Source organism: Pleurodeles waltl, chromosome 3_1, assembly GCF_031143425.1.
Source record: "Pleurodeles waltl isolate 20211129_DDA chromosome 3_1, aPleWal1.hap1.20221129, whole genome shotgun sequence".
In the NCBI taxonomy this organism is placed as follows: Eukaryota; Metazoa; Chordata; class Amphibia; order Caudata; family Salamandridae; genus Pleurodeles; species Pleurodeles waltl.
This window is the reverse complement of record NC_090440.1, coordinates 730,263,198-730,335,286: the sequence shown is the minus strand read 5'-3', so window position 1 is coordinate 730,335,286 and position 72,089 is coordinate 730,263,198.

The following is a 72,089-nucleotide window of genomic DNA, read 5'->3' as shown; positions in this document are numbered from 1 at the left end:
ACAACTAAGTCCCTTTGTTCAGTTCTTTCACTCAGCTGCTTGTCACAACTGAGTGATCTTCATGTTTTATTGGGTATGTCGTCCTTTTTTACTTTGGTCTTCCTCTTTCTTGGCCTAGGCTTCTGCCTACAAAATCTTGGGCAAACAGGTCCATGGTGCAAGGGGGAAATCATCAACTATTGGTGTGGCCACATCAGTGGGTGTTGTTGACTAGGATATGGTCCCATCTGGTAGCCATAAAATCTCAGGGAGCCCCTAAACCCATCCTTGCTGCTCCAATCATCCAAACTGGAGGTTCCTCCATAGACTTTTCCTTTCTTCTTCTGGAAATCTGCTGATTCAATAGCTCAGTGGTCTCAGATCAGATTTCACACCTGTGTTAAACTGTATCCTATAATGGGAAAGCAGAAAATGCAAAAAGATAAGCCCAGTCTCCTACAATATTTAAGGCCTGCTCTCACCTCCCTATATGCAAAACCCAGGTATCCAGGAAGAATGTGTACGTCCCTCACCTACCCTTTTATCTTTCACAGGCATTTGTTCCAAATGTTCCAAGAATTGTTCCATTTATTTTATGGGTAGCTTCTATTCCATCTTTACTGAATCCAATTCAAGACCATAAACAGTCAAAATCTGACTTGGTCCTGGTGTCTTTTATGGCACTAACGAGCATGCCTAAAGTCTGCATTGAATCTTGAACCTTCCCCAACAAAAGTCTTGCGATCAGTTCACAATGAGGGCCCAACAATTGAAGTAATTTGTCATACACTGCATGCCAGTAGAAAAATCTAACACTGCAAGAAACTGCTAATAGTTTTAAACAGTGCACAATATGCCATCAAGTGCACCCACAAAGGTTTGGTAATCCTCACGTCTGGCAATTTTTTTCCCTCTTTGCTTTCCTTAGACTCCTTCCCATCATTCCTCATTACATCTTTTATCATCTACTCCCGTTCCTCCATCCTTCTTCACTGGATCAACATTTGTTGAGTCCTCTTGAACAATCCCCAATTATGTATGTGTTTCTTTTAATATTCTTACCTTCTTACCGTCTGGTGCATCATCACAATGTACCCCCCAAAGCCCTTTACACCAAAACGTTTGCACGAAATTTTCCTTGCACAGCTCTTTGTCTTTACTTTTTGTGAAAAAGTGGATTATTAATTGGGTGGATGGTAGTCCACCACAAGTAATAATGGCATGATTCTTGTTAGATCAACTGGAGTCCACTTGTTTTTTCTGAGTACTAATGGGAGCTGGGCCATCCTTAGGGTTTTCCTCACAGATCTCACTAGCTGGTACAGTTCTCCTTCAGTCTTCCACAGGTCTAGTAGTGTATTGAAGAGGATTCCCAGGGGTGCCACATTTATTCCTAGCACTAGTCTGCGGCTGGGGGGGTAGACTGCTGACTTCCCCCCCCCCCCCCCCCACCTCTTGAAAAATAGGAATAGGTTCCCTACCCACTTTTTTTGACAGTTTCTGTGTGCCTTACTGCACACATTCCCACAGTGCCCCTCTCTACCTAAATTCAAAATAGCAGTACCTTTCCTCTTTTGTACAGAGTTCCTCTGTCCACTGTAGAGGTGTGGCAAAGAACATGAACAGACCCTAACCTGTGGTCACTCAAAATTAATTCTGGGGGAATCTCTTCTCCCACTGGGATTGGTGCCTGGTTGTCTAGTAGGACAATAGAGGGTGCAGGCTCTGGTATTAGCTACATCTGCCAGTGACAAGGCAGGTCCCTTGGAAGACAATTAAGTTTCTGGGCAATGTCCTGATGTTAACCTGTCAGTGGAACAGATAACATTCCCACACCCCAAAGCCTTTGTCTCAACTCTGGGGGCAAGATTACAAGATGCATATTTACAGGATTGTTAGGAACCTAGACGACACTGACACCACATCAATTAAAGAGTTGAGTGGAGTTATATGGAGCTACAACAGCCTGGACTTTGACGTTTAAGCATTGGTGAACTGAACTAAGTTGAGTCATCCTTGGGCAAGAAAGTCATACATTGTAGAATTAAGCTTATAGACATAATTCAACAACGACTTACCGAACACTTGTCCCCTCCCTCCCTCCCAGGTCAGTTAGCTTCTAACCCTTAGTTTGGGACTCTCTCATCCCTTCATTTCTCTCTCAAAATAGCCTCAGAAACCCACACCCAACTACATTGTGGTTGCCCGTGCACACATACACAGTCTGAGGGTGCAGCCCCTTCACCAAAATCCGCCTCCCCTGCAACCTCTACCTAATTCCCAGTGGCCCCTCCGGGTGAACCTTCCACTTTCTCACTTTACTTACCTAAGCCTGGTAAGGGGTGTACAACTCAGGCAGGCCCCACGTAGGCAATTGCTAAAGATGTCTCTCTCTTGTTGGACCTCAATCCCTTTGGGATTGGAGAGCTGCCATCATTGGCACCTAATCTCTTTTGCTCATCACACTCCAAAAGCCCCTTGGCTATTGCACCACATCTCCTTCTGTTGACACTCTCCTGGTCTCACAGTCCTCTTACTTTGTTCATAGAACAGGCCTACCCTCATGCAGTTCCTAAATCAGGTGGCAAGTTTGTGTTGTTGCTGGTCCCACTGCCTTCCTCCTCCAAAAGAGTCACTTGGTGAGGAACCAGCCTCACCACCCCCTCTGCCTCACTGGAGCCCTTTACTGACAAGGTTGACAGGTACCACCTTCTATTTGATCATTTCCTTTCTCTTTTGCCACAGCTGATGTCAGGCAAGGCCTTTAAGCCATGGAAGGCAGCTGGCTGTGGCCAGCTGCTCTTCCCCTCTTTGTACACCTGCCTCCCCTACCATGCACTTCACCTTACTCTTCTGGGGACAGCAGGCCAATAACGCCACAACTCCCCGCCCCCCCCCCTCATGGAATGCCTAGCTTAATCAGCCCTCCCTACCACCTACAGAGTAAGTAATGTGTCAACGACTACTTTACTATGCACACTTATCATACTTAAACACAGTAAAGGTCACCATCTACCAAAACACCAACGCCAAAAAGCTTCCACCTTTCCAATACCATGCTCCAAACTTTATAATCTCTAGCTATTAATCACCAGAATTCTTGCAAAAATGTGTGCTGTCCCTGTTAACGGGCGTTCCCACTTGTCAAAAAAACAAAGGAGGGCTCACTCCTGATTTCCATCTCTTTTGAAGTCTTTGAACTGCCCTGGCTGCTGAGAGATGTCCGTCATGGTCACTGGACTTCACCACTCACTGAAAAGCAAAGGGGACATGTGAAGGGTAGTGCTCAATCCCTGACTCCCCAAACGCCTTTGAGGATATGTCCTTGTTTCAAGGACAGGTGAGACAATGTGCATTATTGGGAGGCACACAGTGTATACTTAGGACAGGTATCATAGCCCCACTACAACGGCCATGTGGTGCAGTCTTCCTGTTAGGCGTAGATGAAACAATCTGTGCTAATGCTCACATGTTATGATCATGCAACCATAGCCAATAGTAGCCGGCCTAGGCTTGTGTCAGATATTTGGGGTAGACTGGGAAAGAGTAGACCCATCTTGACTTTGACCCACATGTGTAAATATGCTTAATGTGAGTCTACCCTGGTGCAGAAAAAAAAGATATCTAACATTTAACCCAAGACTGATTGATTGACAATAGAAAACATAAAGAGTGGTTTGCAAATGTGTTGACTATTCTATCGGGAAAACATATGTCATGTTATAATGGCACAAACGTCTATCCTATTTTAGGTGAAATTTCAAGACACCACCCTTGGGTCAAGGGTGCTGGAACACTTTTCATATTAGGAGTTCTGCTACTAAGGTTACATCACTGAATTCATAGGGATTCTGAAAAAACTGAGCATCACACAAAACACAGGTGCTGCAAATGAGACACCCACTTTCAGCAGCAGAGTGGTAAAGGTGCAGTATGTTGCTATTGCATTCAGGAGCAATTTTTCATTTACATTGAAGTGACTACTGACTTTGCACAAACATAGTGTTTTAGTGATAAAACCACACAGAAAACAAATGATAATGTGTAGCAATTGGGTTACATGGAAATATTGTAATTTGTGCATTACTTTATAATATGTCTAGATTTTTGGGGGATACTATTAAAATCTGTTTCCATCGCACTTCAGAATTGTTACAAAAGTGATTAATTTCTGTTTTCATAACTATTTATTGGAAATATTTCTAAAGTTCAAAAATAGTTATTCAACTTTTGTTGTGTGTTACAAGAAAACATGTTCTTTTACACCAGCAAGATGGTCACGTAGTTCACATTACAAAATGTCACACTTTGCAGTATGAGAAATAAAACTAAACATGATTCTCCTTGTTAAAAGAATAAGCTGCAATTTGTCAGAAGATTAGTCTGACATTGGACCTCTGTCTTTGAACACACAAAAATCCACCTTCAGGACTCCAGCATGGTTATTGTGGGGGTGCTGAAACATCCCCGATCCCATACTTTCAGTGCCTTTGTAGAGCATTCTCGGCTATTTTCTAGTGCTGTGAGGCTGAAAGCTTGTAACGCTCTGCTCTGCACAAACAAATTAAACTTTGTTCATTCAGTCTAACAACGAGCAGGAGATATATATATATATATAATATACTGAATCTACCGAATCTACCTTTGATGCCAAAACTAAGTAAAAGGAATGACTCTTATAACTTACTTAATACTAGGAAATGAGCTTGAGTCAAACATGCTAAATGTGATATAACGGAAACCCATTTTTGCTCAAACTAATCAAGGGTAATTGCTGTGTGTCATTATTAGATCGCAGTGTTACCAATTATGATGAATTATTACAGAGGTAAAAAGAACCCTACTCTATTAATGGAATTCCACTCAGAATGTACAAATGCTTTCAGAAGGAAATGGCACACTTCGGCTTGATACTATACAGTGATACCGGATGAAATTTAAACTACTTCCATTTTGATTGTCCCAGGCTATTCTAGTGATAACAACATGTGTAGCACGTGTTCTGACGCGGGCAAACCGCCTGAATGATGAAGTCAAATAGTGCTTAATTTGAGCCGGTGGTTACCCGTGGGGGGGGGCACCGACACTCCTCGTCGGGACCGGCACAAATTTCCCTCACCAGGTATTTGCCCATAGGGAAAACACACAGATCCAAAAGACGACGAAACAGCCAAAAAAAGGAGAAAGCAGGAACCTGCAAGAGTGAAACAAAGGTGCCGGGAGTGCCTGGTAGGTATTCGGTGAGACAGCGTTAAATTGCATCGGCTGCCCGCTTCTCTGCAGAGTTTCGAGCACGGACGCTCTTTCTTTCACAAATTAATCACTGCAGTATCAACCCAATCATCCGATCAGGTTTTAGGTTGGGCCGGTGGATGAGTGGATTAATGCATCCTCTGTAGGTGTGAGCCTTTCATCTCATGCTCACAAGTTCACGTCACAACGGTCCACTCAACCTATCATCCTTCTGAGGACGATAAAATGAGGCCCATAGGGTAGGGTTGCAAAAAACGGCTTCCATTTCCGTAAAACTCGTACGGTTGATTTGGGTAGCCGTAAACACCGTTTAACTCAGCAGTCAAATGACCCAGGGGTGAACATGCCCTTTACGAACACGCATTATGTTACCATGAAAAATTATTGCACGTTTGGTAAACTGTATTTTACAAGGGACTAGTAGTTGAGTAACTCCTAAAGTTATAACAAAGTAGTAATTGTTTTCATTAACCGTGTCTACTAAAGCCTTCCTATCATGAAGCAAACCATGGTCTCTCACTTTTAACTCTCACTTATGAAAACATACAAATAAAAAACTGAACTCAAAATGTGTATTTTAGCAAGGGATTTTTCAATGAGATTTCATCTTGTACTGCAGTTTAAATATGGAGAGTGGCTTTTATTATTGTCTGAATCACATTTCTCACTTCGAAATAAAGAGGTTATTTAGGCCAAAAATTGCTGGATGTTTCATCCTCCCACTATAGACTGTATACGTACTCTAAAAAAAAAAAAAGGTGGAGGGGAGCATCAGTCAAGTATTGGCAGATAACTTGTATCGCCAAAACTGTATTAACAGCCAAGAGTTCTGCAACACCCTTTCGCAAAAATAACGCAAAAAAGGGACAGGTGAGTGTTGTCACCACCTAGATTTGTTCAGAAATGAATTGTACAATATTGTGAGATTTGTAAGTCCCCCAAGGAATACCTGTTGGAAAATGGGTTATTGGTAAGGGCAGGTAGGTACCTACACTTAGCAATAGGCCACTAACCTCCACTAAGGTCCAGTTAGGTCTCAGTAAATTAACCCCAGCTCAACCCTTGGTAGCTTGGCAACGAGCGTCAAGGCTTAACTTAGGAGACAGAGTGTAAAGCATTCAAATATCACAAAACAGTATTTAAATAAAACACAGGAAACAGTTTAAAAATCCAAAACCAATTTATAAAAATAGATTATATTTTTCTTTAAAATGACACCAAAACGAATAAAATCGGATAAGGGGAACCGGAGATATGAATTTTTAAAGAATTATTATTTTTTTAGCGCCTAGAAACAAAAAGCGCCAATCGGGTCATCTGGTTGCACCTCGACCGGGGCAAAGTCAAAGTTTCAGGCCGACCGCGATGGAGCCCTGCTTGGCTACAGGTCGCGGGAGGCCTCGGTTAAAAGTTTACCTTCACACTTAGTCTTTTTTTCGAAGATTTTCTTCAGCGGGACGAACCTGCCAGTCCAATCCGACCTCCTGGAGCCCTTCTCCGGATACGCGATGCTGGAATTCTCGGTGGAGATTTTTACCTTCGGACTTAGTCATTTTTTCGAGGTGAAAATCCTTCGACCGGGGTAAACCTGGATCTTGATCCGACGTCCATGGAGCCCTTCTCGGATACGATGGCTGGGAGGTCCCGGTCAACTTTTTACCTTAGGACTTAGTCTCTTTTTCGGAGATTTTTCTTTACCGGGACGAACCAGCAAATCAGGCCGGGTCGCGGTTGAGGCAAGCTGGCTAGAGTTGCCGCGGCGGGTCGGTCCCTCTATGGAGCTTTTTTACAAAAATTCTCCAAACTTCTCCAAACTTCTGGGGCTCCTCCCAGATGTCCTTTTAAGGTTCTTTTGGGGTCCACAGCTCACCCCAAGGGTCCAGAAGGTCTGAGATGGGCCTTGGGGGGTGCGGACTACAACTCCCAGAATGCACCTGGCGCAAACTCCTTTTTGGCCACTGGGCAGTGGTCAGCTGGTCGCTTTCTTCAGGAGTTGGTGCAGGGGACTCTGGATAGCAATTTTTCACCTGTAGCAAACAGGGAGTCCCTCCTTGAACCAGTTGAAGCCAGGCAAAGTCCTTCTTGTGGTGAAGCCCAAGTGTGCAGCTGGTGCAGTCCTTCTGAGTGCAGGTTCCAGGTGCAGGCCAGGGGTCCAGCAGGGCAGTCCTTCTTCTCCGTTGGTTCTTCCTTGTTGGAATCTGATGGGGATCTGAGGTGTGGGTGCAGGTCTGCCAGTTTTATCCTTGCTCCTGGGTGAAAAGCAGGGGGGTCCTGGTTCTCCAATCAGGTGCAGGGTCCTTCCCCCTGTGATGACCACTTCCTGGGAAGTGTGGCAAAAATCAATCCCAGGAGGCAACATTCTCTAAAAATCCATCATGGCTGAATCTGATTTTTGGAGGTTACATCTGGCTGAGCCCACCCACTAGTGTGGCTAAAAATCATAAACACTCCCCTCTCCTGCCCTCTCCTAATCTAATCAAGGGGGCACCTAGTTGTCTGGGGTTGCAGGATGTGGGGGTGTTGCTGGTTGCTCCAAATGTCCTTCTCTGCCTTTGAAGACCAGTTTGGCAGCCCTCCCCCTTCCTGCCTCACCATCTGCTGAGGGGAGATTCCCTCCCACAGGCACATTCCTTTGTGTGAAGCCAGGCCACTTCACACCTCATCAAGGCAGCTTGGCCAAGCAACTAGAGCTGGCCAATCAGAGCACAGCAGCGAAAACAATGCAGGGCTGAAAGGGGCAACTTTTCAGGTAAAGTTTAAAACTCTTTACCTGAACAAGTTATATTAAATCTAACAACTGGAAGTTGTGGGATTTATTACAACAATTAATTTGAAACCAAATTCTTGGTATGTATCATTTAAGGAGACTTTAAAAATTAAAATAAAGTCTCCCCATTCTAGCCTATGAAGGCCATTTACTACAATGAGGGAAAAACGAATTTGGCCGTTTTTACCTCACCAGGGCTTATAAAACTATTTTTATAAAGTCCCTGCTTATAGTTACATGGCACCCAGCCCTAGGGGCACATAGGGCACACCTTAGGGGTGACTTATATGTAAAAATAAGGCAGTTTGAGACTTTGGAACTACTTTTAATTCCAAAGTCGAATTTGCATATAACTTTAATTTAAAAGCAGCCAGCAAGGCAGGCCTGCCTTTAAAATGACACTGGGCACCTCAGCAGTGCACCTATGGGTGCACTACCTATGCTGTGGTCCCTAAACCTACATGCCCTACCATATACTAGGGACTTATAGGTAGGTTAACATAGCCAATTATAATTAGCCTAATTTGCATATCCATTTTACACAGAGCACTGGCCCTGGGACTGGTAAGCAGTACCCAGGGCACAGCCAAGAGTCAGTAACCACCTGTACCTGTCCAAAAAGTGTGGGGGTGACCAGGGCAAAAAGGAGGACTTTCCTACAATACCTGGGAAAATTAGTAATAAATTGTTATTTTAAAAGCACAGTGGGGCTACAATATTGGGCAGAACTGGATATATGTTTGCTAGGCGAGTTGCCTCCTTGATATTCAAGGAAATATGTGACAAATTGTATATTTGAAAGAACAGTGGATGGCAATATTTCATCAGAGTTGATGGGTTTTAAAACATGGTTACAGGGGAAGTCTATGGGGATGCCAGTGAAGCTCACAATGGCTCATTACTTACAGGGAATCTTCATTAACCCTGGTCCTGTTGTCCTCCTCCCATTCATCACAAGTGAGGCGAATTCACCTCACAGGGCAGAAAAGAGATAAAAAATAATGCTTGTAGTATTTTCTCCATCCGATGAGGCTTGAGCCAATTAGGCAATACCTACCCATCCCTAGCATTCCTCCTGCACTGCCAAGCCTCTCCCATATGAAGGCTGACAATCAGAGAGAGAGGGAGGGGAGTGATGAATGGGACAAGGAGTAATGAAGATTACTGGTAAGTCATTAGACATTACCCTTAAATCCCCCTTGTCCTGCCCCCCCCATCACAAGTGATACATACAAAAACATAAACAGAGCAGCCTTTATATGATAGACAAAAAATAAATATACAGAAACCAGTATTCACTGCAACACCCTATAGTGACTTATTAAAAAGAACAAGCCCTCTTACGACAAAGTTAGTACTATTGTGCAAAACATTTTGTAAACGGTAATGCTTGGCAGAGCTATTTGGAGAAGCCCACATGCCGCTCAACATTTCTGAGATGGACACCCCTCTCAACTCAGCTCATGTAGCTGAAACCCAACTTGTGGACCAACCCTGTATTTCAGTTAGATGAAGAGTACCTGACATGGATTAAGTTAAAATAAAATCACCTTCTTAATTCACCTACTGATAAAGAATATTTTAGTTTAGTTTAACTGTCTTATATAGCACATAGTTACAAGAAAGTCCCCCAGCACTAGGGCAGGCAATGCAGGCTAGCAGTCACTCATGAACTAAGTCCTAAACAGAAGGGGTTTCAAGGCCTTACGAAAAGAGAATTTGTGGCCAGATTGATGCAGCTCTAGCGGAAGACTATTCCAAAGCTTAGGAGTCCTATAGGCCATGTAATGGCCTATGAATTTTAGGAACATTCAACAGAGGCCGTAAAGAATCTAGGGGACCTGCGAGGGATGTATTTATCTTAATAGAGCTAGGCCCCTGTTGTGAACTGCTCTGTGCATGATGCAGAGTGCCTTGAATTGAACTTGTTGCTTTACCAGAAGCCATTGGATGGCTACCAAAGCTTTTTTGGCAGATGTCTAGGGATAGTCCTAAGAAAGCGAGCAATGGCATTCTGAAGCACCTTCAGCCTACTCACCACATACTGAGGTGATTCAAAATAAAGGGTAATTGCCATAATCAAGGCGTGAGATTACAAGGGCCCAGACAATTAATTTTTTTGAGCTAGGAAAAGAAAGAAGATCAAAAGTTTTCCTCAACAGCCTCAGTACCCTGAAACAGGTCACAGTGAGCTTTTTTAATTGATGGTCCATAGTGAGGCTGGAGTCCAACCAAATCCCAAGCCTTTTTTTTTTTTTTGTAAAACCTTTCGGTGGTGGAAGGTTCCTCTGACACGCCGGTAAAGGGGTCAAAGTCTTTTTTTGGAGATCATCACCCAGTAACATGACCTCTGTTTTGTCCTCATGAAGTTTTAATCTACAACTGGCCATCCATGTGGCTACATCCTGAAGACAAGAAGTTAGTTCAGGATGACCTATGCTTGGATCTGAGGAGACTGAGATTGAAAAGCGTGGGGCTTGGAGAAGACCCCTGTGGTACCCCGCAATTCAATTGCAAACTTTCAGAGAAGCATGCACCATCTAGTATCTCAAAGGTACCGTTCTCCAGAAAGGAAGTGAGCTATTTTAATGCCAGGCCATCGATACCTGTGTTTCATGTTCTTTGAAAAAGAATGATATGATCTACAGTGTTGAAGGCTGCACTAAGGTTTAGGAGAATAATTGCAGCCGGACCACCTAGATTAAGACGCTGTCTCAGCTCTTCCACCACTGCCAGCAATGCTGTTTCAGTGCTGTGCTGAGGTCTGAACCTAATTTGAGTGGGGTGAAGAATCTCATGGGCTTCAAGGAAACCAGAGAGATGTTGATTGACATGCCTCTCTAGGAGCTTGGAGGCTCCTGGTAGCAGGGAGATCGGTATGTAATTATTCAGACAAAGGGGGTCAAGACAGTTTTTTTTTAAACAATGGTCTGACTACAGCATGTTTTCATTGGGGAGGGACCTGTCCACTTTGAAGTGATAGATTCAGTAATTCAGTAAGTCAGTTAAAACAAGAGCAATTTTGTCCAGCCCTTGGCAAAGGACATAAGGAGCTCCAGGATCTAGTGGAGGTCCGATTTTACTACCTGCAGAAGATCTGTCACGGTTTTGACAGTGAACGCAGGAAGAGACATAAGCTTAGCATATGGTTGTTGTGAAAGGTCTGTCTGATGTGATTGACTTCCTGATTCTGCCTCTGAGAAAAGGCAGAGTATATAGCCATAATATTCTTTTGAAACTTCTGGAAAGGTAGTAGATGGTACAGGCTCAATAATTTCTTTAAGAAATAGAATTACAATACAAGTGCCTCTTCTCTCCTTGTTGGAAGCTTCAAAAGACACAATGAATCTGTCTTCCTAAAAGTCTTCAACCCATCAAGAGAGCTATCTGTACATCCTACAAACACCACTGCAGATTAGTATTAGAACACCATACTGATATCTGTGAAACTGACAAGACACCTTGAGTACAAAGGAAGGATGTCTAGCCAGAAGTACTCCTCACCCCAGTTCTCCTTGCCAAGGTAATAGCTATAAGGACCACCACTGTAAAAGCCAAGGGCTTAATATCAGAATATTCCAAAGGCTAAAAGGGCTGATAAACCAAGCCCTTAAATACCAAGAACAACTCCTATAATGGATAGAGGTGTTTTACAGTCTGCAAATTGAAACAGTTTTCAACAGTTTTCAACAATCGTGCCATTAGATCCTCCGTATCGGACGGATTTTTCCATGGAGCTTGGAAATCCCTGATAGCTAACCACTATCGGAATACAAGGTAGAAACAGGAAAAAACATTCCTCAAATCCATCACAGAGCTAATGACCTAAATGTAGCTGCTTGTGAATATGAAGTGTGTTACATCCTGTTGAGGTCTATTTGAAACCTGCCCCCTAAAAAGGTCAAGTCCACCATAAGAGTCAACCTGCATTTCTTCAGGTTGAGTGGAAAATCATGATCTCTAAAACATTTGCACACTACGGCCATCTCCTGGAGTAACTGCTCCCAGGTGGCACATGCAGGATCCAAGCATCGAGATAAGGATAAATCTCTATCCCTTGTAGATTAAGTGTTACAATTAAGGCAGCCACAATTTTTGTGTAACCCAGGGTGTGGTTTTTAGCCCAAAGGGTAAGGCCCTGAACTGAAGATGTCTCTCCTTGACACAAAGTTGAAGGTATTTTGATGGCTGTGATGAATTGTAACATGATAATAAGCATAACAAGTTCTTGTTCTAGAAGTTTAACATATCCAAAAAGATGATCCATATCCAAACTGAAGAAAAAGTTATTCTTTAAAATCGTCATTAGAGCCGCACTTCAGTATAAAAAATCAACTTTATTGGTAACAAGATCCAGCCCAGCCAACGCGTTTTTGTCCTATACAGACTTCATCAGGGTTGAAATTAAAACACATACAAAAAAAATATTTTCTTAAAAACAATACAATAACATCAAGTCAAACATTAACCAAAATATAATCTATACATGATACATATTGACTCCTTAAACAAAGAAAAATAGAAACTTCATGCCTTAATCTCATAGTTTTAGATTAAAGTAAGCCCAATTTTCTTACAAATAATCAGAACATACTTTGTCCCAAATGAATTACACAACTTCCCGTAAACAATGCAAGAACTAGTTCAAGTACTAGACAATATATTTAACAATCATATCACTTCAACATAAGTTAATCTAATAAGACTATTTTATCACAAACTGAATAAAAATTCTGCAACAATCCTTTATACCTACTGACAAAAATATTTTTGAGAGAAATCATACCAAAAATTGTATATCATAACTAGTAAAGAAAAAAAAAAAGCTCACTTCTATCCATGAGCTTTTCATATTTGAACGTGTCCCCAACATTCCTTCGAGTCATCGGTCCTGAAAGATCATATCACTTCTCAGTGGGATCTGAGCGCAAACATATAGAGGGGCCATACATTAATTGTATATATAGTATTCCATCATAAAATCAAAGAGTATAATCCCTTCAACAAAAACTAAACATTCCTGTTACTCAAGATTTCACTGCTATACCTAGGGACATAAAGATATTAATACATAAACTCGACAAAAATACGCTCTTATGAGCCATATCTCACCCTATTCAAAAGATAGCCACCGCACAGGCATAGTAAATAGCTTTGTGAACTGAAACATCTATCTCTCCACCATTTAAACAGTAATGTATCCAGTCATCACCCTCAATACATTGTAGAGTGGTATTGGAGTATTGGACATTAATTGGATGAATCATAGGTCTAGTTTGAAAAAGGACACCATTCCAGCACTACTAATTTAAAGATTACTAGAGCAACACAACTCACAAGCTCTACAGACATAGACACCATTCCATATTGGACAGTACTTAAATCAATCACTAGAGTACAACATGAAAGGGGCACCAATCCATAGCTGCTGATTTCAAGTCAATTGTTCAAATATCCAAGGCACCAGTCCATATTGGATAATACATAAACCAATCACAGAACTGGTTAGGAGGAGGGGCACCAATCAAGTGCTACTGATCAAGTCCACTGGAGCAGAGAGGTCAAGTTTTTTTTGCTTGAGTATCCAAGGCACCAATCCGTATTGGGTAGTACATAAACCAATCACAGGTTTGGAGGAGAGGCAACAATTAAGCATTACCCATTTTCAACCCACTGGAGCAGTGAGGTGCGCGAATCATCATATTATTTGTAAACTCTGACCAATAACAATCTTAGATTTCAAAGCACCCCTCATATATTGGCGCTTGCATGTCAAATATTGTAATCAGGCTAAAAGTTCCTACGTTATCTGCAATGCCTCTGTGAAGAATAACTTGGACCAATAGCCACCCAAGTGTCAACTGTCTAAGTCACCAATCTGTATTGGATAGCGCATAAACCAAACACAAGAGAAGAGTGTAAAGGGGGAGTAATCCAGCATTGCCAATTTCAGGCCAACAGGAGCAACAAGGTCAATTGCTCAAGTAACCAAGGCACCAATCCTTATTGGATAACTCGAAGCAAGCACAGAACTGGTTTAGAGGAGAGGCTCCAATCAAGAGCTACTGATTTCATGCCCACTAATGCAGCATGGTCAAGTGTTCATATGTGATTGATCACAGTAATCTCTGACCACTCAAAGTCTTAGACTTGAAAGCACCCCTCATATGCTAGCACTTACAAGTCAAGTACAGAAATGAGGCTGAAAGATCCTACATGGTCTGCAGTGCCAAATTAAAGAGTGACTTGGATCCCAAGTGTCAAAGGAACCTATTGCACAATTTTGCTTCCAAGACCAATTAAGGAAACAAGAGTAAATGTTACTATAGTCCATCATACCCGATTAGAGTAAAATCGATGACCTGTCTCTGTTAGAACAACTTACGTGGCTCCATGTAATAAACCTCATAACAAAACATGAAAACATCCGAACAAAGATAACCTAGTGCATAAAGACTACTCACACATTATCACATAAAAACCCTTCTGGCAACAATATAAAAAATATAAGTCAATCACCGGGTCCCGAGGACCCTGGCCCTTCACAAGCTAAGTTAGATTTTTTACATCTCCAAAAAATGGGTCAGGCATATAGACCATACATTCTTTCTCATGGGATAAATGCAACCAATGCAAAATTAATTAAATATCTACAACTTATTAAATCAAAAAGAAGTCATTCAGACCAGTGACGATAATAAGCATCCTGCAGGTCCAGTGTGCTCGTGAAGTGCCTGCTGACCACCAGAGGAATCTCCCTCTCTGTAATGTCTCCATTTTGAATGGCGGAGTTCGGAGAAATGTGTTGAGGGCTATTAGATCCAAAACCATCCAAAACCCTCCTGATGACTTCTGCACCAGAAAGATTATCAAATAGAACCCCTTACCCCTGTCTGCTTGGGGGAACTACCAAAATGGCTTCTTTCTGGAAAAAGGCTTTTATTTCCTGATGGAGAGTCTGTCTCTTCACTCTTTTGGAGGGCTAAAGTTTTGTTCCCACACCTGAGTTCGCTGGAAGTCTGAGATTGTCACAAACTCTATGCGGTACCCCTCCTTGATGATACAAATAACCTAGTCATCTGAAGTAGATGCCTTCCCTTCCAACACAAAATGCTAAATCATGCCTCCAACCACAAACACTTGGAGTGGTGCCATATAGTCAGGACCTCGAGAACTTAGACTTTTTGTCACCACTCCTTTTTTTAATGTGCTCTTGTCTCCAAGAGGGCTGATGAAAATGTGATTTCTATGCGCCATTCTTTTCGCAGGGAGACTTTTTTAAAGATGAAAAGTGCTTTCTCTCCATGGATAACTTATGGATCTTCTCTTCGTATTTAGCTCCAAACAACTGAGCACGCTGAAAAAGGCAATCTCAGCGTTGAAGCCTTCTGCGCTGAATCTGTGCACCAGTCCTTGAGTACCAGATTTCAACTAGCTGTGATGCAGGCCTGTAGGAGCCTGGCCTGACTTATAGTGGGTACCTGATGGTACTTACACCTTGTGCCAGGTTCAGTTATCCCTTATTAGTAGATTAGTAGTGTTCTACCAGCTTAGGCTGATAGAGGTAGCTATAGCAGGGCAGCTTAGGCCTAACTAGGAGACATGCAAAGCTCCTACTATACCACTTGTATTATATAGCACTATATCATAAGAAGCACAATACTCAGAGTTACTAAAAATAAAGGTACTTTGTCACTAAAATAATGTGCCAAAAATATATCTCAGAGGATATACTTCCTTAGGAGGTAAGTAAAATACACAAAATATACACACAACCCAAAATCTGGTAAGTAAACAGTTAGAAAAGTAGTGCAAACACTGTAGAATACAATAGGATGCAATAGGCCTAGGGGCAACACAAACCATATGCTAAGAAAGTGGAATGCAAGCCACTTAGGGACCCCTGGCCTAGTGTAGTGTGTAGAGGGTCGCTGGGAGTGTAAGAAAACACTAAGGGTGTCCAAGATACCCCACCCCAATACCCTGAAAAGTATGAGTAAAGTGATAATACTTCCCCAGAAAAACACTAAAGACGTGATACAATATTCTGCAAATACCACAACAGACTGCAAAGCACTGAAGACGGATTCCTGGACCTGAGGACCTGAAAAAGGAAGGGGACCAAGTCCAAGAGTCACAAAAGTGCCGGGGGGGGGCGGCAGGAGCCCACTAAACCCCAGATGAAGGTGCAAAATGGCTGCCCTGGATGGAAGAAGCTGAAAATTCTGCAACAACGAAAGGTGCCAGGAACTTCTCCTTTGTGCAGAAGATGTCCCATGGAGTGCTGGAGGATGTAACGTTGTTTCTTTGGAGAAAGACCGCAAACAATCCTTAGGGTAGTGCCCGGGTCCAGGATGTACCAGTAGGTCACCACTTGAGAAAGGAGACAGAGAGGGCCCTCAGAAAAGCAGAGAGCCCACACACTGGAAGGCAGCACCCACAGAAGTACTTGAACACAGGTTCAAGAACACTGAGCACAGCGGTCTTCTCAACACTCCAAAAGAGGGTCCCACAAAGCCGGTGGTCAACTCAGCGAGTTGAGCAATGCAGGACCGAGTGCTGGGGAAATGGACTAGGCTGTGCACGAAGGATTCCTTGCAAAAGTGGACAGAAGCCCTAGCAGCTGCAGTTCAAGCAGTACACAGGATTACTGTCTAGAGAGGGGAGGCAGGGACTTCACTCCTCCAAATTTGGACAGTTGGACCACTGGACAGTCTGGGTCACTTGGGTCCACCACCTTTGTTCCAGGGGCCACACTCGTCAGGGTGAGAGGAGTCCCAGAGTACTGGTGCAGCTGAAGTTTGGTGCCTGCTAGAGCAGGGGGATGATTCCATCAACCCACAGGAGATTTCTTCTTGGCTTCCAGTGCAGGGTGAAGGCAGATGGACCCCAGAGCATGCACCACCAGGAAACAGACGAGAAAACCGGCAGGATTAGGTGCTACAATGTCGCTGGTAGTCTTACTGCTACTTTGTTGCAGTCTTGCAGGCGTCCTGGAGCAGTCAGCGGTCGATCCTTGGCAGAAGTTGAAGAGGGAGATGCAGAGGATCTCTGGTGAATTCCTGCACGTCGTTATCTGAGGAAAAGCCCACTGGAGAGACCCTAAATAGCCCTCAGAGGAGGATTGGCCACCTAGTCAGGTAGGCACCTATCAGGAGGGGTCTCTGCCGACACCTGCTGGCACTGGCCACTCAGAGGCCTCCATTGTGCCCTCACACCTCTGGATTCATGATGGCAGAGATCATCTGGGACACACTGAAGGAGCTCTGGGCACCACCATGGGGTGGTGATGGACAGAGGACTGGTCTCTTCCATTTCCTTTGTCCAGTTTTGCGTCAGAGCATGCACTGGGGGTTCCCTGAACCGGTGTAGACTCTTGCAGGGATGCATGGGATTGGTACCCCAATAACAGATTTGGCATGGGGGGGGGGGACAATTCCATGATCTTAGACATGTTACATGGCCATATTCGGAGTTACCTTTGTGAAACCACATATAGGTATTGACCTATATGTAGTGCACATGCATAATGGTGTCCCCACACTCAAAAAGTCCAGGGAAATTGCCCTGAACTATGCTGGGGCACCTTGGCTAGTGCCAGGGTGTCCTCACACTTAGGAACTTTGCACCTAACCTTCACTAAGTGAAGGCTAGACTTATAGGTGACTTATAAGTGACTTAAGTGCAGTAGAAAATGGCTGTGAAATAACTTGGATGTTATTTCACTCAGGCTGCAGTGGCAGTCCTGTGTAAGATTTGTCTGAGCTCCCTATGGGTGGCAAAAGAAATGCTGCAGCCCATAGGGATCTCTTGGAACCCCAATACCCTGGGTACCTAGGTACCATATACTAGGGAATTACATGGGTGTTCCAGTGTGCCAATTATAATTGGTGAAAATGGTCACTAGCCTATAATGACAATTTTAAAGGCAGAGAGAGCATAAGCACTGAGGTTATGGTTAGCAGAGCCTCAGTGACACAGTTAGTCACTACTCAGATACACTCATTCAGGCCACAAACTATGAGCACTGGGGTCCTGGCTAGCAGAGTCCAAGTGAGACAGGCAAAAACAAACTTACATACATGTGAAAAATGGGGGTAACATGCCAGGCAAGATGGTACTTTCCTACAAGGCCCCACCATAGAGGACCGTTGCTCTCACATCAAAAGCCACATCCGACATGTATTATACTGTCTTTCAGTGTTTTCCAACAACAAATAGCAATCTGATGAATCATCCAGAGATCAAAACAATTACTTAATATCTGAAATTAAAGATTGAGAAGCAAATGTCCCATAAATGCCAAGTGATCACCAGAATAGCCCTTTTTCAAAGCTGAATCACATTTGTAAAGTTGGTTTCCTCTGCAAAGGAAGTTCTATCCACTAGACTTGCCAAAAGCTAATCAATGGGAATTCTGTCCGGCAAATTCTGTTACATATCTTTCAGTGGATACAGCTTAGCCATAAATCGATGCAATACTATTTTATCTGCGACCTTTCATTCCCTTTTAGGGACCTCCATAATGTAAGGGTGCACAGGAAAATCCAATTTAGAAGCACTCTGGAATTGCCTGTGCAAGGAACTAAAGGAAGTCTCTGGTATTTCTTCCTCTTGAAAACCCTTACTGCTCTTGCAACTTGTCTTTTAATATATATTTCCCTTTATCTTCTGACAGTGTACTCTTCTCCCCTGAATCAGAAGAATCTGGAGACGGGACGCTGCTGATTCTATACTGAACCTTAGACAGGGGTAACTCCAAGACAGTTTCCTTAATCATCTTTTTCAGCCCTCCCTCCTTGCTCTCAGAGCATGTTCACGTTGGAGGAAGGGAATGAGGAGTAGAATCAGGAAGAAGAAGAAACAACATGCTTTCGTTTCCTCAAATCGTATCCCATGCCAGCAAACCCACCAAAGTGCTAGCCCTTTGATTCTCAAAGAGAATGACCACCGCTATACGGTCTCACCTACTCTGTATACAAGCCATTTAACTCTTCATCCCTCCGAGCTGAGAAACCAACCGGCAGATGCGCATGTGCAAGATCCAGGAAAACCAAGAAGTAACTACACCTGCTATGTTCCGAAGCTACTACTGACCGACTCTCCTTCCAAACCACACATCTCCACACAAACCAAGCAGACAGAGACACATGTATCCTCCTTCCACTTCTGCCCTGCTGGAGCAATTTCACCAACCCAAGAAGCTCAAGCCCTGCGGGAGCCACTCTCTACTTGTCTTGTTGTGTCCGCAAGATAGAAAATGAACAGGAGGAAAGCTGGGTAAATATCGCCTAAATAAGCTCCAGCCCTATGGGAAGGGGCAGTTACTACAAGCATTCGTGTTCTTTTCTGCTCCTTGCTCTCTTTTCAGTCCTGCGAGGTGGATTCACTTCACTTGCGATGAAGGGGACAAGGACAAAGTGGATCTGATGGCAATGAATAGAATAATGAGCAACAAATTTGTATTAAGCACACTCTCCGTGAAAACGAAACAGAATTTAAAGGCAGTTTTGTTAGTAAAGTTTATTTCAGTTAAGATAACTATAAACATTAAATATTTAGAAAAATTCTTGTACTATCAATAACATCTCATCAATAATTAAAATTATTACAATTTTCAAATGGGGTCACAGCATCTTATATTTCATCAGGAATATTATTTGTGGTTTTAACTGTGAGGTGAAAAAGCACCCCAAAGGAAAGACACTGCGGAAAGCGCTAGGTAACATCTGCAAATACGGTAAAGCCGGCCCACCTTTAAAAAAAAAACAGCTGATCTTTTCAAGGGTTTGAGATATTCGAAATGAGCATCTTTGCCAAAAATGCAAAAGACAAAATGCAATAGTGATTGAGTCTATAAAAGGCCACATGGGCATAAATTAAAGAATCTGCAGACAATCAAACGTTTTGAAAGGACAGCATAAAGTATACAATGCCCCTTCTAAACCTAGTAAATAAGCAATGCTCGTATGCATCAGGAATCAATTGTAACTATGTTTCAATCTCCAAATGGTCTAACAAAAAATGGCATCTGGGGACGTGCTTGCATAATTCAACAGAATCTCTGATTGTGCCCCCATTGTAAAAATGCAAACCTTTCCCAAAGCGTGCCCTTCTCAGTTGTCTCAGGTGATTTGTACTGTTGGATCTGCCAAGTTTGGAGCTCATGTCCATGATGTGGCCGAGCCAATGAATTTTAAGGAAAACAGTCAGGTTAAGGATTTTACTTATAATTTCACATTTCAGATGTGAAACCGGGTTCACCTAGGCTGAGACCACAGAACAAAGTTGCCTCAATTTTACTGTGTCTTCCAAATTGTTCAAGTCCAGCTTCTCATGCCACGGAAGATGTACGGTGCTATGTGGCAGGACAGACACCGTCTGCATAACCTGTTGTCTTCCATATGGTGACTTTGAAATGTTAGTGAATCTCCAGATGGCTGAAATACATTTGTTTCTGTGGATGTCCGACATGTATTTTATTGGCTTATTACCCAGCCTAATTGCAAAATTAAACATAGCCCTCAAAGACTCCACATAACCATTGTCATTATCCTCAAAATGACGGCCACAGGCAAAAAATGTAGCGTTAGAATCACCCGACAAAATAATAGAAAAACTGCTGTCACTCATAGAGTTCTAAGTAGTGAGTCAGAAATGTATGGCAGCATGTTAAAGTGAACATAATGCAAGGAAAGGAAATTGTCATAATGAAAGTTGATCAAAGGCAGCCTAAACTGTTCCTGAGATTAGGAATAATAACCCGTATATTAAGAAATTCATCAGCTAAACATGTAGCAGGGCATATGTGGGATATGGCTAATCATGCAATTAAACCCAATTTCACTTTCTCAGAGAGGAGAGCAAAGTGTGCCAGAACATGGTATACAGCCATCCAGAGCTCATACATTAGACAGTCAATTACTGGATTCAAATGATTTCAGGGGAGCAAATTTGTTGGAATCAGAACAAGAAATGGGCTGGAAAGCAAGGATAGCGTAGGAACTAGAGTCAATTACATTACAGTGCATTTTTTGCTGAATGGTGGGTGCACAAGGTTGGTTTATAAAAAAAAAAAAAATCCAGCGGTGCCACTTTGGTGAGTGATAACAATCTCGTTAATCGGTTAGTAAAATCGAACCTGAAGTGGCAAATATTGATTTCTAAAATGAATCACCGCACAATAACCTTTGAATCATTTAGCCATTTTTTGTGTAGAGCCCACCCCAAAAACATGCATCCGCGTAATAAGTTCCTTTTGAGCTTATCGGTCTATGCCTCAAAAATACTGGTAAACAATGAAATCTTTTATTTTTTTAGCTGGTCACTTTGGCTCAGTCGAAGGAGACACGTCACCAAGAACTACAGCAAAGGGAGTAACTTGAGGGGGATGCCAAATGTATGTAGCTTTGCATAGTTTGAATTAGAAGCTGGATCCCTATCTGACTCAAGGTTTGTGCGATAATTTAGGGGTCCAATATTGGTTGGATAAATCTTTCTAAAGAGACGATGGGTATGAGGATAATTATTAACTACAGAGTCACATGGCTCAAAAAGCCTGTGTACTTCTGCTTCATCTACATCAGTTATCCCAGTGGGTTTATCACTTGCGGTACCATCAAAGGTAATAGAGGATGGGTTAACAGCTTGGAGAGCAGAGGTTCCAAAGACTCCCTCCTATTTTATCTCATTGCCTATTTTCTAAATATAGCTGTGTTTGTGCAGTTTCATCAGCAATTGCCCGGATGGCTTTAAAAAACTGTCAATGAGAGAAGCAGTTATCTGGTTGTGGAGAGGTACTGGAAGAGGAGAGAAGGGTTTTGGAATGCCCATGGTATGTTTGGTGAACTCACAGCAAGGACCAAGAGAGGGGACAGGCTTAACCTTTTTCGGCCTAAGACACACTGCAGGAAAGGCATCTGCCTTTTGGACGAGAAGAAGGTGGGTGCGGCTACACCAACATTGGTGACTCTGGTCTTTTGATTCTCCCTTGCCCCATCTGCACTTATTTTACTCCACTGAGAATATTCTTGATATACAGAGGGGCATATTTTCTACACAAGGAATGAAGAAAGCAGAGGGGAGAGGATCTTGTCATTACTATAAATTGAAGAAGAGATTTACTCACAATTTCATAGGTGGAGTTGCTGCGAATGGCATTGCGATCACCTTAAAAACAGCACTTATAAACAAGGTGGCAACTCTTTTCATGTACAATACAAATAATTCTCAGCAGGGCTGCCCCATTCTTAATAGGCGAATAGAACACTTCTAGGGAGGGCTGCCATACTTTTAATTGCACTTTCTCTCAGCTGGACTGCCACACATTTATTCAAATCGGACCAACACTATTCAGAAAGCTACAACAGTTTTCATAGACACAATAAACTTAAAATGGCAGCACCTGTCTACAGAGCCACATCTTAACCGGTGGCATGATGGTGGTTTTATTGAGAGAAGTTCAAACTTTGTGAGTCCAGGGACACTGGTCAAAACTTTATACGTTTTAACCCCTTCGCAGCTAGGTCTCTCCACCCGCCTCCCTACCCCATGCTGAGCCCTTTTTTGGCTATTTGGGGTAGTTTGCACTTAGGACCCCATAAATGTCTGTCCACAGAAGATATTCATGCCAAATGTACCTCCTTTTTTTCTAACATCCAAGGGTTTGTAAAATCCCCTAGAGGGGACTGAGAAAATGGGCTAAGTATAGCTACATTTTGATTTTTTAGAGAAAAATAGGGAAAAGTGCTGCAGAAGAAAGCGTCTGTTTTTTCCCTGCAAATGGCATCAACAAAGGCTTTCAGGTGCTAAAATCACCATTTTCCCAGCTTTCAGGAACATGCAGACTTGAATCGGAAAACTACATTTTTCTACACAGTTTTGGCATTTTACTGGGACATAGCCCATTTTTTCTATTTTTGTGTTTTCAGCCTCCTTTGTTAGTGGTAGAAATGGGTATGAAACGACTGGTGGATCCTGGAAAGCTATACATTTCTTAAAAAGTAGACAACATTTTAAATTCAGCAAAGGGTAATTTGTGTAGATCCTTCAAGGTTGTCCTATAGAAAGTTACAGTTGAAATAAAAAAAAAATGTTGAAATTGAGTTGGAAACAAAACGCCATTTGTGTCTGTTTTAATCTGTAACCTTTAGCTATGGCAGATTTTTTTAAAGCAGTATACCATTACATCCTCTGCCCCTTCTGGTTGCTTGGCTATATAGGGCTTGTAGGTTCACCAAGAACCCTAGGTACCTAGAGCCAACAACTGAGCTGCACCTTGCAATGATTTTTCATTGTATACCGGGTATACAGAAATTAATTTGCTAAAGTATGAGTCTGAAAAATAGGTATCAAAGAAAACCTATGTATTTCTGAAATAGGCACAAGAAATGGAGTTTAGAAGCAGTGGTTATTTGCACATCTCTGAATTTGTGGGTACCCATACTAGCATGTGATTTAGAGGGCATTTGTCAAATGGATCGCTTTCTTACACACTGTCTTACATTTGAAAGGTGCACATGCTGAGAAAGACAAATGGTAATAACACTTGTTCTACTATTCTGTGTTTCCCGAAGTCTTCCGCTAAAAACTGTACCTCACTTGTGTGGCTATGCCTAGTGCCCGCAGTAAGAAATGGTCAAAAAGACAACATAGACCCTTCACATTTTTCCATCCAAAAATGACCTTTTTTTTGCAATGTGTCTAGATGTGGATTTTGGGCCCTAGCTCAGCCAGCACCTAGGGAAACCTAGCAAACCAGTATATTTTTGAAAAATAGACACCCAGGGAAATCAATCCGGGGTGACTTGTGTGGCTCTCACCTGGTTCTGTTACCCAGAGTCCCTTGCAAACCTCTAACATTGTTTAAAAACACTTTTTCCTCACATTTCTGTGACGGAAAGTTCTGTAATCTGAGGGGAGCACACATTTCTTACCACCCAGCATTCCCCCAGGTCTCCCGATAAAAAGGCTTCCTCACTTATGTGGGTGGGCCAGTGCCCACAAGAGGGAAGGGCCCAAATTGTATTGTAGACACATCAAAATTATCTATCACAAAACAACCTATTTTTGTGCACCTGTGTTTTTGGTCCTGAGCTCGGCGGCAATCCAGGGTAACTAAACCCAGACGTTTCTGATAACTAGACACCCTGGGGAGTCCAGGGAGGTGTGCTTGTGTCAATTCCTCAATGTTTACCTACACAAACTCTCCTGCAAACCTCAAATGTAGCTAACAAATCATATTTTTCCCACATTTCTGTGTGGGATCACAGTGCCAGCACAAATTTCCTACCACTCAGCATTTCCCTCAGTCTCCTGAAGAATACATCATTTGTGTAGGTGGGCCAAGTGCCTGAGACAGGGAGGGGCCAAAAACTTGTAAACATTAAGGGGGAACCAAAGCGGATCCAAAAGGGCGGTTTTATTCCATACGTTTTTAGGCTGGCTCTGCTTTGGCCACCCACAGAAGCAGGGCCAAGTTTTTATTAGTACAGATGGGGCAATGATGGGTGGTAGGAATGTGTGGATTCTTGCAGATTCCGTAAGTTTCCATCACTGAACTGCAGGGAAAATGTGTGACTTCAGGCAAAGTTGGAGGTTTACAGGGCATTGTAGGTAAGAAAATGGCATGGGGTGCATTTGAAGCACGCCACCCTGGACTTCCCCAGATGCCTACTCTTCAGAAGTTACTGGGTCTGGGAGGTTTTTTCAGATAGCAGCCTCCCCAGTGTTGTGACAAAACTTGCAAGTTACATGGAGGGGCCACTATCTGCCCCAAGGGGGCAGAAAGACTGCCCATTTTTTGGGGGGGTGGGGGAATTGCCATGCCTGTACTGCACCCCCCCCCACCCATACACTAATTAAAAAAAACTCCCTGGTGCTTAGCAGGCTTTCTGACACCCCCGCCCTCTTCCCCTGGGGGGCTGATTGAGGGCTTTTGCCCTCAGCTGTTCCCCAAGAGGGACAGAAAGACTGTGCTAATTTTTTTTAGGGGGTGGGGGTATTGTCATGCTGATTCTGGGCAGCACCTACACTAATAAACAAAGTCCTTAGTGCCTAGCTGGCTTTCTGGGCAGATTGTGGACTATGGTTTCCATCTACCCTGAAGGGGGTCAGGGAGACTGTAACCATTTTCTTTAGGGTGGGGGCATTAATAGGCCCATCATGGGCAGCCCCTCACTCCTACAGTAATTACAAAATATATTTCCCTGTGTGCTTAGTGGGCTTTCGGAAGATCAAGGGCCATTGCCCGCAATGGCCCCCAGGGGTTGTGGGGGGGCAGATAGACTGAAAGGTACCCAAATAAAAGGGGGAGCCAAAGCCATTTCCCAAGGGGCTGCTCCCCCTCTCTGGCATCTAGATGATTGGATCCCAGCTTGGGGATCACACTCCTTGAGGGATCCAGAAGCAGGGATCCACTTGGAAAAGGTACCATTAGAAAGGGTGACATTCTCCCATTCCCAATGATACCTCTCCCTGAGATTGCCCCCTGAGCAGTGAAGCAGTGGAAGTGAAATGAGCCGATCAGCTCATTTCACTTTTGTTTCAGAGAAATGATCAGCATTTCCCTGAAAACCTAAAAACAGCCTCTGGAAATGGAGAAGCTGTTCCCCAGGTCTCAAAGCTGTTTTTTGCAGGAGGGAATCCCTCTGGTGCTTGAACAAGAGGAATTTCCAGTGTCATCTGGGTGGACAGCTGTGACCCATCCAATGCACACAAGCACTCTGGCGTCTGACGGCTCCCAGCCGTCTTACACACACAAGTGGCTAACGTTCAATTTATAGGGGGATATTAAGGCTCTGTGCCAAGAAAATATTCATAGCATCATTCGGAGCACAATTGCAAGAGCGGGTGCAAAAACCTGTACAAATACTGTCTGTGCACATTATTGGGTCAGTGTTTTCATTGTTATTACTTTTTTGGTAGTCAAAGAGGAATAACATTCAAAAAGATGCCATTATCTTTTTTTTTTTTTTTTTGCACAGGATGAACTCCATCTCCTTGTTTTGCAAGTTTATTTTCCTTCAAGCAGACTTTGGAAGAGATTGCATGCACAGCACATGGGTGCTAAATCCACTCATCCTGTTACACAGAGAACTAAAAACTGGAATCAAAAAAAGGCTTGTCACTGATTTTTAAGTTCTCGCCTACCAGAAAGTGGAAGATGTCTGTAGGCAAAAAGACCCATTGTCTGCTTATAGTGGGTTGCGAGCTCAACTATTACTTGCCTTTGGTTGTCGTTATCGTCACTCTTCTTGTTTGCCCCTCTCGTGGATCTTGGATGCATGCCTTGTGTCCTTCCAATGCTCATTTTTGAGGTGCTACTTTTTTATTTGAAAGCACTTCAGAAGAGTTTGTCTGTTTTCCAGTCATGTCCTTCGCTCCCCCTGCAGAACTTCTATTGTTATCTTTCACCCAAGTGCTTCTCTTGCCCCCTTATGTGGTGCTCTCACTCATGTGTGCTTCTTCTCTCGCACATTGATTTCTTGGCTATGGGTTTCTCCCCCAGCTCAGTGTCCATTTGTATTTCTTCCTTTCTCCACATTGCTGTCTCCACTTTTACTGCATTTCCTGTACCCTTTATGTTGCTTTCAGCCTCTCATGCCCTGTGTTACTTTCCTTTAGCTGCATTTGACCCCTACCTTCACCATCGTTTACAGATCCAACTCGGAACTATAAACAAAAAGGAAAAGAGTTTTATGCCTTTTTGTAGTCACGCATACACTCGATGTTCACAGCTTCAAGATGATGCTTTTTTTAAAGTATTGGCTTTGCCAATGTTTTTTCACTTTAACAGTGGCAATTGTCAGTGAATAATTTATCCTTTGAATAAAGTCTTCCTTTTCCCTCTGCAGATTTTTCTTTCTCTCGCACACAACATGGCAACTTTATACTTTTTGACATAATCTCTCTCCTTTTCATTTTCTCATGCTTTTTGTTTCCAGTTACATATTTCTATAGAGCACTCGTTCCCTTCCATCCTACTGTGTTCACTGTTCTCTCTCTCGCTTCACCTCCCGTCACTTTCACACACTCGCTCTTGAACATGCTAGCTTTTCTCACTCCCAGTTTCCTCTTCTCTCGCTCTCTGTTCCCTTCTGTCCCTCCTTCCAGTCTTCATCTTCTGTAACCAGTGCTTAATTTGTAAATAAAAACTTGCCGGTGCCCACAGCCCTCCCCTTAAACATGCGGCTGCTGCAATTAAATGTGGAAACATGGAATACTGAGGCAGTGTAATCCTGAAGCCATCGCGGGCCCATTCAATCGAGTCCCTGCCCCTTCAGCTCCCTCTTGCAGCTTTCTACATTCTCCCTTTGTGACGCTTTTTCATTTTTCTCTTCCTCCATCTTTCCCATATGTGTGTTTTGTTCGCAGCAAATGCTTGAGGCAGAAGAATAGGCGCCGCCACTCAAAAATAAGTGCCGGTGCTCCGCACCAGAAACAACAAGCACAAATTAAGCACTGTCTGTTACCCTTGCTCTTCTGTTAACTCAGTTTTATTTGTTTGTCAAAGGTTGACGGAAGTTAAATAATGCCTAAAACAAAAATCCTCAAAAAAGAGGAAATCCAACAGTTACTGTAGTAAATTTACTTTAAATCCCACCTGTTACCTTGTATGAAAGATGGAAATCATATCAGAGACAAGGGGCTATGTCGCACGGTATGCATATATGTATTTAGAGGCATTTGAAGAGCCCTAACATAGCTAAGACAAATGGAGTTCTGAATAAGGTAGGGACCCTGCGTTGTGATAGAAGCCCGTTTAAACTTAAACAAAACGTGGGAGCTTCTTTTCTGAATTTCAGAAGGGTTGGGATTGTTCTGATGATATTCTCTGGGCCCTGGGAGCATAAATGTAGAAGGCTTGTTTTCTCCTTTTTCTTGTGTTTTTTCCATTATTGGTAAGAACATAACACTTTCAATGACCTATTTATTAAGTTAGTGGATTGACAAATGTAGTTGGTATTTTCACAATTCTATGTATGTTGTGAATACATTTTGCTGTGTACTCAGTTAATTGATGGAGATGCTTCTTCACATGTTATACATTTTTAGTGCATTTTTAACTGTTTGTGGGCATCAAATTTTATTAGTACCTTGAACTGTGCAAAAAAACATGTGAGGTTACAAAGATGTCAAGGTGGGGTGGGAACACAGCAAGCAAGCTCAATCAAACTGCTGACGCGCTCACAGAGGTCTTCTTCACACCTTGGGACTAGAATCCACAAGCATGCTGGTCAGACAACATACCTTAACCTCATCATTAGAGGTTGACTAGATCGTTGGACTTGGTGAAGGGTGTAGTAGTCAGATTCATTCATTCACAAATCAATGACATTATACCATAAACAATTTTAAACACCATGTACAATTTAACACTAAATCAAACTTCAAACCAAATAAAGTTTCAATGCTTTATTACAATCCCCAAAACAAGGTAACGTATATGGCGCACAAAACTAAGTTATAAACATACATGAAAACTATAGGTTGACTGTAACGTCTAAACAGATTCAACCTACCAAATATCAATACTGTTAAACACTCCAAAAGAATAACGTAAATTAGCAACAACAAAATATGCACATTACCATCAGATTCCAAAGCAGATAATCGTGACATCAGTAAACCATCAGATTACAATTTTTAACATTCAGATTTCAGGACTGGGCCATTCCGGTCACTAACCTGAAATCAGACTGGCATGTATGGGAATGAACTAACAAATGCAGGCAAAAGCAAAAGAAGACACAAAAATAATTTCTATAAAAATATGCTGGTGTAATTATCTAAGCTGAAAAGGAAAACATGAAACCACATTTAGTTATACCTCTCCTCCTGGGACAGCAATACTTCATCAGCTAGAATGGTCACTTTCTCCCGACGTCAGTTGACAGCAACATCAGGACATTGCAGAACATGGGCTGCAAATAGGACCAGTCAGCAGATCAGAATTAGTTGGGCATATTAGTACTGAAGAGCATAAACAAATGGGACAATTAGAAGGTCTGACTTTTATTCTTCAGATGATAGCCAAGGAAAAAAGGGTTTCAGAGGAAGCAGAGAACAGTTGTACATCATCAGCGCATCAAGAATAGATCAAACTAACTTTAAGCTTCCAAAGTTCTTCACTAATTAGAAATAACCACGATCTGGTGATTGGTCCTTCAGGTGGGCACATCCTTGTGTACAAGATTCATCGTCCAATGGCTGTTGATGGCACTATCAAGTTTGCAACTATTCGGGATTTACTCAATAAAAGTGCATTGTCATTGAAAATTTTTTCAATTCTATTAAGGACACGGAGGCGAGGTTTATGTTTCTCTTTCTATACTTTAATAAAGCTTCAGCAGCCAATTAGAAAGATCTTTAACAAAAAACTACAAATCCCATGAACCCACTATAGTACTATAAGAACTATAGAGTCCAACCCTATAAAACCTTTCTGACACGAAGACTCTTCCTCCTTCTTTGCACATAGCCATTGTTACAGCACTAATGCCGAAAAGGCACAAATAAATCTGGAGTCCAGAAACAGAAGAACAACCAACTTCCAAACCAGAATGACGAATATCCCATCAACAACGTGGAAGAGAAGAAAAATCTTCAGTGGAAATCGGAACGATGGACTCTGAATCATTTATCCTCTTGATCTAGGATAAAGGAAAAAATAACAAGCCATAAACACTGTCTTATATATGATAGAGCAGAAAAACATTCAACACACTTTTTTTTTTTTATGTGCACAATACAATAACAGGGTGGAAATGTATTATTACTATTTGTTTCAAAATCATATCAACATTATGAAAAGTATAACTACATCAGAAAACATGAAAAGCCAAAATAACCATGGGTGGGATAATCCTCGCCTCTGTGTCCTTAATAGAATTGAAAATTCTAAACGCGATAGCTAGAACATTTTTCATTCTATGTCAGCACCGGAGGCTCAGATTATGCTAGTTTAAAGTCCTGCCATTACCACTGATGACACATCCAAAATAGGCTTATAATAAGACCTTTTAAACGTGGAACAATCTGCTGCGTTCAATATATCCTCTAAACGAGAACCAAGAGCAAACGATTTTGATGCCATAGCACCCCTCACGGACTGCGCCCCAAATTTGGAAGGGTCAATCCCCACTTCAGACAAAATCCATTTCACCCATCTAGCAAGAGTAGCTGAAGAAACTGGCCTAACTGGCTTTTGGAGTGAAATAAGCAGCTGACCCATTATGTCAGACCGAAATTCAGATGTACTTACCTCATAATCCTTTAGGCATTGAACAACCCAAAGTTTGTGATTATCTGGAAATGCTGGATAGGACACCAACCTGGTGTTGCACTTAGTCCTTCCAGATATGACAAATGAATCACCTTCAGGAGAAAAACATCTCCCTGCTAAATCTAACGCTTTAATGTCAGAAACACGTTTACAAGAAATGAGACAAAGAAGGATGGTAAGCTTAAGAGAAGGTTGTTTCCTGGAGAGGCATTTATTGGAAGGCCAGGAATCTAAAAACCGAAGAACAATGTTAAGATCCCAAAGCTCTGAGTACTTGGGTAGAGGGGGATTTAACATCCTAATGCCTCGAATTAGTTTACAAATTACAGGTAACTGACCAACAGGTCTACCATCAATAAAGACATGGCCGGCAGAAATGGCTGAACGAAAATTGTTGATAGAATTATAAGCCATCCCAGAAGCAGCTAAAGATCCCAGAAAATTCAGAATCATAGTACAATCCGCATTAAAGGGATCTGAGCTGCGTGAAGAACAACAACTACACCATCGTCTCCAAGCTGAGGCACAACATTTGTGTGTGTTGGGGCCCCAGGATTGATTGATTGATTGATTGATGAATCCCTGAGCTTCGTTCGAAAGGCCTTGTACCTGAGGTGCGTAACAAAAACAAAAATAGGACTGCACCAGTCAATGCAGGCGGCAAGCTTGCCCGGTGCACAATATTTTAAAACAAAACAAAGAATACCATAAAGAGAAATATATTGAAAATAAAGCGGAAATAACAGCGCGCGAGTCGTGCAATCTACGAGGAAACAACAACACTATTTACGATAAAATAACACAATCTCGCGAAGAGGATTAAATATACACTTAACTTGCTGCGAAGCAGCAAAGAAAGAGGAAGTCTTCGTGTAAGGAAAGTTTTATAGGGTTGGACTCTATGGTTGTTATAGTACTATGGTGGGTTCATGGGATTTGTAGTTTTTTGTTAAAGATCTTCCTAATTGGCTGCTGAAGTTTTATTAAAACATAGAAAGAGAAGCATAATCTGAGCCTCCGGTCCTGACATAGAATTCAATTATTCCACACACTCCTGACAAAATATTACATTTTCTAATTATTTGCAACATCAGGATCCTCTTGCATAGTACACAAAATAAACGGACACATTTTGCATCTGAATCATGAGTGTTTTGTCTTGTTCGACACCTAGAACAAATATTGTTACATAGTTAATGCTGAAACATGTTTTTCACCTTCAATGCAATAGGCAGCAACCTAGGACAAGAATTCAGGTCAGAAAGAACAATATAAGCAAATAAATGTACTCAACTGCTGCAAAATGAATCTTTCAGGCATGGTCAAGCTAAGAAAGCCTTGATACACATAATACTATTAATACATTAATAAAACCTATTGAGCACCTTACAATTCAATTCAAATATGCAAAAAAAATATTCAATTTCAAACATCATTTTTGACATGTTAGAACAGTTTAATCGTGCATTTTTGTTTTCTGTACACATGTAACTCAAGTTAATAAAATTCATTTAACTCTTTATAAGTATGATTAATTCATGTTCATTTGATACTTAAATTCTAGTATTCATCTAATTAAGAACTCTTAACATTAACTCACATTAGTACTTCATTTAATATAAATGCAAAACATCTTTCATATTAAAATGTAATATCTAATTCAAATGGTGGCCACATGGTACACCATATTGAAATGTGTACAATTTACATTTCTACGTTATTTATTCTTAGGCTTTTAAATGTATGTTAATTAGTCACCATATGCTAACTTCTATGCCACTAATATGGTAATAAAATGTGATCTCTCTCAACTCAATAGTAGGTCTCAGTCCTTTCCTGGAGATTTATTTTTAAACACTTTAAAACTGGGGAGTCTACGAAACTGAAAAAGCATAGTTTTCAAATTAATTTCAAGAAGAAAAACTCATGAAATATTGCAAAAAATTCCTGGTTGCCCAAGTGAGCATGAGACTCCCATGGGGTGCTACACTAGGCAAGTGGGACTGCCAGAATATCTGCTTGGTAAATTTTGTAATTTCTTCATTAGTGGCTATGAGTAATTGTGAGCTGCTGCTCTTCAAACACTCACTTGGAAAGCAGGTTAACTCATTTTGAATTAGCTAGGATAAGATAATGATCACTGCTGGCACCGCATGTGAGTGCATAAACATTGTGTCCTGATGAGCAATTTACCATGGTGTGAAGTACTGTCACACCATGGTAAATTGTCACTGCACTGTCATACGATGCAAGACATTGTGCACACTCTCTTGTTTATAATCTGTGAATTCAATATTTTGGAAGCCTACTCTAATTCCTGTGATGTTTGTGTATGTTTGTGTCTGTCTGTGTACCCCTTTGTGTGTGCATCTGTATATACCTCTCTGTACAACTATTTGTGTATGTCTTTGTTTTCATGATATCTACTTAGTATCTGCGATTTTCTTCGGACTAAATGGGAGGGTGTTGTGTGACTATTTGTCACAGAGGGAAGGCCCATATTGGTATAGCTATGCCTATATGTGGGAGTCAGGAGTGGAGCTATCCTTAGAGCCAATACAAGAAAATAGAGTGAAAAATGAGCATTTTAAACATTGATCAAACGCTATATGACTACAGCAATCATACTTTAGTGGATTCAACAATATTTAAAGGCTACTGACCAATGTTGAAAAAAGGAATTAGGTATTTCATGACTAAAAAGCAACTTCTACAGATTTCAACCCAAAGCACTAAGGACCCAGTTTTCACAAAGTAATTTCAAGATGAAGACCCTTTTTTGCTGATTCTCCAAAAGTTCGTTCTGTGAAATAATGAGCTCATAAAATGTTTTAATTCTGTCTTCAGAAAGATGTTACTTCTTGACTGTTAGACTTTTCATCCTTGGCGTGGACTCCCTTAATGTTTTGCCTCAGTTTCCCAGGTTGTTGATGTGTGCTGAACTCTGTTTTTTTTACTCTGGGCACTTTACCACTGCTAACCAGTGCTAAAGTGCAAGTGCTCCTTTACCAAATGTGTATGTAATTGGCTTATCCATGATTGGCATAATTGATGTATTAGTAAATCCGTAGTATAGTGCACTGGAGGTGCCAGGGCCTGTAAATCAAATGCTACTAGTGGGCCTGCAGCACTGGTTGTGCCACCCACATAAGTAGCTCTGTAATCATGTCTCAGACCTGCCATTGCAGTGTCTGTGTGTGCAGTTTTAACTGTAAATTCGACTTGGCAAGTGTACCCACTTGCCAGGCCTAAACCTTCCCTTTTCTTACATGTCAGACACCCCTAAGGTAGGTCCTAGGAAGCCCCAATGGCAGGGTGCAGTGTATGATTAAGGTAGGATATATATTAATGTGTTGTATATGTCCTGACAGTGAAATATTGCTAAATTCGTTTTTCCCTGTTGCAAGGCCTGTCCCTTACATAGGTTAACATGGGGGCTACCTTTAAATCTGATTAAAGTGTACAGAGCAGATGGACATGTGGAGTTTGGGGTCTCTGAGCTCACAATTTAAAAGTGCATCTTTTAGTAAAGTTGATTTTAAGATTGTGCGTTTTAAAATGTCACTTTCAGAAAGTGAGCATTTTCTTGCTTATACCATTTCGGTGACTCTGCCTGTTTGTTGATTCCCTGTCTGGGTCAGTTTGACAGTTGGGCTGGTTGCACCTCACATTAGACAGTGACACAAAGGGAGCTGGGGTGTAGTCTGCATTTCCAGAAGAGCCATCCGTGTTAGGAGGGAAGGGAGGAGTGGTAACTCACACCTGAAAGGACTGTGCCTGCCCTCACACAATGCAGTCTCCAACCCCCTGGTGAGTGTCTGGGGCCTGGCCTGGAAAAGGCAGGATTTCACATTCAAAAGAGACTTTGCTTTAAAGTAGGCCTACTTCAAGGGAGACATTGGGTATAAGAAGGGTACCCAAAACCACAGGCTTTAGAACACTTCTTGAAACCAAGAGGAACCTCTGCTTGGAGAAGAGCTGAAGAACTGAGGAAGAAGAGCTTTGTGGAGCTATCCTGCAGTTGCTGCTTCTACCAGAGTAAGAGGGCAAAGACTGGACTTTGTGTGCCTTCCATCTTGTGAGGATCTCCAAGGGCTTGATTTAGAGCTTGCCTCCAGTTGTTTGAAGTCTCAGGGACAGCAAGTACTTCTCTCTGCCAGCACCTGGAGTCTCTGGAGAGACTCCTACTCTGCCCTGTGGTGCCCATCCAGTTCCTGGGACCCTGAAAGGAGAAGCTGGCAGCCTAAGAGGAAGAAATCCACGCACAGAACGCCTTGTGGATAAAAGATCGACGCAACTCCGATCTGAGGGGGAAAAATCATCACGCCGTCAGCTTTGCGGCTGAAAATCGACGCTCGCCTGCAACACTACCGAAGAATCGACGCACAGAGCTGGAGAAACGACACACAACATCGCTGACTGAGGCTGGGAGATCGCAACCCGCGCTGCGTGGTTTGCGGATCATCGTGCAGCAGGCTTCCTGAAGCAAACACCGCTGGGTGTGTAAAAGCAACACAAGGCCTGTCCGGACCCGAGAGTGCTGACTGGCTCGACGCTTCACTTTCCTGCTGAGAGAAGAAACGACCAGCCCGACCCGACGCAAGGTCCTGCTCGTGAGTGGAATTGACGCATCGCAAGCCCTTTTTAATGCACACTCGTCCGTGCAGGGTTATTTTTGATGCACCCAAGGTACATTTTCACGCTAACAGTGTTAGTGTGTGTTTTAAACTACATAAAGACTCTTTTTGCTTTTTAATTGATAACTTGACTTGTGTATTGTGGATGTTTGTCGTTTTTGGTCATGTTTTGTTTAGATAAATATTCTCTATTTTTCTAAACCTGTGTTGTCATTTTGTAGTGTTTTCATTAAGTTACTGGGTGTGTTGGTACGAGTACTTTACACCGAGCACTCTGAAGTTAAGCCTACTGCTCGTGCCAAGCTACCAAGGGGGTAAGCAGGGGTTAGCTGAGGGTGACTCTCTTTTAGCCTGACTAGAGTGAGGGACCTTGTTTGGACAGGGGGTAACCTGACTGCCAGCCAAAGACCCCATTTCTAACACTGACTGTTGCCCATATGAGTGTTAGACCTGAAAGCCTTAGGGTGGTCTTCAGCTAAACAGTTTGCCTGTCTTGCCACACCTTTGCTGATCTGTTTTTGTTGGCCTAAGGATTCTGGCACTCTATCATTTTTATGAAGTGCTAAAGTGCATGTGATTATTCCCCCAAAACATGGTCACATTGGTGTATCCACAATTGCCATATATAATCTACTTATACGTCCCTAGTAGAGTGCACTATAGGTGCCCAAGGCCTCTAAATTAAATTCTACTAGTGGGCCTGCAGGACTGATTGTGTCACCCACTTAAGTAGCCCTTTAAATATGTCACAGGCCTGTCACTGCAGAACCTGTATGTTCAGTTTCACTACCATGCCGACTTGGATTTAAAACCCAAAGCCAAGCCCTAAACTCCCCTTTTATTACACATAAGACACTTCTAAGGTAGGCCCTAGGTAGCCCATAGGGCAGTGTGTGGTGTAAGTAAAAGGCAGGACATATACTTTTTAGTTTTATATTCCCGGGTGGTGAAAAACTCCCAAGTTCATTTTTCACTATTGTGAAGCCTACCCCTCTCGTAGGATAACATTGGGGATTCCTCAATACAGTTATTAGTTGTAATACCTGATTGAGAAGGAGCAGGATTGTTGTGTTTGATATCTCTGGACTTGTAATAATAAATCCTCTTTAACGGTAAAGTTGGATTTATGATTACAACGTTAAAAATGCTACTTTTAGAAAGTTACGAAAAAAATACAAAAAGAACAGATGATGGACAGAATGCAGAACAAATCAACCATTCACTCCCATTCACAGCTCTGGGTTAAATCCTTCATTTTGTTGCACGCCATGCCATTCCAGTTTGGACCCAGTCACATGCAAATCATCCTTGATCCTGCTCCCTTTGGGAACATTCCAGCCCGAACTGCCAGGCCAGATACCCCCTAGATGGAAACAAGCATCCTGGGTCCAATTACAGGGTATTTACCCCTCATCAGCCAGGCTAGCTTGAATCCGGTGGCATAGTGAGCATGAGACCCATGTCTGGGCATACCCTTCTCACATAGGATGACAAATACAAAAAGAACAGATGATTGACGGAATGCAGAACAAATCACCTCCAGTGACAGATCTGAGTTAAATCAATCTTTTTGTTGCTTTTGCACTTTTAGAAAGTTGCAATTCTTCTGCTTTTAAGCCCTGTGTGCCTGCTGCCTGCCTCCGATGCACGCCTGGGTTGGGTGGCAGCTGGCCTTTGTGCATTCACTTTAGACAGTCACACATAAAGGGAGCAGAGGTGTGCCTGATGGGCCATCATCAGGCTGATGGGCCATCCTGGGCAGGATGGGAGGGAGGAGCTGACAGTTGCACCTGAATTGGGCTGTTCCTTTCTCCACACAAAAAGCTGCATACCTGCTGTAGTGTGTCTGGAGCCAGGGCAGAAAAGGGAGGACCTGTGTGCACTTCAAAGGCCCTCTTTGAAGTCACCTCCTCTTCAAAGGCACCACTGGGTATAATGACTGGACTGCTGACCATACCAAATCAGTAAATTTCTGGATCTGTGGATAATGTCCCTGGAAGAAGGACTGCTGTGCAGCTTCAGATACTCTGCTGGACTTCTTACCAGGAAGGACTGCTCTTTTGCCAGTACTGACCTGCTGCCCTCCTCACCTGGGTTTGAAGGATTAGACATCATTATCCCCAGAACCAAATTGACTCCAATGGCTTGCTGGCTTGCTGGCTTGCTGGCTTGCTGGCTTGCTGGCTTGCTTCCTGTTCAGAAGTCTCAGGGACATCAGATACTTTATTTAACTCTGCTACAGTTTCTGGACTCTGTCTAATGTGAGTCCTACCCTGCAAGTGGTGCCAATTCAGTCTTGGGCCCTTGGAAGTGGGTTCTGCAGCTGTCTTGTACAGAATTCCATGCATCATCGTTACTGCACAGATCAGAACCACCACATCTCTCCTCGACGGCAACACATCACCATTGCCATTGAGGACGAGGACATTGCAGCACCTGCTGCGTGGCTTAGAATCAATTCATCACCTTCAGCCCAATGCATATCGTTTGCATCGCAGGCTGCACAGCTCAGCAATGACGCATCACCTTTACTATGAAGTGTTCGACACCACACCTCGAGGACATCAACGTCTGCGCAGCTTGACAACGATGCATCTGGGATCGCAGGGATCCGAATAGACACATCGTCTTCGCATCATCCCTTCTGCTTCTCACATCAGATCTTCGATGTTGATGACAGTTTGGTCCCTGTGGCCGGGTCGCACTCCATCGTGGTTGGCCTGAACTATGGATTTACCCTAGTCTAGTGTAACCACTGCTGATTGGATTTTTGACATTTTGGTCTTGTTTTGTTGATTAAATTAAGATCTATTTTTTTCTAACCTGGTGTGGATTTTTTGTGTGTGGTGTTTTCACCGTTCTACTGTTTTAAGTGTTGCACAAATACTTTACACATTTCCTCTTAAGTTAAGCCTTTCTTCTCTGTGCGAAGCTACCTGAGGGCGAGCACCGGTTAATTTATGATGTTTAACTGACTTACCCTGACTAGGACTGTGGTCTCAACTTGGACAGGGTGCATACGTATGCTGACTTGAGACCCAGTTTCTAGCTGTGAGTCACACCATGATGGAGCTAGAGGCTTGCCTAACATGCAACTGCTACACATGATACATATCACACAAGTAACATGGCAGGAATAATACTCCTGTTTTATGTCTTGAATAGAAAAAGCTATGATTACACAATAATGGCCACAAGAGATATTGGATGGAAAGGCTTCACCCACTCTTTTGTGGCATGCTTCATCATCGGCCAGTCCACCCCACCATGATGCTGATGATACTAACATGGTGGTCTCGACCTCATTTTGGAAGGAGATCAGAATATTATTGTTCTGCTCAAATGTGGTGTATAGTTATTAACCGAAAACAACCTAGGTGTAAACCCATTGTGGTTGGCCAGGTTTAAGGACAACACAAAGCTCTAGGTTAGATTTCAAAGGTGCTTTATTGAAGAATATAGTGGAGTGACGAATAGATCGTTCTTGTATTTTTTTCTAGATAGCTTCTGTCTCGTTTCCCTGGATCTTCACCTCTTCTGTGATCTTTTTTTCTCTTTCAGGGCTGATTGTGCCACGCTTCTCCAGAAGCGTGGCGGGGTTCCTCGCTTCGCCTCCCGGGGCACCCACGGAGTTTGTTTTTCCACCTGCCTCCTCCTCGTTGTCTTCTCTCCTTTGGTGCGATCTCCGTTCTCCAATGACAACGCTCTCCTCTTCCTCCTGGTTGTGCGCCTCTCGTCTGCAGGACGCCGGCTTTTCTTCCGTCCCAGGTTCCGCGGTTCCACTTCCTGGTCTCTGCGTCACGGCCGCCAGAGACATCCGATTGGTTCCTGCTCCAGGACGTTCCCGAGCACCTGGGGCAGTGTCAGCACCAGTCGGTGTTGTGTGCGGGCTGTCTCTGATCGGCCCGTCACATACACTCCCCCTACCGAGTGGCTGCTAGAGATGCTCCGAAGATGGATAGCTCGATAAAAAGTCAGCGTTTGCCATGAGGGAACCCGGGGAATGTCGTATGTGAAAGGAGAAAGGCTGGAGTGAGAGGAACCATCGTAGTACACTGGGGTTGGTATCTTTGTTGTCGGCGAGCCAGGTAAGGGGAGCATGATCAGTCACTAAGGTAAAAGTTCTGCCCGCTAAATAGTATCGCAGGGACTCCGCCGCCCATTTGATAGCCAAACATTCCTTTTCTAATCTGGGGTAATGTTGTTCCCGTGGAAGGAGTTTCCGACTTATGTATACAACGGGGTGAAGAGTCCCATCGTCCTGTTCTTGTGAAAGGACGGCCCCAAGACCTACATCTGAGGCGTCGGTTTGTACAATAAAGGGTTTCTGGAAATCCGGACAACACAACACCGGTCCGGATGTCAATGTGGTCCTTAGCGTTTCAAAGCGCTGTCGTTCTATATCAGAGAGAGGGGGTAAGTGGTTTGGGCATGATTTCCATAAGAGGTCGGTAAGCGGTCCTGCTATGGTGGAGAATTGTGGTATGAATCGTCTATAGTATCCTACGAGTCCAAAGAAGGCTCGTACATCGTTCTTTGTGCGTGGAAGGGTGATTTTAGTGATGGCCTGTATTTTCTCAACCTGGGGTCTAACTTGTCCTTCTCCAACGATATAGCCCAAGTATTTAATTCTTGTGTGCCCCAACCTGCATTTCTCAGGATTAGCTGTAAGATTGGTCTTTCTCAGGGCCTGTAGGATGGTGTCTAAGTGTTTCAGGTGGTCTTCCCATGTCATGCTGTAGACTACGATATCATCGAGATATGCTGCTGCATACTGATGGTAAGGTCACAGTATCCCATCTATAAGTCTCTGAAAGGTGGCTGGGCCCCATGAAGACCAAACGGAAGGACCGTGAAGTGATAGAGACCGGATGGGGTAGCGAAGGCGTTTTTTTCCTTACCTTCTGGCCGTAATGGTATTTGCCAGTAGCCTTTTGTCAGATCTAATGTGGACATATAACGAGCTTGACCTAATCTATCGAGAAGTTCATCGATGCGGGGCATGGGGTATGTGTCAAACTGTGACAGGGCGTTGACGCGTCTGAAATCAACACAAAAGTGAGTGCTTCCATCAGGCTTTGGTATCACAGGGGAACACCATGGGCTAGTAGATGGTTCAATGATGCCTGCTTCTAACATAGATAATACTTCTTTAGGAAACCCGACTCGTGAAAAAAATTCTATCATTGCCTGAGCTAGGGTTTTTGTGTGCATACTGGGGATTGGTATAGCTTCAGGGTAACGGGTTGAGTAATCAACTAATACCAGAATATATTGTCGTCCTCTCACAAAGGAGTTAGGGGCCCTACAATGTCCATCCCGACTCTAGAAAAAGGGGTTTCTATAATGGGAAGGGGTTGGAGGGGAGCTGGACGGTGCGGAGAGAGATTCAGGAGTTGACACTTTGGGCACTCAGAACAATGTTTCCGAATATATCCAAACACTCCAGGCCAGTAAAATCGCCGCAATACTGCTTCTTCCGTTTTCTCTCTCCCATATGTCCTTCCCCATTATCCCCATGGGCTAATTGCAGGACCTGCTGTCTATGGCTCCGTGGTACCACTAGCTGTAGTGCTCTTTCCCCTATGGCAGAGGTGTTTCTATACAGTAAATTGTTTTTTACCAGGAACTTGGGACCTACCACATGGTCATCTGGGTTCAAGGCTTGGTGCCATGCACGTTCCAGTGTGAGATCTTCATGTTGACTCTGGCGGAAATCTCCCATGATGGTGCAGATGACGGCTGGGGGGGTCTTTGGAGTCCGTATTTCGGGGATCCCAAGCAAACTGATACTTTTGCCGTTGCTCTCTCTTTTGCTTTCTACTAAGTTTGATTTGTGGTTTTCTGTTCTCTTCCTCGCCGACCCCAAAAGGTATCTCCTCCCACCATGCCTTAAGGACTTGTTCTTGTCCTGCTTTATTTAGGAGGGAGGAAAAATCTATGTAGTCCATACCGAGGATGAGATCTCCCAGATTTGGAATTACTCCCACCTTTATTGTCTTGTCTTCTCCGTTACAATTAAGACGTACTGTAGCCATGGGATAGGGTCGTTGATCTCCATGTACACAGGCTATCAATACCTGACTCTGCGGATTCCCTTGTCCGGGTAGGACCAAGTTCTGTCTGATCACGCTTTGACTGCATCCTGAATCTACTAGAGCCGTTCTATTGATATCATTGAGTAGGACTGTTACAGTATAGGTCAGTCTTTTCCCTCTGGACCATAATACTCGCCCTTTCATCAGCCCTATTTCCATCGGCTCTTCAGGATCTTTTTTTAACAGACAGTGTCGAGCAATATGGCCCCATTCGGCACAATGATAACATTGTGGCCCTGTCATTGGATAACTTGGAGCTGCCGAAGTCGTAGGGAGAGAACGTTCCGGGCCAGGTATGGTCGTAGGTCACGGGGTTATACTCGTGGCTATGACTGGTCAGGCAGAAGAAGGAAGGGGATGCCTACTGGATGCAGTACGAAAGTCTGGTGCCCGGTGGTAATCACAGGCTAGGTCAACGGCAGTCTGGTTTGTCAACCACGGATGTTGTCTAACCCAGTTCCGTGTGCTGGGTGGTAGGGCGTCCAGATATTGTTCAAGGACAATGGTATCGGACATCTCCTCTCTAGTAGTTTCTGTGGGGTATAACCATTTTCCCGCTGCATGATGCACCCGATAATATAAGGTGCAGGGGTTTTCTTGGTGTTGCCATTTTGTCTGATGGAACTTGGTTCATTAGCTCTCGCAATCCAATCCGATGCGTTCCAGGATAGCTTTCTTTACCTCATTATAAGGAAGGGTGCCCCCAGGGTTAATTGCCTGATAGGCGGCTTGCAACTGTCCAGTAAGTAACGGGGCTATATATTGACCCCCCTTGTCTTCAGGCCAGTTTGCCGTACTGGCTACCCTTTTGAAATTAGTAAAGAAAGAATCAGGATCCTCTGGTTCTTGATATCTTTGCAGCACGCTACTCGGTACGTTAGGATGGACTTTTGTGTGGGCAATGGTATCAGTCAGTTTTCCCAGGGCGGCTTCATGAACCAACTGCTTGTTGACTATTATGGTTACTTGACTTTTTAGAGCAGTTTGTAAGGCCTCTTGTTCCTCCTTAGCCTCTTTCAGCTGTTGCTCCCAAACTATTTGTAGATGCCGTTGCCCCTCGGCCAACTGGGCAATCATGTCCGCCAAGGTAGGTTTCTCCTCCATGTTGTCGATGGTTCTTTTCCGATCCCACTTCTGACACCACTTGTGGTTGGCCGGGTTTAAGGACGACACAAAGCTCTAGGTTAGATTTCAAAGGTGCTTTATTGAAGAATATAGTGGAGTGACGAATAGATCTTTCTTAATCTTTCTTGTACTTTTTTTCTAGATAGCTTCCGTCTCGTTTCCCTGGATCTTCACCTCTTCTGTGGTCTTTTCTTCTCTTTCAGGGCTGATTGTGCCGCGCTTTTCCAGGAGCGTGGCGGGATTCCTCGCTTCGCCTCCCGGGGCCACCTCGGAGTTCGTTCTTCCGCCGGCCTCCTCCTCGTCGCCTTCTCTCCTTTGGTGCAATCACCGTTCTCCAATGACACCGCTCTCCTCTTCCTCCTGGTCGCGCGCCTCTCGTCTGCGGGACGCTGGCTTTTCTTCTGTTCCAGGTTTCGCGGTTCCGCTTCCTGGTCTCTGCGTCACGGCCGTCAGGGACATCCGATTGGTTCCTGCCCCAGGACGTTCCCGAGCACCTGGGGCAGTGTCAGCACCAGTTGGTGCTGTGTGCGGGCTGTCTCCGATCGGCCCGTCACACCCATGGATTTCCTTTATTTTAGGGCACACTTGTTTGGGTTAAAACTAAAAGGACGCTACGGGGAACATGTCTTGAGCATCGCATCTACACAGTATTGCCAACATGTTTTGGCCTCAGTCAGATCCCTCATAGGAGGGTCTAGGACCTTCATCAGGGTAGTCTAGGTACCCCAATAGTCAGTCATTCAGCATCACTCAAGTGCAAGCTGGTAAGAGTAAGTCTTACCTGTCAGTCACCATCTTCACCTGGGAATAAAAACATTGTGAAATAGCGTAAAACTCAATCAGCTCTCCATCTAGTTGGTTCTTCAGAGTAATTGAAGATATGCATTCACTATATAGATATCTATTTTATTGTTAAGGCAATCGATATTGTATCCTGTATCACATATGCATGATCCCATTGTGTTGCACATATAAATTCACAGCACACACTCAAACATACATGTAAAACAAATTGGTGAATCATGCAAAATTTGTGCAAACTATAGTATTCAGGTATTACAATGTGTAGTTGCACCAGGGAGGAACCTTTCCTGTAGTTACACACTTGTGCGAAAGAAGAGGTATAGGTTACAGTCCATCACAGTTAAAGTTAAAACCGATGTGGGATGGAATAAAGTTACTCTCTCATAATGTCATTATCATGTCAATTATCCCTATTTGCTTTTATAGCTAATTGACTAGCAAGGATACATTGTCGGTGCCATTTGTCTTATGTAAGGTATATGCAGTGTCATTGTCATGTTTGGAAGCATCATAGAGGAAAGATCAAAGTGCAGCATTTTTATCATATATAGTTATGAAAACTTCAGTGAAGCATAGGGCAATGATCAAAGTGCAAAACTATTATCATGTTTGGTCATAAGACTTCCCCACATTTGTACACACATCAACTCATACACATCATTTGGCCCAAGCGTATAGAAATACATCAATGTTTCCTTTTACAAATTCAGAGGGATCCTCTTATTGAACACGTGCACCCCACCCACATCTTACTCAGTCACAGTGCGGGTGCATCCTGAATCCTGTACTCAAAATGCAGAAACATCACCCTGTCTGGGAGCTGTATCAAGCTATGATCAGAATGCAACATTGTTGTAATATACATTTGTGACCAACGCTCAGCGAGGATGCTTCCCCACATCCATTCATACACATCCATCACACTGTCCAATCAATCAGTGACACCTCGTCACAGAGTGAGGTGGGGTCAGTAGTCTCACTGACCCCATCCCACTCTCTGATTAGTAAGGGGCCTCTTCTCATGCACTGGCCTAAGGTCAGCCTTTGAGAGAAGGCAGCAGTTCCAACACTCCTGGGACCTCCAAGGGCTACCCTCTCAAGCACCAGCAGAGGTAAATTTTATGGTTTTGAAAGTTTGGTGCGTGTATGTCTGAATGGATGAATTTTTGAGTGAGTGTTGTGAAAGGGTGTGTGCATGCATGCATGCATGTGTGAATGTGTATGTATGTGTGCGTGTGTGGCCCACCCACCCACTCCTTGTTAAAATTACTGACCACCACTGGTTACAAGTTTCTGATTGTAACACTGGAACAAGTAGTGAACAAAGTAGTGTTTTCATTGTACAACACTTTTGCAATGGAACCGTCCATACATTACATCAGAAGTATGCTGCTTTTGACAGACCCAGGCTAAGTTTCACAGCAGAATACAATTTTACAAGCATGTTGCTGCCAAACAGCATTAGTTTGGAGTGTCAGGGCACATTGGTGCAATGCCTACAAAAGGAAGCGTGGGTGTCCTGTGTCTGCATGGGCACAATTCTAGTGAAAAACACACAATGCATATATTAAAGCAAATTCTACATCTATCTTACAATGTTCTTTGAGAACCTTATTGTAGAGGCTTTAGGTGAAAGAGATATGCCTCTGGTTAGACATAAAATATATGTTCAGTCTTAACTTAGTTGAGCTATCTCTGTCTACCCACAGGTCAGGTGGGATGGTCTGCCTTAGGTGACTGCTCCATTGCAAAAGGACAAGAGCCACACCCCATAATTTCTGCCTAATTTCTTTGAGTTGCCATCAGCCATGCCTTTTTGGACCTGGGCACCCATTAAATATACTAAAAATATACATGCAAGATATTGTTGTGTCTTTAGCGTCTGTGAATGTGGAAGCTTCTGGCAGGGTTAGAATATGGGCGTCTAAGGACTCCAGGGTTCTCAGAGTTCCAAAGGTGACAGTGAGAAGTGCTCATAGGGACTGAAAGCACTCTGCTAATAAAAGAAACTTAATTCTGGTCCTCCTGACTCGCATCAGTTACTCCACATTTGGTAACTAGTAGCATGCCCAGCGAACCCATGACTTCTTATCAGCTGGCTAACATCTGTCTTGTATAGACTGGAAGTCTATGCTGGAGTATCAGAGCAAATCACCCTCAAAGTTCACAAGCCGCGGACATATCAGTGCTTCTGAATCGCATGCTAGGGGGTGGACTGCGGAGCATCCACAGTTTCCCCCGCACAGTAAGTCGCAATCCATCAATGCGCTAGGGTTTGGAAGCAGCTGGAAGCACTGACAGCCACACTCGCTTGTTGGTATGTTGCACACATGAACTGTCAGTCACGTGTTTGCTCCTGTATACTGTTTGAATATGCGATACATATAAAGTACACTGTTCGAATAAAGAGAGAGAAAATCACAGGGAAATACTTTTTTTCTGAAGCAATAGCCCTCACACATCCAATATGATGTCAAGCTTCATCATTGGGCATGCTCCTCATCAGACTGGTGCTGCAATGTCTGAAAGGCACCCCTGAAGGGGGGCTCTTAGCCGGAGATCTTATTTCCCAATGTAGCTAGGCCTATAGATAGAATAGGAGAGCAAAAGAGATAGAATAAAATTGGCTCTAAATCAAAAAGTCAACATCAAATTTATTTAATCAGAAGTAGGCTCAGGCCAAGATTAAAAAGGTGAAGAGAGTGCAGAAAGAGGTAATGCTCATATGCACTCTCAAATCAAGCAAACCAAAAACGAAGAGAGCAGGACATTATCCTACCTCCTCTAGTGCTAGGTCGACATGTTTCACGTCTCAAGGGTCACCACGGATCCAATGACGCTTCATCAGGACCAAAAACGTCAAATTCTCCATAATACATAGATCTTAATGTATGTCAAATTAAACAGTCTACTAAGCTCCGGTCACTTACTTCAACCAACTGCACGTCTCGCTAGTCTAATCAAAAGGTCGCCCTGTGGAGGAAGGATAAAAAACAGTGACAAACATGCCATGGAATACTATGCACATGAGAAAGTTTGATTGCTCTTGGTGAAATAATTGTGTTAATGTGCTCAAAGATAGTGTGGAAAAGAAGAAAAATGAACACGCTTACCATCCCAAATTATGATAACGGCTCCCTAGGGATAAACAGGTGCACATTTCTAGGCAAAATATGTCGAAGAAATAGTCAAAAAATATTGTCAGTATTATGAGCCAAAATTTGATTCTACAAGCGTGTTTGCTTTTATGGAGTCCTTCTGGGGCAAATAAAGTTGTTAACATATGTCTCCTCATGATTTCTAAAAAGCATCTGACTGCCAATTGTAACATATCTCGTAGAACTTAGGAAACATAACGGGAACCAATGCGGCAGTGTAAGGAATAAAAAAAGGGCAAAGTAATCAAGATCAAGTAACCGTCCTTCATCGGGCATTAATACGGAAGGCCAAAACGAGGACCACTGGATGAAAATGCTCAAGTTAGACGATCCGAGAAATCGAAAAAACAATCCCTGTTTGGCGCAAGGAAGTATTTACTCGCGTGTCGCCTGTCGAAAAGCCGGGGACCTACCCTGGGGCTGCGTTCCTGATAGTGGAATCGGGACGCACTCGGTACGTTAATATAGGAAGAGCAAACGAGAACCCGGAAGTGTTCCTGGGACTCTGATTGGCTCCTCCTGGTCACGTGAAGGGGGAGCTCTGAAAAAACAAAAGAAAGCCCAATCGCTGGTGGGTAGACACCATAGTAACTAAAAAGGGACTAATTCGGTGTCCACAACCACGAGCAGAGATATCTGCAACATCAATGTAGCAAAATAGGAAGATCACAATCGTCTGGGCTATATAAAGTGCCATAATTCATGTTTAAGTGGAAAAAACAAACGCCCCAGCAGAGAATAGTCAATAGACTAGTTGTGATGGTTCCTAAATAAAAAGGGGAGACAATAAGGATTGAAAACAAAATTAAAAAAAATATGAACAACATCACTACTGTCAGGAGGGCACTGGTAATAATATTGTTCAGTCACTCAGGGAAAATTAATATGTTAGCTGTGCCCATGGAATATCATCATTCAGGCCCAGGACGTGTGTTTCTAATTTAAACACCCAGCGCTGTTCAATCATAATAAGGGACCTGGAGTCACTCCCAGTCGGTCTCGGAGATTCCAGAACCACCCACCATAAGTCATCTGGGCCGTGTTGGGCTTCTAAAAAATGTACACTCAGTTTTGTAATAGCAGGGCCACACCTAATGTTGCTTCGGTGCTCGTTAATCCTGTGTTTAACTGGTCTGGAGGTCATTCCAATCTAACGTAAGCCGCATGGGCACGTGATCATATAAATGCAGTTACGTGTGTTACAATTGGTTGGTTTTTTAAGGTGCCACACACCTATTGGATTCAGGTCAAGTTTCTGCAAACGTCTGGTCAAGGGACAAACGTTGCACATGCCACAAGGAAAATGGCCTGAAACAGGGGGAAGGTTCAATAAAGTGGTTTGGTTAGGGGTCTCACGATTCTTACGTGGACGTGTGTGGACCACCATGTCCTTGATGTTGGTTGTCCTTTTGAATGCAAACAAAGGTTTAGGAATGCATTCACCTCCACATACTAGGATTTACCATCTCCTGTTGATCAGTTTCTTGATGGTGTTCGACAGCAGAGTGTATGTGGAAACACACATCAAACACGGTTCTGCTTCCTTCACGGTAGGCATCAATAATGCATCTCTATGAGTTTTACATGCCCTCTTGCAGGTGCTATTTACAACATGGGGAGGATAGTGTCTCTCATATAATCTAACCTTGAGGTCATTAGCTTGGGTCTCAAACAACTGTGTCGTGCTACAATTGCGGCATAGTCGTAAAATTGACCGAAGGTTAAATTGTCACGTAAAGACTTAGGATGGTGGCTCTCATAGAGTAACAGACTATTGCAGTCCATAGTCTTAGGATATGTGCAGGATGTCAATTTACCATTGTCAACCCTAATCAATAGGTCCAGAAAGGAGATATGTGTAGAGGAAACTTGAGCAGTAAAGTGCAGAAACGGGTTGATGGTATTCACCCACTCAATAAAGAGGTTAAACTCTCCAATTGCTCCTTGCCATACAATCAAGATATCATCAATATACCTTCACCATAATTTAATCTTTTCATAAAAAGGATTAGTGGTGGGCAGTATGCACCGTTTCTCGAATTCATACATATAGAGGCAGGCCAAACTTGGTGCAAAGGTACTCCCCATGGAAGTACCCTGGATCTGATGATAGAACAGGTCCTCAAATTGGAGAAAAAAAATCAGTCATGGCTAATGTGGCACACTGCATGATGAAATGCACTGGGGTGGGAGAGTTTCAAGGTCGTTCAAGGAGGGCATTCTCAACCACTTGCAAGGTAGCTCCCTGGGGTATGTTGGTATATAGAGCTTTCACATTGAGTGTGATTAGTGCATGGACTTCCACAGTGGAATTGATTGACTCTATCAGATTCAGAATATCTTTTGTGTCCTTTAAAAAACGTGCTGGAATCCCTCACCAAAGGTTGTAATTTTTTTTCACAAAACACGGATAGGGGTTCTACTAGAGAGCCAATACCTGACACTATTGGACGTCCAGGTGGCGGAAACCTACTCTTGTGTATTTTCGGGAGGCAGTAAAAGTATGATGTGCGTGGATGGACAGTGTCCAAAAACTCCAACTCTTTTTGGGAAATCCATAAATTACTGCGGGTTCCTCTATCATACTCCTTATCCGGATCTGTAAAATCTCTGTAGGATCCTCAGGAATAGGAGCATAGTAAGTGGAATCGCTCAAAAGGCGAACACACTCTTGTCTATAGTCGTCGAAGTCCATGATGACTATGGCCCCACGTTTGCTCACTATAGTTTGATCTGAAGCCAAAGATTTTAAAGCAATTCTTTCGTTCGTGGGGACATTGATGAAAGAATGTTTAGGGCGTAACTTTTTGGGATCAGACATGACTGCCTTTTCAAAAGCAAGTACTTCACAAGGCATGGTTTGCGATGGAGGCACAAAGGATGATGGTTTCTTTAAATCAGAGTCCTCTGTCTGGGGAACAATGGGTTTTTCTTTAAAAAAGAAATGTAAACAAATCTTTCTGAAGAATTGCGAAAGTTCACAATTCAAACTAAAAAAGTCTTTGTTATGTGTGGGTACAAAACCTAATCCTCTGTTAAGGGCTTTTGTCTCATCAGGAGAAAGATGTCTCTTAGATAAATTAACCACTAGGTTCTTGGTTGCATGTTTTTGCCCTGGTTCCAAGTTACCATCTGGGGTTCCTCCCTGTCCCAGTGTACACGTCTGCCTCTTCCTCTCCTTCTGCCTCTTCCTCTGTCCCGGCCGTGGCCTAAAAAAGCCATGTAGGGCAACATCGGGCACAGACATATCAGTGCTTCTGAATCGCATGCTAGGGGGTGGACTGTGGAGCATCCACAGTATCCCCTGCACAGTAAGTCACAATCCATCAATGCGCTAGGGTTTGGAAGCAGCTGGAAGCACGGACAGCCACACTTGCTTGTTGGTATGTTGCACACATGAACTGTCAGTCACGTGTTTACTCCTGTATACTGTTTGAATAGGCTCAAACTCATGCTGCATGTGGAGTGTCATCATGCAACGTGCTGCAATCTTGAATCAGGGGAGTATATACTATACGGCACACACGTCCATAAGCTGCCACCACCTGGGGTTAGGTCATTATGATCAACTGGCACAATATAATTTTACTCCGGCCTTGGTTTGTGCTAATTTCTCTACATACTGTTCTCCTCTCGTTTCAATATATTTGAGGAAGTAATTTTGTTTACTGTATTGGTGGAATAGAAACAATTTTGAATAATGGAAACCTTGTGTGCGTCTCAGACATTTCATTAACTCCACTTCAAGCATTTTTTTCCAGCGCCAGGGGCACCAGTAACAAAATGGCTGGAATGGAAAGAATATTTTGTTAATTATATCTCGACATTTGAGGAGGAAAATGAAGACGAATATACACCCATGAGGAAAAAGAAAATACTGTCCTATATATTAGGTCCTGAGTATTTGTGCATTTTCCATCAAATGGAAAAGAAGTATCTGAAATGTTTAAGAATGTTTTGGTGGATGTGGATCCCTATTTCTCCCCTATTGTTTGTGTAGCTACATATCATCATCTTTTCTTTCAGAGAAAGCAGAACAAAAATGAGCCAGTGGAAGATTATGGATGATCCTTAACGAAGCTAGCAATAGCTTGCAAATTCGGCAGCCTTTATGGTGATCTAATCAGAGATCAAATAATTATGCACATAATATGTTAATTTAGGAACACTTATGGGTTTTTGAAGACTATTACCTAGTAGCTTTTGTCAAAAAATCTTAATTGTTAAGTAGATGTACCCAAGCGGCAGGTGGTAACCCTTCAGAACAGGAACAAGTGTGCAATGTATCATTCTGTATCCCAACAGCCCTTTGCAAGTGTTGCTAATAAGTCAAGATGATTCTTTTGTTGAGGAATTAAGGAGAGAATTGTCTATGGTATTCACAGGGGAAGTAGGAGAACTGGAAGGGTTTTTCCACAGGATTGTACTCAAAAAGAATAATGTACCTGTCTTGCACAAGATGCAGAATATTGCATTTGCTGTCGGAGATGAAGTGGAAGTGGAAGTGGAAATGGAACTGATAAAGTTAGAGAAGACAAAAATAATTGAGCAAGTGGAATCTTTGTAGTGGTGAGCACCGTTTGATGTTGCTACCTGTCAGAATGGAAAGATAAAATTGTTTATCAACCTAAGGGATCTCTACAGAAATATTCTGACAGACAAATTTCCTTTACCAAGGATTGGTGATTTTCTTTTTTTTTGGCCTTGATGAAGGGAGTCAAGTGGTTTACCACATAACACTTGAAATTGGCCTACCATCAGTTGTTACATTTTCCAGATCGTAGGCTTCTCTAACTCCTTTTGAGTGTTATCAGTTTTGCAGAACACCATTTGGCCTTGTCTCTGCAGCAGCAGTATTCAATGTCTTATGCATAGCATCCTTAAGGGGTTCAATGGCATTGCTTTCTTTATTTTGGTAATGAGAAAAACCAGGAAAGAACATGATTACAGACTGCCTAAAGTGTTATATTTATTTGAAGAAAAGGGTTTGACTGGTGAGTTTTTTAAGTGTAAGATTCCTCAAGAGTCCGTTGGGACAGTTGGCCTGTGACAAGGAGAATTGGTGGAAACTATTACCAATTCACACTCTCCCAAGAGTGAAGAGGATGTGAAATCACTTTTGGACCTAATTGAGTTTTATTGAACATTTGTACCTACATTTGGACAAAGAACTTATGAAATCAGACAATAGAGGGTTAGAAGTAGTATTTTTGCAATTTGAAGATAATGGGAAAGAAGTAACAATTGCATGCACATTGAGATCACTCACTAAATCTGAAGAGTAATAAATAACATAAGCTTTATTCGGTCATAGATAACCGTCAAAGCAGTAAAAAATCACAACAATCCAGAGATTACAAATTAAATAAAAAATAAGTTAAAATAATTAAAATCAATCAACATTTACAATAGGGTAAAAATCTCTAATTTCTTGTCATGTACCATACATATTTACAGATTACTATATTTTTAAAAGCCGAGTACATATATGCCATGCGGCCACAAGAAACTTGCTAACAGCGTAAATTGAGGCAGTTGAAATATTGCGGCCACCAGAAACTTGCTAACAGCATAAATTGAGGCAGTGGAAATATCGCTCTTCAAAGTCCTTAAGGCGATGCCACATTGTCTAATGCCCATATTCTGGCAAACTGGACGAATCCGCTTGCGCCGGGGAAGGGCATATGCTGGGCAAAAAAAACAAAGTGTTCGACAGATTCAAGTACATCATTACAGCCAGGACATAAATCAAAGGTTAGTGATGATCTCCAGCTACCGGTTAACGACAGTAGTGGTAAGCACCCGAAACGGAAACAGGCGTACAGGCTCTTGCCCAATAAATCAGGAACAAGATCCAAATAAGATTCCAACTGGGGATACCACTTAAAATCAAGAAATTGATTAGTTATCATCATTAGCTTTATTTCGGTAATAAACATACCATGAAAGCTCATCTTACAATACAAATATAGGAATAAATAAAAACCATAATAAAAAAAACATTCTATCTATAAGTATTCTGAAGAAACAGTAAAAGTGCAGAATTCTAAGACATAATCAGAATAATAAAAATCCATCAATATGAAAAACTAAAATATAAAAGCCTTCATTCAATAGATTAAAAATACAAGAAAGAATTAAAAACACAATCTAACAATCTTAAAGTTAATATCAAATATTCCCGATAGAAGTAGCATATATGTTTTTATCTGCGGCTTAAGCTTATTTTAGTGTAATGCATTAGGAAGTGCCTCTAGACATTTTGCTCTTATGTGCCAAATTGCATCTAAGAATCTAGCCAACGCACATACCACAATACTATGAGTACTCGTTTTGCAGATCCTAAGGACTAGACGCCGATTGTTGATGCCCATGGACCTGCAAAGAGGTATAATCCATTGAATCCGCTGTTTGGCATATGCGGGACAATGAACTAGCACATGAGCAATACATTCAGGTGACCCACAGCCCATTGGGCATAGGTCTTGTTGGAGATCCTGATGGGACCACCGACAAGTAAAAGTGCGTAATGGTAACGATCCCAGCCTGAACCTGATATAAAGTGCACATGCTCGAGGGAATGGGATTAGGTCCATGTAGTTTTCAAATTCATAGTGACATTTAATTAATATAAACCTATCTGTCAGACTGGGCGAAGGCACCTCAGCTAATTTACCTATTTTTAATTTTAACCAATATGCATCCTCAACAATTTGCGTCGCATTTTTTGGAAGGTCATAAGGGTCTGTCCAAAAATGGGCCAGCCCTAAATTGGTCACACTATTTTCAATGAGTTTGCACCATGAGATTTTCCTTGTTATATGTGTACTGAGCAGAGCATTCAGCCATATTCTATAAGGGCCGAAAATATCCGTGGACCAGATCCTGATCCAATACAGTATTGGTCTTAAGGCGGCTATATGAGCAATGGAGTCTAAATTTAGGTCCATCCGGATGGGCAGCGTAGGGGAACTGGTCGGTATTTTAAGCAAAGCCTTTACAAATGAGTTTTCAGCAAGCTCTAGGTCCCTTAAGTTGCCATGCCCCCATAGCTCTGCTCCATACAAAGCACCCCCTCTTGCTTGTGTTTTATATATTTCCATTGCGGGGGAAATTGCTAATCTAGGGGATCTATTGGCACATCTCAAAACACCCCCTGAATTCTGTTTCAATCTCATGTGCGCCTTAGATAAATGGACCTGCCATTTATGCGTGTCCTCTAATCTGACACCCAGATAATCAAAATCGGCTACTCTCTCTAATACTTCCCCATCCAATAAGATCGTCTTCCTTATTTTTTATCACCAAAAATCATGTATTTAGTTTTTGTTGTGTTAACTTCAAGGCCATAGTCCTTATAAAAGGACGTAAACGTCACGAGCAAGTTAGCAAGGCCGGAGGCAGTTTGGGATAATAACAGAGTATCATCCGCAAAAAGTAAACACGGAATCTTGGCCCCATCTAATTTTGGTGCATCATTGTCACAGGCCAGTAAGTAAGGGATGCATGTATTAATGAAGATTAAAAACAATGTAAGAGCCAACACACATCCCTGCCTCATACCTCTTTTAATTGGAATCTCACTTGTTACCTCCCAGTTTACTCCCCATCGAATGTTTGCAAAACTCTCAGTATATAGGCTTTTAATTAAGTTTAATAAGGGACTCGGGAAACCAACTCCATCCAATACCCCCCGCAATTTATAGTGCGGGACTAGATCGAATGCAGATTTAAGATCCACAAAGGCCATAAAAAGGTTCCCTCCATCCAGATCTACAGTCTTCCATTTGATCGTAAGAAACCTAAATATCTGATCAATTGTACTAATTTTCTGCCTGAAACCTGCTTGGAGATCACTGAGCACTTGAGACTCTTGTAGCCATTATCAAAACCTGATAGCAAAATATTTTTGGGAGAAAGTCCAAAAGGCTAATTGGTCTATAATTCACCGGAGCCGCCCTATTCCCCTTTTTATAAATAGGTACAATAATTGCACCCTTCCAAGAGCGGGGAAAAATTCCACTAGACAAAACGGCATTTGGTACGTTATTAACATAATGGCCCCACATATCTAGATCAGATCTATATAGGTCAGCAGGTATGCCATCTAGGCCAGGGTTATTTCCAGGTTTTTGGGCCATGATGGCCATTCTAGTTTCATTTACTGTAAACGGGGTCAGGCTGTTGATGGGAGGAGAGTCTGATCCAGTTACAACACTATTAATTTCGGCGTCATACAATTTTGTAAAATGAGCCACCCAACTTTCCGGTGAGATATGACAATCTGGTCTAGAATTTTCATTTCGCCCATTGGAAGCCACCAAGGACCAAAAAGTTTTGAGTGCTTCTCCTTGGCTGCTGTCAACAAATCCTGCCATAACTCTACTTCCCAGTTGTTTTTACAGGTCTTCAGTGCCAGGTGTGAATATGCACTAGCAATAGTTATCAAAAGTCTATGTTTAGATTTAATTGCCTTTATCAAGCTACACTTGACTCCCTGCATGCCTTGCCAAACCACCTATGACGAGGTCCAGCTACTGGATACTTATTTTCTCTAACAGTTCTAAAAAAAAAAAAAGGTCCTTCAAAGTGGAGGGAAAGATCAATGTGCAAAGTCATGACCTCATTGGGGGAATATGAACAAAGATCCTACACTAATTGATGGGTTGATACTAGGTTAAACATGGTCCCCCACAAATTTCTTGAATTTTTAAAACAAGCACGCTTATTTGAGGAAACTACTAAGGGTGGAATAACTTAATTAATAATTTGCCTGTCTGTTCTTTTGGTGATGAGCCCATCATATGTGACTAAAATTGGAGCATGGTCACTGTTATATTGTTTTCCTACACAAATATCTTGAATAATATCCCATATCCTCACATCAATGACCACGTAATCTAATGTATTGCTATAAGACCTTCTAAAAAACGTGGGTTTAGCAGGAGAATCTGAAGGAAAACGCCCATTTCCTGGGCGAAGGCCATGTGTTATCATAAATTCTATACTCTGCAAAGCCCTACTACTTGGTTTAGGCTGTTTCTTCAAAGAAGAAAAAGAGGGAATATTCCATGATACATCTTCTAACTGCGTAATATCAGAAAATGCAAGATTTGGTTCGAGTGTCACATTTAAATCCCCCGCCACAAAAATGAAATGCGATGGTATATAGTCTGACACCAAAGCATTCAGCACCTGGATAGTTTTGGATGGGTGATTCGAAGGACCTGGTCTATTATAAACATTAACGGACAACAGGGAAAAGCCTTACTTTTGTTGAATAGATAGGGCCAGAATATCCTCTGAATCTACTGAGATCTCTCTAATCTTGCCCAGATCTGAGATCCTTGTCCATATAACAAGTCCCCCTGCTGCTCTCCCCGCCAGAGATGGTCTAGCTTCTTTGCAGAATGAATTAAACCCTTGTCTAAAAGCGTTGGTAGGTGACCAGGTTTCCTCGAACAAGCAAATGCCAAATTTATCTATAAACTCCCCCCCCAATCTGGATCGTCTAATTTATTGCAAATTCCAGCCAAGTTCCATATCAGGAGCTTTGGGGTTAGATTCTCCTGGGTTGCAGGAACCTTCCCCAAAGGTGACAAACTACAAGGTTTTGCATTAATCTTCCTTGATGATGATTTCGCCATAAGTGTATCTAGTAGAACAGATGGAGACCCCCTCATCCTAAAGGAAGGGAGCTCTAGATCTGGCCCCCCTTCTACCTGTGAATTCACAATACCAAGGGGTCCTCTGATATCCCGGTCAATTCGAGACGAAAAACGTCAATCAGTATCTAAGGCAACAAATGCTTGTGCTAGCCTCCTTGAAGTAGTCGTCATGTTCTGGCAAACACGCTACTTTTTATTAGCTAGAACAGAAGTCTCCTCAGAGATGGTTGTGAGATTTTCTCTTTTAGGTCGTGGACTATGATTTGAGGCAAATAAATTCAACCTTGTCAAAGAATCGTCTACAGGCCAGCAACTTTTAAAACAAATATTTGATCCACTTTGCAAGGGGTTCCGCATTTCCAAAGATAATAAGCCCCTTACCAACTCAGGCGTAGACAAAACTAACTTTATTGTATCCAAATGGCCCTCCATCTCTGTATAGCGCTGTGCAGATATTATATCTTAATGTATGATGGAACTGCATTGTCTAGTATACCGAATCCAGTGTGTGACCTTTTTATAAGAGACGCCCTATCTTCATGTGCGTTAGGGGCTAAAGGTGGAACTCTGCACATGAAGATTGGGTATCCACTGCCCTTGGACTGGTGTAAGGATTGCACAATAAGCGGTTCCCGTACTAATTTGGTACATGGTCGAGAAGGCATTGGAGCACCAGGATAGGTTTTTGCTCTCAAGGGACTAATAAGACTAATCTGTTGGTCTCCAATGCCCTGATCAGAAATGCTGTTTACACAGGATAAAGTCTTCTTCCTGAGGACAAGTTCATTGGTTAAAGCAGTGTTAGCATTTAGTTCAGGCTTATGCACAATAGCAGTTTCCCTTTGATGACTTTTGGAACGGAGGAGGGACAAGACCTCTGCCACTGATGTCTTCAAGTCTTTCACCTCTTCTTTTAGATCCATAACGAGGGCGATCAAATCCTCCTGAGAGTGGGGTATAATGGGGTGATGGCTTGTGAGTCGTACACTCGAATTAGAGCAACCCACTTCTTCTGCTTGGCCCTGGGGCTCTAATAGTGAAAAGCAATTAGCACAGGGGATATTGTGTACAGTCACACTGCCTAATAAAGTATTCTTATTGCTTGCCTGGGATATACATGATTCCCTGGCACATATATTTGTTCCTTCAGCCTGTGCTGTCAATGGCCTCATGATAGCACCACTGTCGGGAATCTTTCCCTTGTCGCAAGACTTAATTGACAAAAAAGGAGTAAGTAGCCCATTTTTCAATCGTTTCTGGGGGTCTTTTTTCTTTTTGGTCAGCAAGGTCTCCACTTCCTCAATCAAATTATCAATCTCATCAGTCACGCAGCTAGATAAAATATGGGGAGCTTGATTCAATTTAGGAATTTTAGTCTGGACAATGCCCCCCGGCGGGCTACTCCTTGCCTTACGCTTCCCCATTTAAGCGACTTAATACTACAAAAAATCCAGCTATATGACTGGTCTCAATGAGTTTTGTTGCACAGTACTTCAGTATATTTCAGGGATGACTCCTACCTCAAAGCCACGAGGGATTGCCCAGCCCGGCCCCTTGACGGGCACAGACGGGCCTGCCCTTGGCCCGGGCTTCGGGATACGCGTCACGCTATAAGCGCCTGCGAGATAGTTCCACCCCCAGCAGCCGGCGAGAATCCTGGGACTCAGAGTCCCCGTTATGAATAGGACAGGTGGCAGCAACAACAACAAGGCTGCGTGATCCGTGGCGCGCTATAAGCGCCCGCGAGTTAGTTCCGCCCCCAGCAGCCGGAGTGAATCCTGGGACTCCGAGCCCCCGTTGTGAACAGGACAGGTGGCAGCAACAACAATTAGTCAATCGTCCATTTAGTTCCAGACCATAATCTGCACAGAATGTTTTAAACCTGTCAACAAGAATCTGGAGACCCATTGGGGTCTTAGAGATGAGGAGGGAGTCGTCTGCAAAAAGTAACATGGGAATTGTCTGCGCATCTAGGGAGGGGGCATCATTTTGACAGAAAGACACAGCTTGTACTACCTTGTTTATAAATAAGGTGAATAGAGTTGGTGCGAAGACACATCCTTGACGAACCCCCCGCTGAATGGCAATATGATCTGTTAATTCTCCCTGGTTGCCCCATCTCACCTGGGCATATGTGTTCTCATGTAGCCGTTGTAATAAATTGATTATATTGGCAGGAGTACCCATTCTATGCAGACCATCCCATAACTTTTCTCTAGGGACCATATCAAAAGCAGACCGAATATCCACAAAGGCGACATATAAATTTTGCTTAGCAAGGACTACATTTTTCCAGTATAGGAGGGCCAGTCTACAAACCTGGTCCACCGTACTGGTATTCGGGCAAAAGCCCACCTGGAGTGGGGATAACATCTGGTGGTCTTGAGCCCAGTCCAATAGCCTATCCAAAAGCTGCTTAGCGAAGATTTTCTGTAAGTTGTCACTGAGACGAATGGGTCTGTAGTTAGCAGGGGAGCTTACATCACCATTTTTTATAAATGGGAATTATTTCATCTCCTTTCCAGGTACTAGGTATTGGGCCCCCAGTTGCTATGACATTTGAGATCATGTTTATATACCAGGACCAAATTACTGGCTCAGATTTGTAAAGATGCCCCGGTATCTTATCAGGGCCTGGTCCTTTAGTAGATTTTAAGCAGTTGATTACAGCTGTAGTTTTCCCCAATGTAAAAACAATGAGGTCATCATGGTTAAGAGTATCCATTCCTTGATCGTCAAGCAGAAGGCACCTTTTAACCGGCTGCTGTGGGGGGGGTTCGTAAGTTAAAAGATTGCAAGGTAGAGCATAAAGTTTGGAAAAATGATCCACCCAGCTTTCTGGTTGGATATGAGTAGTGATTGTGCTCTTGCCCCCTCTGTCTATTGGACAGTGGCTTCCAAAATGTTGCGTTATCATTGTGTTTAGTTGCGTCAAGCAGATTCTGCCAGGTTGTGTCTTCCCAACTTTTTTTTGCCTGTGTTATGATCTTATTGTAGGCGATTCTAGCTGTTCTTATCGCCCCCTGTGAACCAGACATAATAGCTGATTTCAATGCTAATTTGGCCTTGGAGCAGTCGTTATTGAACCACTCCCTAATTTTATAGTTATCAACAGGTTGCTTAGTGGTGATCTTCCTATAGAAACTATTCTGCAATTTCCTCATCGTTTCTTCATGAATGCTGAGTATTGGAATGTTAGTGACCTCTAGCTCCTCGTAATCAGCTATAACATCAAGAAACAGTTGGTAAATTCCCTTGATCAAAAAAGCGTTAGTCATATTCGTATTAGTTGGCCAAAAGTAATGTCTATTATCCAAAAGAGGCTCTGGGACCACAGTAAGATGGATGTTCTGCGATCTCCTAAATATGCCACTGTGTAAAGAAAGAAGCAGGGGATTGTGATCACTCTTGTGACGAAAGTCCACCTTCATATCTTTTAATGATGGCCATAGCCTGACGTCCACTAAGAAATAGTCAATAACACTAAAGGACTGACCTCGCTTGAAAGTAGGTGCGGTACTCAAGTCAGAACAAGTGCGTCAGTTACAGGCCCTAAGTCCATATTTGAAACACAGGGATGTCAGCTGTAAGACAGCACAAGAGCGAGTGCACTGTCGCTTGTTCATCAATTGTTGAATGCCCCAAAGTTCCTCCTCTTCAGCCGTCAGTTCACTGCTTAAACAAGAGGGTTCAAACGTGCAATTCATATCTCCTGCAATCACTAATTTGGTCGAGGAATGCAGGGTATCCATATATTCAGACAACAGCGCCAAAGGCTGAGACTCCAGTCCCTGTGGGACAACCTGGCATATACATTAAATATGGTCACGTTGAAATCTCGATCAAATATAAACTGGACACCCAATATGACAATAAACCTCTTGTAAACCTTCTCACTATCAGTGGAATAGTTAAAGCTATGCAGGTTGTCACTGTGATTGCTAGGTGATGCCTGTCGTGTAATATCTTTCTCCTGTCCAATCATGTGGCTGCTTTTTTTTGTTATTGTTTTTTTTTTAGCAAAGCACCTCTAGCTTTTTGGAGCATAATGATGTGGAATAGAGTGATTGTTGTAAGGTAACAGTGCCAGATGCTATTTGAAGAGTGGAATTCAGCAAATGATAAGGACAAACCTTTCCATATGGTTAGGAGTAAACTATTATCTTTTTGGGGGAGTAAGGACAAATTGGCACCAGGATTGAGGTGTTTTTCAGGAAATCAGACTTATTTTTTTAATGGTGCAGTTTGTTTTGCAAAGTCAACGTATTGTCCCCCTGATGCTGTGTGAATTGTGACAATAACAATGAAGATCATTTAGGAATAATGAAAACCAAGAAAAATAATAATAATTTGGTGGCCGGGGATGGATGCTGTAATTGAGAAAATGTCAGTTTGTGTGGTGATTGTGCCTATTCAGATAAATCACAAGTTACATTTACACAACCCCTGTCTCCCATGCCTATTTTTGATTATCATTCGAAAACATTGTGTATAGGTATCTTGGGTCCAATACGCTGAAGGAGTAAGGATGGTAAATCTGTGATTGTGTTAGTGGACACGTTTTCCAAATGACCTGAAATAAAGATAGTGACCAGAGCAGATCCCAACTCTGTGGTGGAGTTCATGGAAGATATGTTTTTCAGAGGAGGATTGCCAAGAGGGTAGTTACTGATAATAGGCTGTAAATTACTTCCAAAGAAATTAAGGACTTTTTGGACTGGAATGGAGTGAAACACAGCTTCACGTCAGTCTGTCATCCTGATAAAAATCAAAGTGTGGAGCAATTCACAGAATAGCTATGGGTAGTGTCCAAATCTCCTTGAGGAAAGGAAAAGAGTGTGAATTGAAGTTACAGAAATTGATTTGGTCTTTTCACACTGTGCACACTGTAACAGGAGGATTTTCCCCATTCCAAATTTTGATGGGGCGTGAATCTTGCACTAAGGATAATTTATGTTGGATAGCTAAGTAAAGGCCGAGTGAATGGTCCCCAGATAAGGTCAGATTGAATATTGAGAAGGCACAAAACACCTGTGAGGAATTCAGCTAAATTGAATGGCGTTCAGTAGGTTGGCAAAATCTGAGGGTGGAGAGAGTTGAATGTGATGTCGAAAGTTAGTGTGCCAGAGAATCTGATCAGAGTTGTCAATTGTTTGCATTTAGTGTACCTGATGTGAGCTGTAGAGAGCCAAAAGTGACCTCGTGTTGGGACGGAAGAGAGAGTGGTATAATGTTGAGTGTGATAGAAATAGCAATGTCAGGAGCAAAATGGAGAATGGTTGTGAGGTAGCGGTGAGTAGAAGAGGTGGCGACGTTGGGGTAAATGTGAGAAAGACGTTGAGTGGACATTCATTTTTAGACCACCTAAATTAAAGAATTTTCTGCGATAAGTATGCTTCTGTTGCGTTGGGTTTTGGGAATCCATAATGGACCTTTGTGGTTAGGTGAAGGGGGATGTCTACAGTAAATTGTAAGTCTGTGTTGATAATTTGTAATAGACAAGAGCGTCGATGCCTATACTTAATGCCCAGGTAGGAAGTTAAGATAAATTTACTTATGTTTTGTTAGCTTCGTTTGAGATTTGTGTGAAAAGGAGAATGTGTTGTGTCTTTAGCTTCTGTGGAATGTGGAAGCTTCTGGTAGTGTTAGAATGTGAGTGTCTAATGATCCTGGGGGGCTCAGATTTCCGAATGTGGCAGTTAAAGAGAAGCGCTCACGGTGAATTGAAGCATGTCTGTGCTAAGAGAAGAACCTTACGTCTTGTCCTCCTGACTGGCATCAGTTTTTCCACAGATATGAGTTGAGTTTTTACATATAAAGTGCAACGAACGCAGTAAGGCATCTTGATCTTGACTCAGAACTGACTAACAACATGAGAAAGGAAATGAGAATAATCAATTAAACAGATTTAAGTTTAAGAATCTTTCTAAACATAGAATGGTCATCTATTTTCTGCAGCACAAGATGGAAGAAACTTCAAACAGAAGAAGCAAAAAAAAAAGAAGCCGCCACCAATCCTTTCTAAATCGTGGCACCTATAGCAGGACTGAAGAGCCATGAATGTTTAGACTTGGATGCTAACACATGCAACATGGTGATTGTTTCGTAATAGACTCTATGGACAAGCAGAGTGCTTATAATGCATTCTATGTACTTGTATGAATAGCATCATGATAGAAGCAGAAAATCAGATGGGAAAACATGATTTGGGCGATTATCAGTGTACATGGTAGTTAACACGAACCTTGTGTTTGATATTTAATGAGTGACATAAATAAATCCTCCTGAGTTCCCCATCTCAGAATGAAGGCTAAAAAGTGGAAACTATGTTTACCACACTAGTTTCTGCATGTTTTACATATATGATCTCAGCATTGTATCCTGAAAAATGTTCTTAGACTTTTAGTGGAAATCTGTCAGGGGAAAATTGCTGAATTTGGGAACGAATACATGGCTTAGAACTGTGATGTTTTTACAAACATTCACCTGTGCCTGGATTGGAATTTAAAACACATCTTTGAATCAGGGTCTAAGAAATATATGTGGTTTCTGGTATTTATAAGGTACATTTCATACGGTTAAAAGTGTGTTTGCAGACAGGTAGCATGCTATTCTGTAGAGCGCCATAGACAGAACTGTGCGTGTTTGCTGTCTGGCCTGGATGGAAAGCTTTTTGAGGTCTTGCATCAGGACCAGAGTTATACTATTAACAAGTTTTGTTGCTACGCCACTGCCTGAATTTGAAGAGAAAATGACTGACAGGTTGCCGTAATTTTACCATGTTGGGTTTTCTTGTCAGTAAAATCTGATTTATTTTTTCCGTAGCCTGTAAATCCAAAACTAGGAACACTGGACGTCTCAAAATTCTGCTTCACACATTTCCTATTAACGGCCCATAGGTATGTTGTCAGTAAACTGATTAGGCAGAGAAAGTGTGACACCACGAGGCACGAAAATCAAGTTAAAAAAACCCAAAGCCTCCTCTACTTGTAAATGGCTTTTGGGTGACCTCAGTGGTTGATGTGGGCATGCTCTATTAGAAGCAACATTCCCAGTCTTTTTTAATTTTTACAATAACAGTTATCATATTTAAAAAAAGAAAAAAAAGAAAACAACCATTGTAGAATAGATAATGCTGACTTACAGGTGACTGGCTGAAAGGGAAGAGAGGTGGTCTCCTATTCTGTGAAGCCAAGGTAGAGGCAGAGAGAAACAAACAAGCGGTAATGTAAGGGCGCTATGTTCGGAAGTATGTTCTTCTAATGGAAACCTATTAAAAAGTTTGCACTACGTATAGTTTGACTATGTACTACCACAAATATATAATTTTAACACTCTTGTTTTATCTTAAACTCTAAGGGGGTTATTCTAACTTTGGAGGAGTGTTAATCCGTCCCAAAAGTGACGGTAAAGTGACGGATATACCACCAGCCGTATTACGAGTTCCATAGGATATAATGGACTCGTAATACGGCTGGTGGTAAATCCGTCACTTTTCCGTCACTTTTGGGACGGATTAACACCTCCTCCCAAGTTAGAATAACCCCCTAAATGCCTGATGTACAAAAATCCATTGACAAAGTGTTTACAAATTTGGCACCAACTGTTGGCAAATCAGAAAGAAGTTTGCAAACCGACCTGTCTACTAAAAGGTCTGTTTACAAAATTTGAAGTCATATTGGGTCACAATTTGACCTACTCCATCAATATTCAAAATGTAAGGTGCAATTTAGAACTCATTATGATTGGATGCCTTTACTGGGATGGATGGGGGCCTGCTGACATCAGCGTATCACTGTCAGTAATCACATTCAAATACTGTAAACTTTATTTTAAATGCTGCCTGTTTTTTTAAAAGTTTGATTGGGAATTGGTGGTGAGCCCTTAGATCACTACCTATTCACCAACAAACTTTGTTTTTTACATTCAAATTTACAAATGTGTTAGCATTCCAACTCAGAAGTTGGTGCGTTTTCATTATTTTGTGACTTGATTTTCATTGCAAAATATTACTATGTACCATACCAAATTGATATTAAGAGGGGATGATCTAAAAACTTCCTTTCTGAATTGTGATTAATTATGCCTTTGGTGACTTGGTAACCTGTTACAATTTGGATAATGGGTTTACTACATTAGAAAAGCCATTTAGTGGTTGCAAACCTTATGATGTTGTGATTTTGCAGACCCCAGCTTTTACAACCGCAGAAATGCTTTGTACATCAGGCCCAAAATCTCTTAGCATATTTTCCTGCAGCCTTTCATATACTGTGTGTAATGCGCACAGCGCCCGCATTGCAGCCAAGTACCACAGACTACAGGCACCAAAATCCCGGGAGGCCACCACGCCCACAGGACAGCACACCAAGGCACTTAAAGAGAACATTTGTGTTCTGTAGAGCTGCTAACAAGAGGTTGCGTTTGGAACTTAGAAGTGCACCCAGAGAGAGGTCAGCTGTGAAAGAGGCTAGACTGAAATATAAACTTGCTATTAAAAATAATACAATGGAGGTCAGGAAAGAGTTGTTGGAGAACCTTGTTCAGGCATATAAAACAATGGAAACCATGAGGTTTTGGAATATTGTGAATATAGGGAGCTATAGAATTGGGAACACAGAGGGGTTAGGTTCTACAATTCCTCCTGCACACTGGTATGATCACTTCAGCTGGATTTATTCCTATGGGGAAAAATAGGGGGGACTGAGAATATAACTGATCTTCATCTCCCATTAGAAATTAGATTCTAATTGGGAAAAGTTGTAGCGGGCATTGAGGATAGTTAGTCTAAATAAGCACTCAGCCTGATGGGGTACTGTCACCATATACGTCAGTGATGACACGAAAGCAACGGTTATGAGTTCAGGTGAGTTGTATTATTTATTGTTGTTGGGATTTGGCGGACAGGTTACATATGCTCTACTGTTCACTCTTCTTCTGACATCACTTGGTCTCCGGTTCTCCTTTCTTTTCCCTCTTTCTTCCAGGCCTCCCAGGAGACGCATGTGGGGAAAGACAAGATAAGATATCGGTAAGTTCCTTTCCTATTTCTCTGTTTCTTCCCTGTTCTCTGTCTTACACTTTTCCATTTCTTCTATCTCAGTCTTCTGAGGGGTTTTCTTGGTTTTCTTTTTCTCTCTGTCTCCTGTGTTTCTCATCCGTTTCTCTTTGCTGGTTTTGGGGATAACTGTCTGTTTTTATCTCTCTCTCTCTTTGAATCTTCCTATTATACTTCTTTGTTTGTTTTTCCTTTAGCTTCTTTTGGCTATACTTCTTCTCTATTCTTATTCGTTCCTTTTGCGCTTTCCCTCTCTCGGACCTCCTTTCTTACTTCCGGTCCCTTGTATGTTTTTCTTCTTTCCTGTTGGCTTATTTTCTAACCTCTTGTTGACCCTTTTCTATGGTCGCCTTGTTCTCAGTTCTTCGCTTTCCCCCCCCCCCTTCTCCCTCTTGTCCTTCCCGCTTCCCCTCCCAGCCACCCGTATTAATCCATGAACCTTAATGGGGACGCACCTGGTTTGGCCACGCTTCTCCTGAAGCGTGGCTGGAAACTTCGTGGAACGCCTCCTGCGCCGCTGTCGGAGCTGTGACTCCCTCGTGGGTACTTTCCATTCGCTTCCCGCATCCGCTGGATTCCTCAATCGTCTCCGTCCGCTGTAGCCGCCATTCGTCCTCTGCTCCCGTCCCTCCGGTTTCTTCCGCTCTCTCTCCTCCTCCGGCTGGGATTTTCTCCTCGTCTTCTTTCCCGGCAGCACAAACTGTTTGTCGCTGCCTTGTTATCCCTGGAAGTCCAAAGGGATTGGATGGCATGCTATTCCTTTCCGGGTTGGAGGTGGCAGCGTCAGCACCTGTCGCCTCCTCAAACGGGCCTGACTGCATCGGCCCGTCACAGATACCAATGGATCTTTACAAAGAGAATGTTTCATTGTAGGCACCTACTATTACCAATGTCTTAAATGCAACTTTAGTGCAAGATATACCTGCCTCTTGGTGAATGGCATGCCTAGTTTCTCCCTCGAAAAAAGGTAACAGAAAGTACCCCAAATGCTAAAGACCCACCTCATGATAGATGTCAGTGGTAAAGATCCTTGTTTTATTTTACTTAGAAACAAGAGTTGGGGGTAAAATAATGCCATTATGAGCCTTGTGGAATATGGGTTTCGGAAGGCCTCGGGGCCCAAGAACAATATCTGAACCTACATTTGATAGTAGGAAGTACACGGTTGATTAAAAAAAACAAAAAAAAACCTTATACCTTGCCTTTATGGACCTCCATAGTGCGTTTGACCCAGTTAATGGTTCAAAACTGTAGGGAAATTTATATAAGTTGGGATTGCCTCATCCATAGTGGCGTTTTTATAGGTCCTACACAAGGGAGTTAGTACCTTAGTTAGGTATGGCATGGAGAGTAAGTTCACAAGGGTAAATGCACTGATTTGTTTTATCTTTTCAAAGGAGTTTGTCAGGAGTGTGTTTAAGCACCTATTTTACTTCTTTTATATATCAGTCATCTGCACTTCTTAGTCTCCCAGGTATGGATTTACCAATTGCAAAAGGCAAACGTACTGAGAGGGCGTAGTTTAATATTACATATTATAGACGTGAAATGCTTATGATTAACAATGCTGCATTAAATAAAATATTAATTGAAACATATTCATTAACGTAAAGGATTTCATGTGTGTAAACTAATGTCAACTGTAAGAAATAATCGTTCATAGATTGCCAAAGCTGTGCACATTAAAACGCATAAGACTGCATTCGTTAGAATCATATATCTTAAGTTAGCGTGAGTCAAGCAAAGCTGTGTAGCTCTCATATTAAAGCGTATTTTTCTGTCTCTTCAGTGTATTGACTTGCAAAAGACCATGACCCAGCGATTGTTCTTTTCCCTTACTTATTTGCTACAATGCCCAACTCTCCCATCCGCATGCTAGTAGCTTCTAGCATAACAGATATGTACTTCGAAACATTAATGGACACTTCCAAGGACGATGAAGCGAGAAGAAGAGAACTTTTGACCTGATTTGTACAAAGACGATGAAGTAACCCCAGATGAGCCACCTACGAAAATACGTCAATTATGAAGACCAATTAGAAATTAGAAAAGTATCAAGAAATAACAAAATGCATTACTTAATGTATAACTTGATAGGTTACCAATTGTGGGGTGTAATGACTGACCAATAGAATTTTGGGGGAATGTATCACGAAAAAGGGATAAAAACCCATGACACAGGAGACAAACGACATTAGGTAGGGAATGATATCGATTGCATCCCGAAACTCTGTCACTCTATTTGGTGATTTGAGATTTAGATAAAACCATCCTTGCCCATAGGCTGCCCCACTACACTTTTCTCCTTATGAGGAAAGTGACCCTTGCCTTTAACTTAGATAGTCTGACGGTGATCTAACTGATGTCCTGAAGACAAAGACTGATCCTGTATGCTGACCTATCTTGAGGAGGGTAATGATAAATACTGTTAATGAAATCTACTTACTTGCTTTTCTTTCTAGGTACCAACTGCTGTATGTTTTTGATTAGAGACCTTAATTAGATGTTTTTCCAAATTGATGTTCTAAATTGTTTTGCATGAAGTCCAACATGCTAATGCTAATTAGAGGTTAGATGAGGCATCCATTTCGACTGACAACTGACGTGACTGACTTGGTGCTATGCTGAACTTGTATCTCTAGAAGGTTCTATGTATTACGATCTGCTTATAGTCAACTGATTGTCTATGTTTCTGATCTTTGCAATATTGAAAGTCTATCATGATTGTCATCTTGTGATTATGCTTATTTGCTTCTTGATTTTGAGATTGACACATTTGCTTTTAGATTGTAATCAATAGGGAATAAAACTCATAAAACTTCATTAAGGTGTGATTATTCATGACTGAAAGGTCATGGTTGCGAAGAAGGCTTATTAATGTCTAAGGTGGGATATATTTTGGTACTAACTGTTGATAATGTTATTGACATATTAATCGATATATTGATCAGTTGTCTCGTCCTGCGGTGTCTCACCACTGGGTCCAAAGATTCATCGGCCTAAAACGAGTCCTGATGTGTATAAATTAACATAGACGGACGCGTTAACAGTTCTGGTAGCAGAGTACGGTTTGGCCCTTGGGGGCCCTAGGACGGAGTTTCATTGTTTAATTTGTTTTTCTGTGATAATGCAATTTGGAGAGATGATGAGTTGCTAGATTCGCCATGGCTTTCCCGGGATCTCGGAGCCTGCCTAAATGAGTTGGGAATGTTCTCGGCGTCATAGTATGTGTGGTTAGGGTCTTTTGCGCTTATTAAATCTTATGCATTCTGCAGGTGGTTGTGAATATTTGAGTGTGATTAGGCCAAATTAAGTGTTGTTTAGAAGGAGTGGGCGTACTCCACAGTATGAGAGTAGGGAAGTCGGCGTACTTCATGTGAATGCAGCGCTTATTGCTAAAAAATTATCCACGTGGTTGGTTGTTGTATACGGGCCTATTGAGGTCTAAGACTCCGGAGTATGATGTTAAATATGGTTTATGTTGTAATCTGTGCGGTTTAGTAGGTCAATCGGGCGTGGTTGACAAGTCAAGTTTGAGTTATGATGCATGTGTGAAACCTTCAATGGAGATTTGACAAGTTCTAAAGTGCTCTAGAAGAGTCATTGACAAGTCGAGAGTAGGATTTGCAGGTCGAATTCTGCTTGCGTATGAGGGAACTGAGAAGGAGAGAGTAGCGGCCGAGGCTTCAAGTGAAATCTCTGTAAAGTTCTGAAGCGAATGTGTTACCCTTCCTGTAGTAAACCGGCAGATTTGTGTTGTCATTTAAGTGCTGGCAATAATTCGCATTAGTTTGTATGAGTTGTAAGGAGTTAGTGAGGTGTGGACAAGCCGCAAAACTTTGTCAGCTGCAGTGTGTGTGAGTGTGACGTCAGTGGTGCCGCGCTGAGATAGGTCAGATGCCGAGAGGGGTCGCGCACGGATTGGCTGCCGTCCGTGAGAGGCAATAGGTTGAGCAAAGGGTAGGTGAAGAGTGTCCTGGGAACTAAGCCGTTTTCTGATTAAATACAAATAAAATGAATTTTGTTAAGGCATTTAAAAGCGCTTTGAAAGGAGATGTGTATATTGTTGCAACTGATGGGGAACCTACACCACCTGAGGGTACACCAGCTTATACGGTTATGGAGGAAAAGGGTGTTGCACCATGTTTATGGATAAAACAATGGCGCAAATTAACAGAGAAAGAGGGGTGTCTAGCGTTTCCGGTACATGGAACATTTAATCTAAAGGTGTTAGAAAATTTGAGGTGGATGTTAAGTACGCAGAAACCACCTCCAAGACCGGCACAATATGAGGCTTTGGCGATTTGGGACCTGATGGCTCTCAAACATAGACAAGAAAGATTTCACAGGAGACTGACAAGGGCAGAAAAGTCCTATGCAGAGGCTAGATGGGATAATGAGAACAAAATGTGGAGACGAGGAATTGTGGATGGGTTAAAGCTGTTTCCGGCAATAACACAGGGAGAAGAGACACAGGGAAAGAAAGCTTCTTGCAAAACTAACAAAGACTCAGGCAAATTCAAAGAGAACAAAAGGCCCTGGGAAGAAGAGGATGATTCAGATGATGAGGCGTTTATGGATAGATTGTTACATGATCGTCGGCCACCGTATGCGGTGAACGACAGTGCTCCAAGTACTAGCTTGGATCCTGGGAACCAGACGAAGGAGAAGGGCATTGCTGATACGGTGCAGACTAGCGATACAGCTTTGATACAGAATGGTGTCAGTGTACCCGCTGCACCAGACTCGCCGATACAGTTGCAGCCTCCACCGCAGATAAAAAGAATTTACCCCGATGTCCCAGTACTTGAGACTACTATGAACTTGGTGGTGCCACCGGACCCGATATATACAAAGCCTAGGTTAATACAGATTGAGTCAACTCCACAGTTAGTGTCACAACCGCCACAACTGATACCTGGGTATAACCCCGTAGCGGGTCCTTTGAAAGAACCTGCACCAGGGACATTAGAGCAGACCTATGGTGTCGCCGCTCCAAAAAGCTTGGGATCAGGCCAGACACCTGCCGCTATATCGCTACCTATTACTGTTGGTCCCCCAGTACCATTATATGCACAGGAGAAAACAGGGACATGGTAACAGGGGGTTATGACTCATGAAGCGATAAGAGGAGGGCCTATTAGAACTCCACAAATAATGGCCCAGGGAGGACAGGTTTGCGAACAATCAAGACCCTTAATGGACCTCAGTCCAATAGGGGCACCTCTTGAAGCAATGTGACAAGCAGGGTTGGGAGTCCTGACTCCCCAAACTATGAGTACAAATACCTCATACACTCCAATGATACATGCAGGGAACATTTCACTGCAGGGTTTTATAGTACAACAGTTGAATGAGTGGTTAGAGAAAACTTGCACTTCACAAAAGACTACAGTGACTACAGTCGAACCTGAAAAAGAAAAACAAGAAGAATACCTGAATCTAGTACGACTAGGAGTAGAAGCTGCTGAATTGGTGGATGGAACAATGGGAGTAAATAGGTTGGAATCTTACACTGAGGCAGAATTAAGATACTTATGCCCTAAGATTACCAAAGAGGTAGGCAAAGTACACCAGAAATTAACAAATTTGGCAGACAAATACAATATCGACATTGGAAACACGAAACATTTGAAATGGAGTTACAGATTAGATTTTGACAGAAAAGATTTTGAACACATGAGATCTGCAGGCATGAAGACACACTTGAAAGAGCTGCTGCAAAGCGCACAAATTTGGGGAGCACTAGAGAAATGGGAAGGCCGGTGGGCAAAGAAAAGAGATAAGGGAAAAAGAGATAGCCCAGGATCTAATGAAACAACAGTCACACCTAATTTAGACTCGGTGAAAATCCTACCTATGAGAGAAACAGCTGGTGGTGTCTTGGTGCATGTGCCTTGGTCCAGGGGAGACATTTTGTCCTTTACGAATGATTATCCCAGGTTAAGAGAAAAACCAATTGAGTGGTATCAACAGACAGATAGATTTGTGAAGCTTGCGAAATGTCTCTGGGAAGACTTAAATACCTTGTTTGAGATTATTATTCCGCCAGACTTGTGGCTCGAGTGCAAGAGAGGGGTAGATTGGCCCACAAAGGAACCGGCAAGGGATAAAGTGACTGGAGCACCTTCTGAAGAGGTGATGAAATATTATCATAAAGTAATTGAGTTTTTGAAACAGAAGGTGTCGCCGAAGGTGACAGATTGGCAGAAAATCGACTGGACCTCTCAAGAGGTTAAAGAGTCAATATATGCATATTATGAAAGGTTGTTGAAGGCATTCAAACATTACAGTGGTACTGAAACAATTGAACCGAAGGACATGAATCATCTTGTGTTCAGATTCGTCGAAGGGCTGAGACCGGAGGTCAGCCAAATGATTAAAAATCATCTGATTTGTTGGCAAGCTAAACCGATTGATGAAGTATTACAGTATGCAAAATACTGTAGTGACGAAATTGAGTTGAAGCAGAAAAAGTTGAAGGAGAAAGTGATGGTGATGAAGATAAGGGCTGCACAAGCTGGAATACAGGGAAATGGTGTTCAGCAAATGATACAGCAACAACCGCAATTGAATGGTGTGTTTCAGGCACAGCCGAGAGGTAGAGGTCGAGGGTTTGTGAACCGTGGTTCGGACATGAATAATGTTGTTATTCAAAATGATGGTCAAGGAGTGAAAAAGATGTCACCATGTCATGCGTGCGGGGGCGAGGGGCATTGGAAACGGGATTGTCCGAATATGATACAGGATGGTACAGTTCAGCAGAGTATTAATGCCGGTACACTACAAAATTCACGAGGTCCAAGAATGAGACACCAGAATCAGAATTATCAAAATAATTTGGTGCAAATATCAGGGGTGCAACCCATGCAGCAAATACAAATGCCGCGTTTCCAAACAGTGTCAGTACAACCAATACAACAGCAGATCCCTATGGTGCCTAGACAGCAAATGCAGTTACCCTTAGCTCCGATGGGACAGCAACAGGTGACGCTTCCTCAGCAGGTCACAGGCCAGGTAACAAACCAAAACAACACTGTACAGCAATTCCCATTAAGAGGTGAAAGTGATATGAATGAAGATTGGTCAGATGACAGCTCAGACAGTGAAGAGTGCAGGCTTGCAGCATCTTTAGAGGTAGACCAGAGAGGCCCATATGTGGAGGGAAAAGTAATGGGCTACAAAGTTTCATTTTTAGTTGACACAGGAGCTACACGCTCTACGGTTCGCAGTGCAGAAGTACCGAGATTACCTCTCTCG